Source organism: Gymnoscopelus braueri (assembly GCF_963280865.1).
Source record: "Gymnoscopelus braueri genome assembly, chromosome: 21".
NCBI lineage: Eukaryota > Metazoa > Chordata > Actinopteri > Myctophiformes > Myctophidae > Gymnoscopelus > Gymnoscopelus braueri.
The window spans coordinates 32,262,073-32,334,161 of NC_137623.1; the positions used below are offsets into that span (position 1 = coordinate 32,262,073).

General features: G+C 41.9%; 1 protein-coding gene across 3 annotated transcripts; it reads right to left on the reverse strand.

Moving 5' to 3' along the window:
• Window positions 1-11,391: 11,391 nt before the first annotated feature.
• Window positions 11,392-48,974, reverse strand: LOC308077649 (enhancer of polycomb homolog 1-like). Of its 3 annotated transcripts, XR_013932420.1 has the most exons (15): window positions 44,864-45,329; window positions 36,224-36,383; window positions 33,619-33,764; window positions 32,943-33,149; window positions 32,675-32,823; window positions 30,729-30,882; window positions 28,901-29,053; window positions 27,890-27,979; window positions 27,237-27,388; window positions 25,964-26,406; window positions 18,947-19,065; window positions 17,072-17,213; window positions 16,249-16,702; window positions 11,943-15,109; window positions 11,392-11,857 (listed from the first exon to the last, which is right to left on the reverse strand). XR_013932420.1 is itself a non-coding variant. In XM_080418466.1 (14 exons), the coding sequence occupies exons 2-14, from the start codon at window positions 36,321-36,323 to the stop codon at window positions 15,037-15,039; spliced, it is 2,382 nt and encodes a 793-aa protein (XP_080274592.1). In that variant the 5' UTR covers window positions 36,324-36,383; window positions 48,808-48,974; the 3' UTR covers window positions 11,392-15,036. The 3 variants fall into 3 exon arrangements, 2 of the variants coding, with proteins under 2 accessions (XP_080274592.1, XP_080274591.1); XM_080418466.1 differs by lacking the exon at window positions 44,864-45,329 and adding an exon at window positions 48,808-48,974 and having other exon boundaries at window positions 11,392-15,109; XM_080418465.1 differs by having other exon boundaries at window positions 11,392-15,109.
• Window positions 48,975-72,089: the final 23,115 nt, after the last annotated feature.

The window sequence follows — 72,089 nt, forward strand, 5'->3', positions numbered from 1 at the left end:
GATGTTTAACAATTTGACTCTTGACAGTGTGAAATGTTATACTCAAGATTTAAAGATCTATAAGGGTCCATTTGGTTATTATCAACTCTCCATCATTTAGCTGGGTACCACCTGGAACCCCCTCAATGACCACTGGTGGTTCCCGGACCACTGGTTGAGAACCATTGCACTGACAAGTCCCGGAAAAGACGCACTGTGATTGGCCAGTAGTCAACGCACTGTGAGTGCTGTGATTGGCCAGTAGTCACTTTGAGTGACAGGTTCCCTGCGGAAGACGGAAGAGCCGCCGTGTATTGCGATACAAGTCGCCCCAATGAACTGCAGAGGCCAATGAGGTATCTAGGTTTCTAATATCTATGACCCCGAGTGTCAAAAGTGGGCGTGGATTTGTAGGCCTTCCGCTTCCGGCCGTGTGTCTCTATGGCACCCCCCTCACCCGCCAAACACCTGAGCTACCCGTTACATTATGCATAGGTGTGGTTTGGGCGTTACAATGATAAAACCAATCACCGTGCCAGAAGCCATTGCCTTTAAGAGAAGACTGCGCTAGCCGTCATCCCGATCCAATATATGCTCTAGCCTATCTACCTGTCTGCACTGTTGCCTGGTCTGATTATTATAAGCCACATTGGGCTTGTTTTCCTTCTTTTTTTTTATTTTATCCAAATACATTTTTATATTAATTTGTAGCCTATTGTGTTCACAATAAGCTTGTCATATTAGTCAGATCCGGAATAGTATATGAAAGCCATTTAAAATATGTATACTATTGGTACACACTGGCTGCTCCCAAATAATTAATTACATCATGTTGCGACAACGCTCCTACGTGGTACACAGACAAACAGTAGCACATGGGTATAATAAATTGGACAGTTTTAGGAAAGGTCTATAGCCTATGTACTCACGTTGGCTGTTATCGTTCTATTTCCACCGTTCTAATGGATTCCAGGGGTGTGTAAACATCTCTGAAGTTGCTCCATAGTTTCCTCTGAAGTGACGCAGTTAAAGTTAACTTACATCCATATTGTCCCCGTTATCTTTCATCATCCACCTTTGTTCAGTAATCCCGAACAGAGCTAAACTTTAAGTTTACATCAATCAAAGCCTCTCAAACCCAGACACATTGCTGCGATGCGTATGTGCGTCGCCTATACCTACCCAAAATAACAGACATACAAGCTATCAACGGCGCTGCATCATGTCGTGTCGACAGCTTACAGATCTGTTATTTTGGACAGCATACAATGAGGCGCGCGCGCGCCACGGAGTAGCCTATCACTAAACCAAAAACATTACATTACGTGGTCAACAACATAGCCTACTAGACATGTAACTTGCTTGGAGCTTTTAATGCAGTGGTTCTCAACCTGTGGGTCGAGACCACAATGGAGCACCCAACGCCTGGCGAGCTTGTAGATCTGCTATTTTCACAATATTTATCTGTGGAACCGAGTCAAACAAAATGGGGGGGTCCCCAGTTCAAATATGGTTATTTTGGGGGGTCATGAACGTAGCGTTTACGCGGGGAATATAATAATAATATAGCAGGCTAATATATATAATATAGGCTATAATATAATATTCACCCGCACGTCCCGCAGCATGGGTTTAATGAGACAGCAGCCAAAATGAAAATCACACTATGATCCGATCATCTTATAAAAAATGTAAGTGCTTAAGATTTTAGCCCAAACCCAACGGGACCCGACCCGGCCCGTCGGCACCGGCTGAGCTGGGTCTACGTTTTTTTTACATCCAAATAAATTCACATATTAATTAATTTGTAGCGTAGGCTATTGTGTTCACAATAAGCAACTTGTCATATTAGTCAGATCCCCAAGAGTATATGAAAGCCATTTAAAATAGTTATATATTCCTACACAGCTGATGCCAAATAATTAATCAACAGGGCAGCGCAACGCTAAAGTAGCCTAGGTCAAATCAATCACTGTCTTGTCATGACGCAGCAGTAGAGAGCCCCCTTTAAAGTTTAAACCATAACATGACATAAATAATGGATCTTCAGAGCTTTCTTCATGTCTTTTTCACCTCAAAGTAAATGTTGGATTACTTCTTCAAATGAAAGCACAGGCAGCGGCCAGAAGGTAACATTGGATGTGATTTCTCCATTGCAAAAATGATTACGGTTATTCTATGAAACATATATTTCATAGAATAACCATAATCATTTTTAAAATGGTTATGGGGAAGTGTATATATTTATATAGCCCTATTTGCTCCAAGCTGTTTTTTAAATAAATATATAGACTGTTAGGGTAGAATGACTCCTGTTCTTAACAAATTACCAAGATTTAATGAGAAATAAGGCTTCTTTAGAAAAATGACTGACGGGCTGGGCTGGGTCTAATTTGTCAATTATTAGTCGAGCCAGGCTGAAATATTTAGGGGATATGAAAGCTCTAGTTAGTAGTTTGAAGTGCTCATGTGCTCTTGCTTCTTTTTGTTTTCATAGACCTGCGGACTGCGGTTGCTTATTTCTCTCCAAGGCTGGCAACATGGCTCATGGTCCAACGCACAAAGCCATTGTAGTGTCTGTGTGCACTTGACGGGTGATTTTATAAACCAGCGGGTGCTTTTAGAATCCACTATCCCCCCTCCCCAAGCCGTACCCATGTGTGGGTTGAGAATTTCAATGTGGGGGATATAGCAACAACACGCCCACGGGCACACCTCCATGCGCAAATAACGGCGTCGGCATAATGGTGACGGGTAGAGCAGGTGCTAGAATAACCTATTGGGGCGGCGCAGGTCCGTTATCCCGATTTAACGGGGATTTTTTTGCCACAGAATTGGGCCGTCAGTGCCAAAATAAAAGGGAAGGAAAATAACTTCATGGATATATGGCAGCCACTGATAGATTATTTGCCCAAGGATCTATCTACCTTGATTTATAAGGGAAGTGATTCCATAGATTGGAAAGCCCCGGTTGTACTGTTACAATTCAACTACTGATTTGCTCGTAGGTGTTTGTTTATCTGTATGTATGAATATTTAACTGTATGTGTGTCCATAGTATTGCCACTGTGATATGCCGCTTGCCCTTCTTTATTTGTTATTATTTTGTGTTTTTTTTTTTGTTTTTGTTTTTGTTTTTGTATTGTATGTCTTTTAATTTATTTTTATTTCAATTTGTTTAATTGAATACATTTATGATTACAACTTCTGTACAAAAATGGAAAAAGTCAATAAAAAGTTATTAAAAAAAAAAAAAAAAATGTAGAAACAGTCCGTTACAAGTAAAAGTCCGGAATACAAAATTTACTTGAGTAAAAGTACAAAAGTATTGGTATCAAAATGTACTTAAAGTGCCAAAAGTAGAAAGTACTCATTATGCAGAATGTCCCATTTCACAAGTTTTCAAATGTATAAAAATCTTTTGAAAATAGCAGATGCAGGCAATCATGAGAGCACTATCACACATGTTATCATAATATACAACACCTCCTCTAGCTCTGAGGGATTTTCCAGACTTATTGAATAACCAAGCCTTTGTTGCAGGGTTTTGTCCTATAATGTCTGCCACCATTTGTTCTGTTGGGGCAATATTCCATAAGCTCATCTTCCCCCTCATTACAGTTGACATAATAAAACAATACTTGATATCAACATGTTTGCAGTGCACCTGTGTCTGCTTACACAGTGTTCTTAGCCTGTAGCTCGGTTGTTAGATACATGCCCACACTCCTGTGTGGTTTGCATTCAATGTCATATACTCTGCCTCACAATCAGTGATGGAAAAAGTACTAATGTTTTTACTTAAGTAAAAGTATCAATACGGCAATGCATAAATACTCTGTTACAAGTAAAACTCCGGAATTCAAAATTTACTTGAGTAAAAGTACAAAAGTAATGGTATCAAAAGGTACTTAAAGTACCAAAAGTAGAAAGTACTAATCATACAGAATGTCACATTTCTCAAGTTTTGAAATGTATAAAAATATTTTGAAAAAAGCAGATTCTCAAGCTCACAATGCGTCGCATTGTGACGCATAGAAAAATCTATTTTCACTATTTCTAAGCCAGTATTGCACTTAAAGGGATATTTCACTTTCAAAAAAACTTTTGGTGATTCTATCATGTACTCAGGCCTTTGTGAGCCCCCGAGACAGTTTTTATGTTGCTCGATTCAGTATTTAGATATTTGATATTCATTTTATCAGACACGCCCCCTTACTATACAAACCCATTGTAACTTCAAACTCCATTTTAACCATGATAGATTCATCAAAAACACCCGTCCTTGGTTCTGGTGACTCACCCTGCCCTCCTAATGCGCGAGGGGGCCGTGTTTTTTCGAGAATTCTTTTCATTTATTTTATTTAATTTTTTTATTGTATTTAATTTTTTTCATTTTCCCAAAACAATATAAAAAATAAATGAAAAAAGTAATTGAAAAAACACGGCCCCCTCGCGTATTAGGGGGGCGGTATGAGTCACCAGAACCAAGGACGGGTGTTTTTGATGAATCTAACATGTTAAAAATGGAGTTTGAAGTTACAATGGGTTTGTATAGGAAGGGGGCGTGTCTGATAAAATGAATATCTAATATCTAAATATTGAATCAAGCAACTTAAAAACTGTCTGGGGGGCTCACAAAAGCCTGAGTAGACGATAAAATCACCAAAAGTTTTTTTGAAAGTGAAATATCCCTTTAACTGAACAAATAAGGTGTCTAGACCTATGTTTTTAGGGTCAAGGATCATAATGAAGCTATACAGTGATCACATGTACATGTGGCATGCTGTTGTGCAAATTAGTTCTGCCATTAGGCAACAATATAATCACATTTTACCAATTATTATTATGCAAAGCCTTTTAAAGCCATCTGCTAAATAATTGCTTTTACCAATAACTTTCTTCACCAATGTGTTCATAAAGGTGTCTACTAACACCTCTCAATTAGTTCCAACCCAACTCCGCTGGGAAACTTTGTGGGAGCCAATCAAAGTTGAGAAGGCCTGGTGTGGAAAAACTGGAAAATATAAATTGGCCAATATGAAAATGTGAAATCCGATGGTTCCAACCGCTATGCAAGGACACCTACCTACTTCATCACTGGTGTGGGGAACAAGAAACGGAAGAAGGCTGCAGCCTTACCAGGGTAGCCTGGAAACCAGACAAATCTGCCATTGCAAAAAGAAAATGACCCTCGCCAATTTATATTTATCAGTATTTCCACACCAGGTCTTCTCAACTTTGATTGGCTCCCACAAAGTTTCCCAGAGGTGTTGGGTTGGAACTAATTAATTGAGAGGTGTTAGTTAGTAGACACCTGGTGAAGAAAGCAAAGAAAAGTAAGCTATTATTTTTCAGATGGCAAATGTAATCACTTTAAGAATAGTTGCATTATGATCCTTGACCCTCAAAACCTATGAGTGTGCATGCGTCCTAGTTCTGATTATAGCCAGTGGGCCGCTGTACTGTGTCTGTCAGTTACATCAGTGGCTCTCAACCTTTTCAGGCCGGTACCCCCCAAAATAATCATATTTGAACTGGGGACCCCCCACCCTGACAAGCACTTGGAATTGTAGGAGTTGAGGCATTACATTTAGTTTGACTCGGTTCCACAGATATATATTGTGAAAATAGCAGCTTGTAGATCTGCTATTTTCACAATGTTTGCCTCTTTCTTATATTTCTTGACAATTTGGCCAATGTTTGACCAATTATTATAAATTAGTATAGTTTGTTGATTACTTGATGCAGTAATTGTCTTTTTTTTCTTTATTTCTTTCTTAAAAGTCATTACATCTCCATTACATCTCCGGCCTCATGCTGTGGTCCTCACAGATGGAAACCACTCACAGAACCCACTCTCAAACACATTAGAAGCCGCATGCATACCTGACATTTTCAGATCTTGCCTCACTGTAATCATCGTGTCGCTCAAGTTAATTGTGTGAAAAAGGCTGTGCAGTTGGACTGCATCTTCAGCCCAAGAAGGATTAATTCACACAACTTCAAAAACAACTTCTGTTGAAGATAATAACACATCTAGCATTGTGTGGTGTTGTTGTTCTTCTTACGTGTGTTGAAAAATGACAAGTTGCCCCAGACTGTGTGTGGAGGTTATTATGACACAGGATCAGGAGGAGAGATTCTCATATTCATTCGTTCCACTGACACTTGAATTCAATCGACCACCGAGAGCAGCAGTGGCGTAAAGTAACTTAGTACATGTACTCAAATACTGTACTTAAGTGCACATTTTACTTTACTGGAGTGTTTCCAATTTTCAATACTTTTACTTTACTTTTACTTACTCCACTACATCTCAGAGGCAAACATTGTACTTTTTCCACAATTGAACACTTACTTAGTAGATTTTGATTATTATTACAAAACATGCATTAACCACGTCAGCCCTATGATGCATACTTAGGCTATTTGAAAATAGCCGATCTACAAGCTCACAACAGTGTCGCTTTGCGACGGGTTGTGAGCTTGTAGATCGGCTATTTTGAAAGCATTTTTATACATTTGAAAACGTGTGAAATGGGACATTCTGCCAAATGAGTGCTTTCACTTTCAGTACTTAAGTGTATTTTAATGCATAAAGTGAATTTTGAATACCAGACTTTTATTTGCAACTGAGTATTTCTAACATGGTGGTATCGGTACTTTTACTTTAGTACAAAATGTGAGTACTTCTTCCACCACTGGAGAGAAGACCCAGGGCCTGTCTACAAACACAAATGGCTACGATCTAAGAAATGGGAGGACACTCACACAGCCTGTGTGACTCAAGGCACCAGATGTCCTTCCTCCAAAGAGCATACAAAGCTTTACCAAAGGTAACGTTGTTAAAAGATTATCTTGGAGCGTTACGTGAAGAAACATCATAATTCATATACTGTTATTCAAGGACCACTTTTTTTCTTTTGGCTAATTATTTTTACTGCCTTTTTCTCCCCAATTTAGTCGCCATGCCAATTAATTCCTCCCCACACACATTTCTGTGTTGACACTGCTGTTTAATCCCACTGACTCACCTGCCAGTGAGGAGCCCCCACCAGGAGGACTACTCCTCCCAACCAACACTCCCTGCTGACAAGTGCTGCGCTCAGTCTGTAGGAGTACGTGCAATGACCATTATCAACCCTCCCCTCCCAGCTCCCCTCCACCGATCACGGGCCAATTGTGTTCGCATAGACGCCCGACAGAGCCGGATTTGAACCCACAGCCACTGTGCCATCCGAGCGTGCACAACATTTTCTAATACATTTGAAACTTAAGTAAGGAGCTGATGCTTAATGCCATGCAAACCACATTACAATACAACTCCATCCTGCTTCAATACCTCATTCCTTTCACTCCGCTTAGAGCCTAAGCACAGGTTCAAACACTCCCCCTTTGTACTCCTTATCGCATCCCTCCCTCTTCCTGTTTCAACCCAGTGGTGTTGTTCCCAGTGGTGTAAAGTAGCTAAGTACATGTACTCAAGTACTGTAATTAAAGTACAATTTTGAGGTATCTTACATTTTGAGGTAACTTACGTTACTAGAGTATTTCCAATTTTCAGTACTTTTACCTCTACTCCACTACACCTCAGAGGCAAATATTGTACTTTTTTACTCCACTACAATTATTTGAAAACTTTAGTTACTAGTTACTTTGTAGATTTTGATTATTATTACAGAACCACAGCGACGCGTTGTGAGCTTGTAGATCGGCTATTTTCAAAGGATTTTTATATATTTTATACATTTGAAAACTTGTGAAATGTGGGACCTTCTGCATAATGAGAATGTTCTACTTTTGGTACTTCAAGTACATTTTCATACCAATACTTTTGTACTTTTACTCAAGTAAACTTTGAATACCAGAGACTATTTCCACATTGCAGTAAAAAAAAATTGAGTACTTCCACTCAGCATCAAGTCTGAAACCTGGGGTCGACCACACCACACTGTGAAAGAAAGGACCATCTGTCTCCTGCTATGTTTCCATTCCCCATTCCCCCCCCCCCAAAAAAAGAATAGCCTATGAAGAACCTCAAAATAGTCAAATCCCATCCATAATCCAATGAAATGGAAGAGTGCAGATCGGGGCCTCTCCATCACATTAACATGTTGTTTCAATGTCAAAAACTACATGAATGCATGTCACGTGACAAATAATAATGTGAATGCACTGAGATCTTTTTTAAAGGAGCGGCGATCTGGACAGGAAATGGAGGCGAGCCAAGGGGGCCCGTCTCACTCATTGACATTCTCCACACTCACCTTCTATCAGCACTAGGGGCAAGGCAATCAGAGAGGCAGAGATGGATTCCTCCGTTTTCTCATTTCAACATAATATTTCTAATTGCTCATCAAGGCAGCAGCTCTTTTCTGACATCGGATGAAGCCAGAGAAAATAAATAAAGTGTGTCTGGGTCGGGCAGTGGTGGAAAAAGTACTCATCTGTGTCATTTTAGATTTTTAGCTAGAAAGCATTATTTTATACTTTGACTTTTCAAAAAATAGCAGATATACAAGCTCATAGCGCGTCACTTCGTGCCGCGCTACGAGCTTGTAGATCTGCTATTTTTGAAAAATCGTGAAGATTTGTGCAAATCTTTGAAAATACTGTATACATTTTTAAAGCAAACATTTTTGACTCAAGTCTTTGCCTTTGGGGGTCCCTGAAACAAAATATATTAGAGATGGGGGTCCACATATCATTTTGACATGAAAAAGTTAGAGAACCACTGCTATAGCAATATAAGTTTTTCAGAAAACTGTCCTCTATGGTCTTCGTGAGGTGAGGTGTACCGAGAACATAATGGTTCACTATTCCATGCAGTTCCTTATAAACCCAGTAGCACTCATACGGCAGACCTTGCAAAATTCAGCTAAGAATGCCGCTCAGTCGGCCTCACAGCATGAGGGGGAAGGCTAAGTGATGAAGGAAAAGGATCGCATGCCAACTCCTGCACAGACATGCATAAAAAAAAACAGCAAAAGGTTTCTCATCTGCCGTGACAACACAGTACAAGTCATTCTACTTCGCAAGGGTGCAACCATGACTCATGATTATGGCGTCGACAATAAAACTCCACACTTGAGATAAGACTCAACCAAGGTTTTCTCCTTGGCTGTACTCCCTCTGGTCTTTATCTCTCTCTCTGTATGAGAACTGCTGTGAGAGAGCATTGTCTTGCCCTGCATCATCTGCCTCCCTATCTCGTTTTATTACACTGTTTCCATGCTCTTCCCAAGGCCTGCTGTTGCCTATGCTTGGCAAGTAAAATCCTGAGAAAAAGTCACCCCCACAACATGACAGTGTTCCTCAACGTCAGGTTCGGAGACCACCAGGGGCCCAAATGGACCTTTTACAGGTCTGTAACTCTGGTGAGTGTACACCTGGAACCATGTATTTGTACACTTTCAGACTTAAAGGGATAGTTCACCCAAAATATTACTTTTTTTCCTATCAATTAGTCACCCCATGGAGACTTGAATTCATGGATCTTTTTTTCCCCTAAGCCAATACTTTGATGACCGGCAGCGGTTCCGGTAGGACACACAAATTGTCTCCTTTGTATCTCCTACCGGAACCGCTGCCTACCCGTCCACTGGCTTAGGAATGCGACAAAAACTAAAAGAATATCCATGATTTCAAGTCTCCATGGGGTGACTAATCGATAGAAAAAAATAATTATTTTTGGGTGAACCATCCCTATATAGAGTCGTAGTGTAGATTGTGGTCCTAGAGATAAAAACATGGTAACAAACGAAGGTCCGTGGCCTATAACGCCAGGCCTGGCTTAATGCACAGGCTTTAGGGTGCGCCATTATTGACATTTGACAATAGTTTTCTCCGCCATACTCAGGGGTGCAATGCTCACTGGACGGCCTTGCACGCCGTGCCGGAACCTATTTGACTAGGAGCACGCGCATAGATTTAAAACTACTTTAAATTCGCACCTCAACAAAGTTTTAAAAAGGCTCCCGGCTCACACCTAGCGAATTAACATAGGAATAAGCCTAGATGCATATCAATTGTCCATTGTGTGACTTGCAGTGTAGGTGTTAAGCGACGTGCAAGAACATACCAAATGAGCATTGCATGCCTGGCCATACTACAAAGCTATAAAAGAAGCATAGGCCTAGCTAGCGTTGGCCGCCCCATCCAATCACAACCCTGACCAGGACATTTAATCCAGTGGTGGACAACAGCTGCAGCTCGTTTAACAGGCCGGCCCACTTTCAGTCGTGCTTTTATTTCCACTCTTTGCTCTACTCTGAATGCTTACACTGAGAGAGTCTGTCACCAGAAACCCAAAGGGAGGACAGCTGAAGACTCGCCTCTGGCTGAGGTGGCGTCAGTGGAAGCCTTGGGTGTCATTTAAGCATCTATATGAGCTACGAAGCGACCCTATTCCTCAGCAGTTAAAATCGGTTATTTTGTCTAGTACGGTGTAGGCTACATTGGTAACAATTAAAGTACTAAAAGTACGTAAGTCTAACATCATGTTTTAAATTGTTATATGGCACGTGCTCAGATATCCGTGCTTTCTCTATGGTCTCTTGGGGTGAACATTTTCCTGGGAGCTGCCTGTTTTTTTTTGTTTTCTGAAATGGTTCTTTAGGAATTTTGGCTTCATTTTGACAGCACAGTGAAAGGAGATCAAAGTTCAAAGCATCTCCTGAGCTGAAAGCTGAACTGTGACCTTGCGGCCATGTGGACTGGTTGAACCACAGAGGGGGCAGCCCTCTCTACCCAACAGTTTGTAGTCTACACATCAAAGTGGGATGTTGAACATCTCATATATACACACATACACACCTATCTATGATACATACAGTAGATTCTGCTGTTCTAGCAACTACCTTGCATCTATAAATGCCCAGACGATGGTAGGCACTAGGCAGATATCTTTTTGTTTAGTATCTAATAACAAGCACAGATTCCGCTACATTCATGGTCATGAAACAGAAGCACCTCCAGGACAAGCGCACAGGAAGCCAGACTATCGTGCGTTGCCTTTTGCTCATTTCTTTTTAAATTTGTATTATCATTCTATTTTCACCCATTACCTTTGTGAAATTATTGTTTTTGTGCATTGTTTGTGCAGCACTTTGTGTCTAGAAAAGTGCTATATATCAATAGTTATAGTGTCTTAGTTTACCACTTACATTGTGATTTGCGTGGATCTCTGTATTAGCAAAATCCACTCTCAGTAACTTACTAATCAACAGCTTAAAATTGGACAAGGAGGCCATGCCATTAGTCACTTTAGACCCCCCCCCCAGGTTTTCCTTCTTCAGCGGTCCTGCAATGCCATTCCTCGGAACTCGCACAGAAACACTTTGATGCAAACATGGTGTTCTGTCTCACACGCACACAAACATTAAAAAGAAACATTCAAACGGTTATCAATTCACATTTAATGCCCTGGGCTTTATTGTCATAATTTTGTGAGAGTTCGGTCACATTTCTTTTCTTTTCTTTTTTTAAAAAGTATTTTCAGCCTCCAGGTGGGACAAGTAAACGTCATCATGGATATATCCTGCCATTGGACTGGGCATTCAGATTCTGACACAGCAGTAGCCCTACTATGTAGGGCTGTCTTTGTGCCCGACTCTTCACAGAAGAGAATACATTTAATTCCCAAAGGAAGGCACCCAATAGAGGCCTGACGCGGAATATTTAACAAATGGTTACCAACACTGACAAAGTGAACTTTAGCCGACGTCATCGTTGCCTTCTACACCTGCTGGCTTGCAACGAGGGCTGAATATCGGTTATATTCTTAGTGATCATTATATTTATTACTTCTAATAATTGAATAAACGAGAAGCTTTTTTTCTGGATATTTTCTTTTTTTAAATGTTTTATAAAACAACTTATTGGGTAAAATATTCAAAGCATTTATAAATCAACTGATTGGGAAACATTCAAATAATTTATAAATCAACTTATTGGGAAACATATTAAAATATGTTTTTATAACGGACTAAATTGATTAGTCTGATTAATGGCGTAAGTCATATTTAGGAGGGTTGAGCAATTAATTTCTCTTTATGGACAATTTACAAGCTCACTTGTGGCGAAGCCACACGGCGAGCTTGTACATCTGCTATATTAAGTATTAGTTCGATTAACTGTTGCACCCCAACTTGCAATGCTGGTTTTTCATTTGCACAGAAATAAATATATTTTGAGAGCAAGTTTTTCCAACATGGCGGCGTGTAGGGCTGGGCGATATGAATTCAAATCAATTTAAAGTGCTATTTTCACTATTTTTATACCTCACCATTGTACAACCAACTATAATACAGGGTGAAGTGGTTATCGGACAGATCTATTTAGTCCATTTGTTGATATAAGAAAAAAATGAATACAAAAGCCCTTGCTTGTCGATTATAAGTGGGTTATTGGTTTTAAACATTGGTTTTGATATATTTTCGGTGTGTCAGCCGTCATCATTGGCAACCCATTTCCAAGCATTCCGATGCAGGCCTCTATACTTGTGGTTTTTGGCCTTGCAGCCGACTGGAGAATCTTTTTTCCCAAAATGAAAAACTCAAAATAAAAAAATAAGCAAAACGAAAAAAAAAAACAAGACGAAAAAGGGAAGAGGTGGAAAAACACAGCTGTTCTCCACGCTCCTCCACATCTCATTAATTTTTTTTCTTTCACAAAAACTGGAATGATACACGTAAAAACAGCAATCACTGCCTCTCGCCTCCCTTTTCAACCTCTGCATGATCCAAGTAACGAAAGAATGAACATCTTTCAAACACGACAAGCTTACAATCATTTTTTTAACCACGAGAACGAGAAAATACAAAAATAACTTTTTTTTTGTTTTGTTTTACAAAAAAGTGTGTTGTGTGTGGGGTTTAAAAAAATAAACAATGGCGTGCTCCCGTTTGCATGAAAATTGGGGGAGCTCCCCCTCCTTAAAAAGACAAACCAAAACACAATTAAAACAATAATACAAAAGCAGCATTGATATTTTATCAAAAATAAAACGAGAACAGAAATAAATAGTGCTTTGAATCAGAAGCGACTGAGTGCTTCTGGGAGGAGAGACTTCATCCATGTTTTTGTTGCGTCGTCTGGTCAACATTGCCCTACAAATGCAAAGAGCAGTGTATCTTTTAAAAAAGGTGAAAGGTCACAGCCCTAAATGCTACTCACTTTAAACCCCATTCACCTCTATACCACTAGTATACTTCTGGTGGGATGGGAGTCAGGTTTTTAAATATTGATTATTTTCTTTTCTTTATTCTATCCATTACTTTTGGATTAACCAAATAAACGTGTTTTTTGTTTTTAGATAAATACAGGAAAAAAAATCAAATCGTTTAAAAGCGTAAGGTCCATTTTATACTTCATCATACACCAGTGTATCGCAAAATTAGCAAAAAACTGCTGGTCTACAGCGGTAAGATCTAACTTTTTCATAATTTGTTTTACATTTCTTTTTAACTAAATGATCACCCCCTTAATTAAATTTTATTTTTTTTAAATAATGGATTAAATTGATTAGTTTGATTAACAGTTGCACCCCCCAAATAGGAGATGTTGAAGTGCTTACATGCTCACTTGATCCTTTGCTTTGTAGGGCAGAATGCAACAGGGTGCTACTCAGGAACAGTGGCATGCCCCCCCAACCTCCCACAACGCACCCTCCTCTTCCAGAGAACAAGACCACCACTAACTAACCCAATCCTGGCTCCTCTGCTCTGGAATTTGGATGGACGTCACCGCTGGTTTCTACATGATTTCATAGATGCACGACGTAGGCAATAGTCTCGCGTAGCCAAACAACTTATTCCACAATCTCCGAATGCTATAGAAAGTCTGGAACTACACCTCCCAAAAAGACGAGAAAGGAAGCCGTTATCCGTTTGTCAAATAAGAATAGACTCAAAGGAAGCGTTTCAGAAAGCATTCAGGAAATGTTGGGTTTTTGAATACAGAAATGTAGATAGGCTCTTGGCTCTTTGGCTGCTTTGCTCTTATCTGAGAAGTGGAGATGCAAAGTAGTTCCCTTGATGAGCAACTGCTGCTACTGGTTTACGTTATAGTTCACGTAAAATATATAATAAAATATTTATTTATTTTATTTTTAAATTTCCATTTCTGATAAGCAGTAAGCTTAAGCTTCCGATTATTTTGATTTAAAATCACGACAAACTTGCGCGACTGTAAAGACGAAATGGAAGCGAAGAGGACGCGTCACGTCCGCTTTATCCCCGGATAATTTGTATGACGGAAGCATTTGAAAAGTGTGGGAGGCAACAGTCTGGCACGCGAGACTACGTAGGTGATGGGTGCAGTGTTGGTATGTTTTTTCTGTGTGGTGGTGGAGGGGGGGGGGGGGGCTGCATTGTGTTCACCGTGTAGATGTTAACCAGGAGTCATAGCTACCAATCATTTACTACCCATGAAGGTACAGTGTACAAAGAAAACAAAAAAACAAAACCAACAAAAATAATATGAACAAGTGTAAACACAGCACAATAAATAGATAAAAAACCAGCAGGCTCCGCACCATGCATGTGATAAAAAAGACAATTCCCTATTTTAAAAAAAAAACCTCACAGCTCTCACACTCTCCATAAGTTACTGGTTTCTTTAAAGTTTGACTCCCAAGTGCAAAACATCACAAATGGACATGTCTGGATTCAAGTAACCTATATACAAGGCGGGGCTGGGGGGGGGGGATTACAAATATGTAGCCACTGTACAGATTCTTAGAACTTTTGCCTTATTTTCTCATAATTTACAAATTTCAATCTTTTTTTTTTTTTTTTTACTTTTGAGTTATGAAAAAAAAAGAGGGGAAAAAAAGACAAAACCCTCAAAATAAAAATGCCAAACAAAACAAAATGGAGAGATGAGAATTGCAACAGAGTCCCCCGGGGGGCGTTAATGTCGAGACCAAGCCGTTCTGTCTGTCTGTCCGTCCGCGTGTGTGGAGTCCTGCTGTCCCTTTTCTCTTCCTTTTTTTTGTGCATTTCTGACGGGACGACGCGCAGCACCGCCTCTGGGGTGCCTGCTGGGGTGTCACTACGTCACCTCCATGGCCATTGTGTTGTCTGCTATACTGTTGAGAGACGGCGTGTCTTGGTCGTGGTTATCCCTGTGGAAAAATGGGACGGGGGGGAAGGAATTTCATTTTAAACCCTTTGCTTACTCAGATAAGACCCATTTTGACCGATATTTTGTGAAGTTAATGAAGTCATAACTACTTAACCACTTAATAGAAAATATTTGAAAACTTTTGAGTATAATGACAGGCCTATAATAGGGACGCCAGGTTGACAGTGGTGAAAAATCGAGACATCCGACCGCATAAATGCTAATACCAAAGTCATCGAAAAAAGTAAAATTATGGCCAATATATCGGCCGGGCTCTCGTATGATGTATCATACATCATACGGGCCCTTAACACATTCCATGCCAGAGTTTAATCTCATAATGTACTCACCAGTGCCAGCGTTTTATTGTTGTTTTTTAGTTTTTTTTCATGTCGCCACAGACCTCGCTAAATAAGTTAAAAGTGCGCGTTCATTTGGTTCTAAACACACAGCGGATCTGTGAGAAACGGCCAGCGAAAATAGTTTCCAAATGCGAGCCGCCATCTTGAAGATACAGTGGATCAACGCTAAACAGTGATCAGCGAGGAGAAAAACAACAACCGAGAAAATCGAGTTTTAAACAGGATCCCAGACAGGAAGCGGATACGATCGAAAAAACCGGAACCCGAATAATTCTGTTTCCGACCGGAAACCGGAAACGGATCAAAAAAAATCGGAAAGTGCACCTGGGGCAATTTCAATGGGAATCGGCGGTTCGCGTAGATCTACGCGACTGGCACGCTGCGGCTTTAAATAGGTTCGCGTAGATCTACGCGACTGGCATTCAATGTGTTAAGGGTCCATTTGGTTTCATTTTACGCTCTCAAGAGTTAAATTATTGTTAATCATCTGCATTACTTAATTAAAAATTGTTATTTTGATTAACGTTAACATCATCTCTCCTAGGGTACCACCAGCATGGAATTGTGTACAAAATCGTATCCAACGATAACAAAATATTTTAAGTTTTGGGTCTGAGAGGCTAAATCTCATCAAATGGTGATCCGTGGCTCAAACCTCAAATGCCGAATAAATAATGGACCTTGATATGAAAAGACTAGACTAAGCAGAAGCTCACCTTCTGCCCCGTGGAGATACAACCAGCACACGTAAAACCTGCCGTCAGGTCAAACATCTCACCTGGAGCCCATGTCCATGGCTGGCGCGGCGGAGACCTTGGGCATCTGCAGGTTGTTGGTGGCGGCCAGCTTTAAGGCGGAGGGCGGCACGCTGCCCAGGGCCCGCGGGAGGTGGTGGTGGCGGCCGCCGCCGCCGGCGACAGACGGCGGCAGGCTCAGACGGAGGTTGTTGTTCCCGATCAGGACCTGAGTGGCGGTGGAGGCCGCCGTGCCGGAGTTGGGGTTGCTGCAGCCCAGGAGGCCCCCCAGCGCCGCCGCGCTGGAGTTGTGCGTGGCGCTGGAGAGGGACGTAGGGGTGGCGATGGTGCTGTGGAAAGGAGGAGGGGCCGAGTTGGCGGAGGGCTGGAGGAAGGTGGGGGTCGCCGTGGAAGTGGTGGTGGTTGTCGATTGATTGTTGTGGTGGTGGTGGTGAGGGGCCAGGGTGGGACTGGGAAGGTGGAGGCCCTTGAAGACACCTGTAGGGAGGGTTTAATTTACCATTAATGTTTACCTGTGCAGCATTTTAATATATGAAAAATATGATAAACTGATTGATTAAATTGATTAAGTCTTATTATGCATACATACTGATTACAAAAAACATGTTTTGTAGGACCAGAGAAACACTGGTGATGTTTACAAGAGTCACCTTGGCTTGTTTCTCAGCACAGAAAAGTTGTCTGCAGCCTAACTTCTGGACATCATCGTCTTATCTCCAAAATCACATTTATACATTAATGCCGGCAGTCAAGACTGCACAGTACTTGAGCTTTTTGTTGACTATTTCAAGTTCTCCCTTGTATATAAAATGTGTGTCTGATGTCATTTGATGTCAGTTAACTGACCTGTGGGCGGCAGGACCCCGTTAATTCCACCCGCCAACACCAGCTCCTCCTTGGACTTGAAGGCCAGCAGTTGGTCTGTGGTGACCAGCGCCGACGCGGCAAACTGGGCACTTGCCTGGTCCAACGTCTTAGACACCAGACCCTGCGGGGAGAGGGAACGTAAGTCACGTCAAGCAAATGATAGTAATACTGCAACCCCATTGACTGAACCTTATGAACGGAGCTTTTTTTTTTTAATGCCAAGCAGGAATTGAGTCAGAGTCGCCCTAAAGGGTTCAGGAGAATAAGGCAGTAGCACCATTTCCAGCTGATGTGCGAACTGTGATTTCTTAAATTGACTCATCACTACGACATGGGTCCCACGTGAGGTGGAAATCAGGGTGATTTACCCCACTGCTGCTCGTGTTTTGCCTACGTGCCTGGCATGATTATGACCGCATGTTTTGAAAGAAGACGGGGGGGAGACTTAACATGACTACATGAGCAGCCTGTTGAGCAACAGCGGAAATCCATAGGAGCCTTTACAGCCTACCTCTTTTCAATTCTCCCACTATTACTCTACTACACGGTCTCCTTTGTTCAGGACACAGCTCAATCTGTGAAGTGTCACACCGAATAGTGGGAGATTAAACACCGGCCATCAGCCAAATAAATGTGATTTGCGGCTGGTATATGGGTTCACTCAGACACTGTGACAGGCCATTGATCAGTTGCTTTTCTTCAAAAGGACTCCGGCTGGTAAAATAACCAACGCACTTGTTTTGCAAAAGGACAAGACTGAATGATGAACTTCAGGTAATGACTTTATTCCAAAGTGCAAGGAGCGCACACTTGAACGAGACTCTTTGTGGGCAGCAGTACAAATGCCTGCATTGGCCATTGTGGCTTTCTGACGAGTTTCTCCATCTTTAGAAGCTTTTTAGACAAAGATAATTTTGCCTACGCAAAAACGCGTATGACAGTGCATACATACAGCTCATTGTACGAGAACTCTTGGCACATGTCCATGACTTAATAAAAAACGGTGTGTTGGGTGTCAGTGTGGGTTTTACATTCAGCATTTTAACTCTGGCTATACATGCCATGTAGCATTCTGGAGCACAAGCCTTGGCATGCATCTTCTCTAACCAACACAAATCCATAGATGTGTACACTTGCATTCGGCAGTGTTGGCATCCATCGTTTACCATTCTGTGTGTTGTGTGTTTGGTTATTTAAATTCTTACTTCAACCTTCTTACGGCTGTTAAATAAATGGCTTCCGATTCATAGTCATACATCTGTACACAATTGTGTAAAAATACATATTTTGTCAGATCCCTAATGTATGACGCTCAATAAGCCATAACTAATGTGGCATCCTCCACATCACAGTTAGCTACGCCCCTGTATATTTCTGTTTGTGTATCTGAGGATGATAGAATGTGTGAATTTTGTGATCTGAATAATTGGATAATGAAATTCATTTAATTTTATATCCTCTTTGTATCATGATCTAAGAGGAATATATGTTTTTTTGAAGTCCATACTCCCGAATTTCTTTGAGATCACAAGATTCCATTTTCAGAATATACTACTAAAGTGTAGGATAGATACATTTTCCACTTAATTTGTACTTTCTATAGTCTATGTGCAGGTATTTATGAATGCATGTAAACACTATGCTGTTTATTCAAGTTGTATTATGAGTTGCAATGCTGGTTGGATAATACACCGGAATGTTTAACTGATGTGTCTAATAATCCCATGTGTGAGACGGGTCAAGCAATTGTCCCGACACAAAAATCATTCATTCATAAGCCTTTTTTAAGCTTCCCATGTGCAAGGGACGTTCTCTGACACCCAGGCTAGGTTTGTGTGTCCATATTTTACCAACCTGTGTGTTGGTTGTGTTGGTGTTGTTGGCCTGCTGTTGCTGTTGGAACTGTTCCAGCTGCTGTTTCTGCATCAGGGCCAGCTGTTCTTGGTGCTGTTGATACTGCTCTGCCGTGAACACTGTGTGGACACAAACAGGTGTTGTTGTAAAACCAGTCTCTCTGGTGTTGAGACACCAGGCCTGGCATGGATCATAGTTGATATTTGATGGCAGCAGCATTAACCACATAAATCCTAAGCATTCGTTGTACAACGAATGATGAAAATAGCTGATCTACAAGCTCACATTGCGTCGCAAACTTGTAGATCTGCCATTTTCGAAACTTATCTTTTGACAATAAATATTGACCTTGCTCAAAATAAGGACCCCAGGTTGAAAGTGGTCAACTATTGTCCTTATCACACTAACAGACAGCATTTTATACAATAATTTTTTGTATCGTTTCCTTAATGCAGTATTATTTATACTCAGGTGCTATTCAGAATCTCAGTCCTGCATTTCACAGCTTTTCCTTTGCGACTAATGTGAAGAAAAAGTTTGTCAATATTGTGCAACGCTATCAGACACTGAGCAGGCAGGATCACAGCCTAAACAAAATCCACACTACTATTCTGTAGGGTAGACGTTATGCAACACCAGAATAATACCATAACACAACACTGACAGACCTCAACAATGTCTGATCTGAACAGTATATAGGAGACTCGCATAAAATATTGCTCCAGGCTGAACTTGAATCTAAGATAGAGGAAGATTCCTTTCATTACATCCTTCTGTCGCTTCAGGACTTCCCTATATTCACGTCTTGATACAACTCGTTTATGCTTCTAAATTGACTTGTACTTGTAGGATATATACATCAATGCAATGCACCCTTCTTTCTTTTCTGCTGTTTAACACATTGAGTGCCAAAAACGGTCCGGACCGTTTTTGAGAAGCCATGCGTTGTGTGCCAAAAACGGTTATGACCGTTTTTGAGAAAAAAAATTAAAAAAAATTAAAAAAAAGTTTTTATTTTTTTTAATTTTTTTTCCCCTTCCCAGCACCAGGAGATATCATTTTTCGAAGATTTAGACTCCAATCCACTTCCTGGTTAACTTATGACTTGATACAAAAGCCTGTATCTCGGCTCTTGTGTACTTTTTTTCTAAAATATGTATTTTTGACTATTTTCGACTATTTTCAACTGGCTGCAACTATGGAACGGATTACCTAATGTTTTTAATTTTTTTCCCCCGATTGTACGAGACCTCTATGTGTGTAATGAGGGGATCACCTTGAGGACGGTGATCACTGAAAATATTTTGTGACTACTTGAAAAAGGTTCAAAAATGGTTAAAAATCCAGGCACCGACTGTACCCTGTTTTAAAAAGACCCTGGCACTCAATGTGTTAACAGCTGATTTATCGGTGTATGAATGTAATCTGTGTACTTGTATTGTACGTATCCATGTTTGTTGTTCGTGTTTTTATGGGACCCCCTCGAAAATGGGGGCTATCCCTTCAATAAAATCTACGATCTGAACTATAAACATGGAACTGCTTTGACCCCCGTTCAGTATTAGAATCAGACAGGGATGCAAATGTTTAGGAATTTCAGTATGTTAACCTCATTAAACAATCATTGATTATCTGAAGCTGAATTTCCCACAGGATCAATAAAGGTCTATCTACAATTCTATATCATACAAAGCTAAATACAGCTCATGATATACATAACACAAAATGATTGTTATACTCCTTCATCAAAGATTCATTGTGCCATTTGAAATACTGGCATTTTTGTAGAATATGAAATAGAAGAGATGGGAAAGGCAATAGTCAGACTAGTAAGCCTAGCGTAGAAGAGTCAACTTAAACAAAACTATTATATAAATGGAGTCCTTAAATCATGATTACATTTCACACAAAAACTCCTGTCGATACAATTGCAACAGCAAATCTGGGTGGGGAAGTAACCGACCAACACACTCAGCCCTCCCTCATAACACCCATAGTGCCCTTGAGCAAGGCACCTTAGGGCAGTGGTTCCCAAACTGGGGGTCAGGACCGCCAGGGGAGTCCCCAGATGATTAACTTAATGTCTAACATTGTTTTCTCACTCAACAGTAAACAAACCAACATACAGTATAAGCGTATACATCCAGGGTATCTGCACATTTCTTAAGTTACAATTCAATGACTTTTAAGACCTTTTTAATACCAAACGGGCGAAATCGTCAATTACGTACGAAAGAGGCAAACATTTTGAAAATAGCCCATCTATTATAGATCGGCTATTTATAGATAGATTACCCACGTTCAGAGACGTAACGTCTCTCACACACCAACACACCCACTCCTCCCAACTTACAGTAGCCTACACTGATTGTTCTACTTCAGATTGTATCTTCTCCTCAACACAATAGTACAATAGTTTGCGTGTTATTGAATATGACAAGGGCTGGTATAGAAGGAAATGAGGGGTAAAAACAAATTATATATTGTAAAATGTATATATATTGTTGTCGTTATGTAAACACAGGGCAAAGTTGCATAGTATACCAGTAATGTTAACTGTGGCTTCCGCATGGCATTTTATGATGGCGTTCGCACTAGTTGTGTAACGTTAAGGGTAAGTGATATTTGTGGTTAAAACTAAATGTTTTTCGTTAAAGGTTCAAGCACTATATTCTGATAGTAATCATTGCTATAGAATGTTTGTTCAGAAACAGGGGTCTCCCCGTCTCTCCAGCTCTTTAACTGATTCACTGCCAATCACGTAGATCTACGCGAACCTATTTAAAGCCGCCACGTGCCAATCGTGTAGATCTACGTGAAGTGACAAAAATATATTATTTTTTTCCAATTTGACCCAAAGACCAAGGAGATATGATTAATCAAAGATCTAGACTCCTATCCACTTCCATGTTAACTTAAAACTTAAAAATTCTGTATCTCGGCTCCTGAGTACTTTATTTTTTTCAATGAAAAACTCTGGCACTGGCTAAAGAAATATGAAAATACCTCTGGCAGTTAATGGGTTAACACACAGAACATCCATTTTCAGGTAGGTGACAAAATTTCAGCCAATCAGGAGAGAGTACCCTTTTATCAGCTTCATTTTTATAGTGTTCCAGTTACAACTTTGTCTGCTCATTTTTTGTGTCATCACTTCAAATTTAACTTGTTTAATCTGTATCCTGTCTGAGTTCTCAATTTTGATAGGTTAAAATTGTTATCTTGCGAGGGTGAGGATAACACAGTTTAACAAAGAGCTGGAGAGACAATGACTCCTGTTACTGAAGGACAAACACTATAGTAATGAGAACTATCAGAATATAGAGCTATTTAACACTTATTTTAACCAAAGAAAAGCACCCCAACTTTAACTGTGTTCTGATCCCCTTGGCTGCTTGTCTGCTGTGCGTCTGTGATATTTCTTGCAGAGTCATACAATCCAAGGCACCAAGACAGGGCTGTCTAAAAATGGGAGTGGGAGGATAGAAAGGCACACAGACACATACCTGCTGAATATTAGGTGCACCAGTACGAACAATTAAAATTTGAGGTAGCACCCGATAAGATTTGTGAGCGCACTCTGAAACCCTGATTAAAATAGGTTCTGGATTTCAGAAAACAGCAGATCAAAATATGGGTTCTGGATCTAAGAAAACAGCTAATGAAAATAGAGTGGGCTGTTCATGGCCCCCCATCACTCCCATTCGTTTACAGCAGGGGTCTTCAGTGTTTTTCAGGCCAAGGACCCCTTAGTTGAGAGAGATGACGCTGGTATAGAATTGTGTTGCAGATTTCATGGATAGCTTCATGGACATGTTTGACAGTACTATCATCTGTGTTGTAAAACATTAATTTGTTTATACATTTTATATATGCAATCGTTTCTATTAATAGGTTGGATTCCTTTGTCTCTGTACTTGATCTGCACTTTTCCCCCTCTAGACCAAACCCCTAGCTCTTTTTGGCAAACATTCACCCCAGAATATGTATGCTATGGTTTAAGTGGTTAATGTAAATACACACACCAAAAAAAATAGTATCACACAAAGATTTGGCAGACCCCATGTAGTAACTCTGAGGAACCCCTAAGGGTCCCGGACCCCCTGTTGATGACCCATGCTTTACAGAAACAGAGACAGAAGGCACAGAAGATGTACAAGAAATATGGCCCTTATTTGAACTTGACCGCAGGCCAGTGGGACAAATAATGATGTGGTTGGCACATTAACTTTTGAAGCCACCAGGGTATTCTGGTTGAAAGGAATTCTGAATCAGTTACTAACTGATATCAGTTTTTCAGTTCACAATCCTGAATTGAAAGCTGACAGACCACAGTTACATTCTGCACAGGTCAGAGGGGACACAGCGGCAACAAAATCAAGATTCAATACTGCATAACCCATTAAGTTTCTACACAATGCAATTTATCAGAACTAAACTTGGTCCAGACTGGAGGCACATCACTGATTTTCCTTCATTTGGGTTAGCAATTATTAGAGTTTGAAGCAACTTTGACAGGAGAGGAGGTTAGGTCTGATTAATTTCATTTGACACATGTATTCAAGGAGATGAGAAAATCATCAACAGTTACAGAGGGATACCCCAAGTCTTTCTCTGGGGGCGAATGTGCCTTTACTTACTCTCACTCACTCACACACGTTGTCTTTTAACAACACCACTTGCGTTGTGTGGGAGTTTCCTGGTTTCCTCAGGGGTCACAGTATTAGTGAAACCCCACCTTACTCAGCAGGGCAGGAGGCCTTTAGTTTATACAATATGAAAACAACTGGTGGCTTTACCAAGCTTTTCCCTACAAAGAGAATAAGGAAACCTAGCAATGTTGTTGGGGCCGTTAAGTTTTTATACACATTTTCTGTAATGGATCTACTGTGTCTGGTTGCCCCGGTGTCTTCTACAAACAAATCTACAAACTACTGTTTATTTGTGTATTGGTACTAGACCTAGAAACAATTTGCCAATTTTTTACCCCATACAGTTTGAAAGCAATGTAGGTGGTGTGTGGCTAGTCTGGCTACCACCTTTACACATCTACACATTGATGCCACCGGTGAGGATATACAAAATGACATGTAGAATGAATCCACCAAAATTATTCAAAGGTCCTACTCATGTAGCCTGTTATCCAGCCTGCTTCGCTACGTTTGGCGGACTTTTTTCTCTCTTCGCTTCTCAGTCTGGAGAGCACCCTATTGACTCGTTTTGCAGAACTACACTGGAACTACATATGTTACGTTGGGCAACGTCGTTGCTGATTGGATGTTGTTCAAACGAATGACGAATCACAACGATCACACTGTTTTTTTTTTGTCCCGCCCCGCACCACAGACCAATCAGAAGCCACGGTAGGTTTCGAAGCTTTTGGCATGTCCCGCCTCCCTTAGAGATAGGAGGCTTTCCAGACTGAGAAGCGAAGAGAGAAAAAAAAGTCCGCCGAACGTAGCGAAGCAGGCTGGATACCAGGCTACCTACTCATGGGGTTCAAACGAGGCTGCACTTCGGAAACTGATTTAGAGCCTGCGCCTAGCCATCCTGAACTGCCGCTCTCCATCCTGGACGGCGTGTTTTTTAATATTCAGAGCACTCCGTTAGCAGCCAGCAGTACTGACTCAGTTCTGCACCTCTCATATATCTATTTATACAAGACCGTTTGTAATCGTCTCCCTCAAGCCAAGAGAGAGAGAGAGAATGCAGGCATTAATGTATTCTAGTAACAAAAGTGGGTCTGCAAGCAAAAGGGCTCATTTGATTTACCATATGTGTGTGTGCCTCAGTCTGTAGCAGAGAAATGCACCTTTGAAATGCCTCATCAGAATGCAATACAAAAAGGCAGACGTTGGCCAAACAACAGCAGGGGTTGGCTTTAAAGCAAATTGTTCCCCCCCCCACACACACACACTTAGTGAAACAATGGCACCTTACATAATTTCATGCATGGAGACATTTTCCAATTATGTTGGTTCCTCTACACGGCATGCAGTCTATAAAGGTTACTCACTTCTTCAATTTGGCTTTCACACTAATAAGAGCTTCAGAGCAATGCCAGGGGGGGGCAGGGGGTGTTCGTTTGACTACTCTAATGAACTGCCAAACTCTCACCTTAGAGGCGGTACCCTGCTGCTGCCTTCATATGATTGACTGCTCAATGTCTACACACTGCTTCACAAAGCCAATACCCTCAATGCCCAGAGGAACTTACAACTTTTGGATCCAGTTTGCCTGTGGATGGTGCAGGTCTTATACGCTTCTTCGTTGCAGCTATTTTAGCATGTTATGAAACCAACTTAGGTAAGTCTTTGTATGCATGGATGATCGGGTGTCCAGGTAACGATAAGCAGCGCAGGCACGAGTCACCTCCAGATTTTTTTTTCCAAAACAGAGAAATTTGCGGCATTTTGGGCATGTTTTTTGTTTGGTGTGAACAATTCAAGTTAAAGGCAGGGTAAGTGATCTTTTTTGGTAAGTTTATTATTTTGTTAAAAAAGGTTAAAGTACTTTCTGATCGTAATCATTGCTACAGAGCGTTTGTTTGGTCACAGGGGTCTCTCCAGCTCTTTAGTAAACAGAATATAGTAAATTTTCAGGTAGGTGACAATTTAAGCCAATCAGGAGAGAGCACTGAAAATGCATTTTTTTAATAAAGAGCTGGACAGACATGGGACTCCTTTTCCTGAACACTCTATAGCAATGAGTACCAGAGTATCAGAATATAGAGCTATTTAACACTTATTTTAACATTTAGTAAATCACTTACTCTACCTTTAAGATAATTATAAGGTGGGCTAATCACCTGTAAGTCTGAGCTACAACATATGAGACTAAACAGAACTGAAGCATGACTTTAAACATTAAATCGCAAATTGAATCGCAATAGCAACATTAATCTTTCTGGATAGCCAAGGTCGTTCTCCTCCGTCTTTATGTTCTTATTTGTATTTGTGTTGCCTATAAAAGGACATGATTCTAGATTTACACAAATGAAGATCACGATTAACTCACAGTTAACAGGGGCGGGTGGCGGTCCGACACGGCTCTGGTTATTGGCTCCTCCCGCGGCCTGGGTCCGGGCCATCCCCGACCCCGCCCGGCCAAAACCCCTAAATCCTCTACTCCCCGAGTCTCCTCCACCCAGGGGGTGGTGAGAGAGCGTCCGTGGTCTAAAGTGCCTCCAGCGGCATGTTTTAATGTTCAACAGAATCTGACTGAGGTCCACGGATGCCGCCGCCAAAGGGTTGGAAGAAGGACGCAGGGTGCCGGCTGGGTCCGAGGTATTTGTTTCTGAGGTACTGGCGTTGGAGTTTCCGAGCTGACAGCTTGGAGCAGGAACGGGTGACAACGAGGAGGAGGAGGGAGCGGACAGTTGTTCGGGCTCGGGTTCCGGGTCCGAGTCTAAACTGTGAAAGACGCCATCCAGGTCTGTGTGAGCCCGGTCCAGCAGCACCCTGCAAGAGAAGAACACAAGTGTCGTTATAGATTAAGATGTACTCGTGGTGGTGTATTGGATCTCACTGGATACTCTGGTCCATCTACACAGCATTTATAGATATTGTCAATAAAGAAAAGTTACGCTAGAGTGGGCTGCCTATATCTTTTTTTATTGAGACATCGGCTGGCAGTAGCTAATGTCTGGAGGCTGTACACTTGTTTAAACGCATCTGTGTACCACTTTAACCATTACTTTATACTTTGGCTATTAAAAAAAATGCAGATCTAAAAGCTCATAGCGCAGCGCTACGAGCTTGTAGATCTGCGATTTTTGAAAAATCGTGATATATCTTTAAGCGAACATTTGTAACAAAGATCCCTGGAACAACATATTTTGAGATGGGGGTCCGCGGCTAAAAACATATCATTTTGGTGGCCCTTGACATGAACAGGTTTGAGAACCACTGATTATAGCAACATTAGTAAAAAAAAAAAAAAAAGGATTTAGAAGACATTTGTAGATTTGAGTTACAAATGTTTGCTTAAAAAAAGAAATTCAACGAGTTGCACAATTTTTCAAAAAATAGCAGATCTACAAGCTCATAGCGTGGCACTCGGTGCCACGCTATGAGCTTGTATATCTGCTATTTTTGAATAGCCCAAAAAAAAAAAAGAGAACACAGATCCGATATGGACAGGGCAATGGTAGCTGTCAACTAACTCAAACCATTAACGTTCTTGCATCTGAAGGTTATTCTTCATAGTGACAAATGAAAATGGGCGTGTGAATGGGAGGGGAAAGCTTGTGAGGGCATCCAACGTGAGAGCTGCCACGCAACACACTCACCTGCCCCCCCTGCCCACGCGGCGACGCGCCAGTCCCACACAGCGCCTTGGAGACATCAACGACGTCAGACAGTAGCGGAAGCGGCGGTCGCCTGTGCCGCCCTCCGACGGACAGACCCAGGGCCAGCTGCCTCCGCTCTGGTCCACACGACACTGGAGAAGAGAGGAAGGTCAACGAACCAGGGAAGAGGATGGGAAAAGTGAAAGGAACACGATTGAAAAGCCAGAAGAGAGGCCAGAAATGATAGGAAAATCAGAGAAGAGTGTGAAGTGAAGAGAAATATTAATAATTAAGATGAGGAAAGGACAGAAAGAACAAAACAGTAGACATTTGTTAGAAAACGGCAGGAGGATAAATAAGATAGGAAGTCACAGTGAAAGAAGGGAGAAGTGAAAATACAACAGAAAAACATACGGTCAAAACACAAATAAACAAACGGGGAGGAATATATTGATAAAGTATTATAAGAAAAAGGGGAAATGAGATTAAATAAATACAGGGGATGTCTCCGGCACTGCCATTGATTTGAGGATCAGAGGGTGTTGGGAGTAATGAGGCAGGCCAGCCAGACTGGCCAGGCAAGGGACCTGGGGCTCTATAAATAGACCTTTGTGTGTGTGTGTAAAGGGAGAGAGAGTCACAAATGCACTCACAGCGTAGTACTGACAGCCTGCCTTCCTCCTGAACGCGTAGCAGCCGTCTGGGTCGGTCTCCTCCTCTGCCTCCGACGAACCTGAATGGATCTAACAAAAAAATAAGGAACATAAAATGTTGAGTAGTGGTTTTCATTCTGGCTGTCAAAATGAGTAACCAATACACAAGCTGACCGTTTCGTCTCACGTAGCCCGACTGTCTGCCTACTAAAATGTCTGGGGAAATCTAAATTCAATGTATGAGCTAAAACTGGGTGGGAAAAAAATAAATATATATATATATATAAAAAACTACATTGGAGGGCCATAGTGTGATCCTTCATATTAGGATGGTTTTATGATTCGTTTTCAAAACAGTCTGTGTAGACTTGCTAGTCCTGCTGTTCTAGCCAATACATTGAACATAGATTTCCCCAGATGTGGAGATCTCTGATCATCCTATCAATATTACATTAGCATCTATAGGAATTGAGGCCCAGTCCAAATCGCTACAAAGATCAGATGCCCTGAAAGACACATTTCAGCAAATTGAGATGAAATGACTGTTGACAGAGCTCAGTCCGGTCCAATTGCTTTATTTGTGCTGTGAATGGACCTAAATTAAATGATGTCACAATAAATAAAGTGATTTGTGTCTTGTTCATATTTATATTGAATATGATTCAGCAAGATGTTTTGGTATTTTGAGAAAACCCAGCCTCTGTGAAAATCTCATTCAACTCATTCAGAATGCACCTGCTATAGGTACAGTATAAGAAAGAGTAAAGTATCATCAAATATTGGTCCTCGTCTTTAAACTACTCAGGGCTTTAGGTCCAAAAAACATCAGATTTGATCAGGATTTTACATCTTTTATATTATGAACCTTCAAGAAATCTCAGGTCATACGGGACCGATCAATGTACTGTTCCTAGAGTAAACAAAACAAGGCGAGGCAGTGTTTAGTCATTATTCTACACTGCCTTATACTAAGAAGTGACACGCTAACCAATATGACATTTTATTCTTTACCTGAGAGAAGGCTTCGTCGTCCGAGCTGGGGAAGTCATACTGGTTCAGGTCCTTGGGGTTGAACACTGAGGGGCCTGAGGGTGCCACCAAAGGAGGGACCTTGGGCTTCTTCTCGTATTTCCTCTTGGTTCGGACCACCTCCATCTTCTCTGGCTGGTTGGGGGAAGACAAAACAGAGTTAAGTTTACCATCATGGCTGCCCCTTTACAATGTATTAATTTGAGATACAAGGAAACCTGACAACAGAGGATCTGGTTGGGTTTAATCCAGAGCCAACAGGGGTGTATTTGTCTCCAAATACAAGGACCACTAGTACTATATCGAACTATCTACACACTGAAAATGAAGGTCCAGATATTAAATGTACTTATTGACAATGTTTCAGATTTTTGCCAAGTATCCTGGTGAAGAACCATTGCCAAAATTGTTGTAATTAAGTGAGCTACGGGAAGGAACAATTTAAGTTGGGAATGTGGGTCTGAATGTCCCTTTGCGCGGTACCCGTCTGTCCGTGTCCCTTTTATGCGTCTGCCTGTGTCCCTTTTATGCACATATACGGATAATATCTCTGCATCGGTCTCCCCTTGTCCCTTTTATGCCCATATATGGAGTTCCCTAATGTCATCAGCATACGCCAATATATGGGCATATCGGTCGGATTGGCGATTCTGGACAACTTCTGCTGCTTTATTTGATATTACAGTGGAGAGGGTAGTAGGGGGGACAATATAATGACACGTCCTGAGGCACATTCAATGCTGTGCATGTGCCCACTTGGTCTGTGCACATGTGGTATGCAGGGCAACCAATGGCATTTTGTTTGTTTTTTTAGCCTGGTGCATGTTGTCCATGTTCAGGCGTGTGTGCATAGGGTGGAAACGGCAGCGAGCAAATAGTCATTGATATGCAGATGGCGGCACGGGACAGATGCCACTGCCAAGCCAGATGGCTGCTGAGTCTCCGACCCCACCCCTAATAAACACAAATGCCATTCCATTGTGGGAAAATCCCCCCTCCCTGACAGAACTCAATCTCTCTCTCTCTCTCTCTCTCTCTCTCTCTCTCTCTCTCTCTCGGATTTAAGCAAGTCTTATTCAGGGTCTCTGCCATGGGTGGGAACAGCTACAGCACATAGCGTAAGCATGCACACTCCAGTGAAGCCTCTATACTTTTGTACGTATGTGCGCACTTCGACTAAAGGAGGGGGGGGTAATAGAGGCCAGGGTGAGTCAAGTTACAGCAAGAGAAGAGGCAGCCCTGAAACAATAGGCAGGAGTCAACCAGATGGTACAGTAGGAGAAAAGAAAGGGGGTGGGGGTTGTGTGTGAAAGAGAAACTGGCGTTATAAGTGATAATAGTTGGTGGTGACATGGGAGTTTGCCACCGCTGTCAGCAGTCTCTAAATGAAGCGCAAACACCGAAACATGCATCGCATCAGTTAACTCCCTTCAGGAAGAAAGAAACATCCCCACTTTGGGAGAACTCAACAAGGGAGACAGCAGCACACCACTGCATCCATTACATGATGTGTTGTTTGGTGCCTAACTTATGATTATCAAGATTCTAGTGTCGGGATATATATCGCTACGGTTTCTTTCCACTCCACAGTCTTGACCATTTCGGGTTTTGACGTTAAGCATGCCATTTGTTGCCTTCCACAACCTGGGCGCCTCAGCTAATAGATTCTACTAATACAGTATATGCGTATATTCTACTAAGTGGGTAGCAAGCTGAGCCATTATTGGAAAAGTTCCCAGGTCCCATAAATTTTCTTCAAACTGGACTCAATTAACCCCCTGCATAGTCACTCGCTCGTGAATTATAATACCTTATTATAGTCCTTCATGTCCAGGTGGTCCTGGTGACGGTACTGGTTGTTGCTGGGCAGGGGGAGGATGGGGATGGTGTAGACGGGCTTCACCAGGGCCCGCTGGACCAGAGCTTCGGCCATCACCTCGCTGCCAAAGTCAGGCAACGTGTTCCTGATGTGAGAGAAAACGGCATTTACTACACCAATACCATCCAGGGGTTGACAAAAAAAAATTGCCACTGGCCCTCCGTTCCTCCCCTCCCCCACACACACACACCTTCATGTACCCGTACATAATACACACACACATCAACTCCACATATTAACCCATTAAGACCTGAAGCCGATTCTACAAATGTCTTCTAATTCCCAACAGTTTTTTGAAAAAACGTATGTTTCTATATCAGTGGTGCTCAAACTTTTTCATGTCAAGGACCCCCAAAATTATATGTATTTGGCCGCAGATCCCCATCTCAAAATATGTTGTTCCAGGGACCCCCAGAAGCAAAGATTAGAGTTAGAAATGTTTGCTTTAAACAATATATATTCAAAGATTTGCATACATTTTCACGATTATTTTCAAAAATAGCAGATCTACAAGCTCATAGCGCGGCACCGAGTGCCGCGCTATGAGCTTGTATATCTGCTATTTTTGAATAGCCAAAGTGTAAATGGGTTAAGAAGACAGAAGAGACATATGGGGCGCTTGGGTGGTGCAGTCGATACAACAGCAGTGACAACACACAAATGTGTGTGGGGAGGAATCAATTGACATAACGACTTAATTGGGTAGAAAAGGGGGGTAAAAAGCACCCTGAAAAAATAAGAAAAAATAAGAAATAAGAAACATGACATGGCTGTCTGCAGACAACACATATCATGGAGGTACACCTGGCTCTCTCGGCTACAGTGGAGCAGCATGCGGCAAGAGGAACGATCTGTCAAAAATAGAGCAACAGGCACAGTGTGGAGGTAAAGGTGGATTGGGATGCGCCGGCACAGCTTCCCCGCCGCCGCTAACAGGAGGAAATTGAAATGTCACTACAAATCAAAAGCACTTCAAGGAGAGGACCTTCAATTTGGGCTTGGCGCTGACAGCTACTTTCAGAGGAAACTCGTTTCTATTGGGCTGTCATGTCCAGATGGATTGTATGCTCGGCACTTGGGAAAACGGAACAATTCAAAAAGGAAATGTATATAAAAAAAAAGGTGAGGGCACAAACACAAAATAATATAAATGCTACCACCTGGTTTATTGCCCTGCCTAGCGGTGAGCAGTCCAAGTTTGTGGAGGGAAAGCTCAAAGTCAATGAGCTAATTTCCTTTTGACCTTACTGCACAAACAAGGTGAACTCAATAAATTGGCAATGCATGCCAAACGATGTACAGAACGAGAACAGAATTGCCGCCACCAATTAACACGACCAACAGTGCCAGACTCCATTAAAACGACATGGTCCTCTGCTTTACGAGCCATCACACAGACAAGGAGAACCGACCCCAGTGGTTCTCCTTGGGCTTTAGCTTATTATTTTGTTTAACCCTTATTTACCCAGGGAATGTGGATTAAGCACAGACGTCATCCACTTTTAACACCTAGTTCATACCTATGACATCGACACATGGGAGCTGTCCAGGACAAACACTGAGTCCAGTGTAGGTGCTGTGATGGACAACAACACCCATTCACTCTTACCCCCGTGTAATACTTTGTTCAGGGATTAATCTCCAAGCTAATGTCTTCTCTTTTCTAAGCTGCCACCAGCTAATATGCAATCAGCCATCTATAGACTAACAAAGCAACACGTGTCCCACCTTGACGTTGTCTCTATATGAAATGTGTTATAAAAAAATAAAAGTTGGACTGCGTGTGGGGCGTCCTCTCTGAGGAGAAGCATCACCAATAGGACCCCCAAGTATATGTATGGTTGGTATTACTGTCTCATGCCTGGTAATATTCTTACCTCTTCTCCACAATCTCCAATGTGAGGTGCAGCAGCTCTCTCTTGCTCTTCTCCCTCCTCTTGATCATCTCCAGGACGGTGACAGCTCGGCTCAGGTCCCGACGCAGCTTCAGCATCTTCTCGTATGATGCTTCGTCATTCTTACGGTTCTGCAAAAGGGAATCGGACCATGGAATTGAGTTAAGATGCTGTAAAACGGATTCCCCTAGAGGGGACACAATTCTGTTGTCTTGGTAAGCTGGTGGGCCAGAGCCTACGGACTACACACCTTCCTGGTCTGCATCTTCTCTGTACGCCGGCGAAAGGCCACATAAGGATCGCTGGTGCTGGAGCCATCCCTCTTCTCGTGCTTGACATTGGGGGCGAGGCGGCCTTTCTTGGAGCCTTTCCGTTTGCGGCTCCAGTAGTCGAAGACCTCCTTGATCAACTCATCATCCTCTTTCAGCAGTAGCTTGGCTTCCTGCAGGCTAACCAGCTACAGGAGGGGAAACGATGGAAAGACAAGAGGTCAAGTAAACCTGGACATCCTTGCCCATCCTCATCCGCAGGATTCAAAATAAGAGCAACAATGACTTAAATTAGTTGTAACTGTAATTGTATTCTTGCTCTGTAAAGCACTTTGAGCTGCATTTCATGTCATGAAAGGTGCTATACAAATAAAGTTTATTATTAATGACTTTCACCTAACAAGTGTAGCGAGATTGTATAGCATATCACTATTGAGATATTTGGTATAATCCAGATATTAAATGATGTCCTTATCGTGCAGCTCTAGCGTGCGCCCCCTCCAGTACTTTCCACCTAGACTAGGTTTTTTTCCTGGGGGAAACCCTGCAGTCATTGCAATCTACAGTGTGTACCCTACTGGAAATATTTTTATTCAATTAACTGTGCAGCCTTTTCTAGCTACTTGCAATGTGTCCACCGTCACAAGAACATGTTACCTGCTGCCCGCTGCCTTTCTCCAGCCGGTCGACCATCTCCTCAAACTGCAGTGCCGTGATCTCAATCTTCTTTTTCAGCTTATTCACAAACGTGTCGTCCTCCGAGTCCAGGTCGTAGTCGGGCTGCTCTGTGTCCAAGCTGAAAGCTGTGTTTGTGAAGGAAAGAGACAGAGACGGATGAAGAGGGAAGTTCTTAGTGGAGATAAGGGCCTTAGCTTGCATTAATTCAGCCACATTGTCGGGACAGCGCCGGTCCCCTGATAACAGAGTCCTCAATCCGACAGAACATGCTACCAGGACAGGCTGTGCTCATGAATTCTATGAATGAATAATCAGGTCCCTCCGCAATTCAGATAATTAAAACTTCACTGTGCGGGAGAAACTTTTTATTTTTTTAACCATGCAATTTCGCACAAGTAACCTCCAATATCGAACTGCTCGAGAAATAGTCACTGCTGGTGTTTGGAATACACAGAAATAATTACGTTTATTTTATTTTATTAGGCTGTAAAACTAATATAATTGGAGACGATGCCGCATGTGTTCAATTTTATGCACAAGCGTATCACACAATCATATGGTAACTCATCACTAGGGATGTGTGTGGCAATATGTCGACTCAACGACCGACTTTCAAATCATGCCATTTATTTATTTTACTTTCTTCTCTTTTTTTGTGTCTTTATTGATAGTGTAAATACAGGAAACAGGGTTGAAAAAGTTGGTTGGTCAATTACCAGTGGTTTTAATGACATTTGCAACACAAAGAAACACATTTGACCTCAAAGAAATACCCCTTTGACTCTAATTTGGTGTCGCTGCAGGCTGTTGTGAATGCGGGAGTGAGCAGTGAACTGCAGGTTCACAAGGCTCCCTTTCAACCAACTATGAGACATCAGACCCATGAAACACTAACAAAAAATGTGTCATAATAATAATCATATATGCAAATATATAAATAATAGAAAAAGCTTGATAGTGTCGATAAGGTGATCGTTAACAATACAAATTTACGATCTCCATCACTACTCCCAACCCATCCAGAAAAGTCTCCAAAACTAATACAGCTTTCCTTGATCTCCCCATGGGACTCAAATGCCAAAATGTCCCATCTTCAAGGATACAACTGAGCTGAAACGCCAAACATATGTTTTGTGGAGCAGAGTGTTTGGTTCCATCAGATAAATAGGTTGCTGGCCCAGAGGGAGCGCCTCTAGTCTGGCTCAATTTCTACAACAGCCTGACCAATAATTCACCTCCAGTTTTACCCCTCTCTCTGCAGCAGTTTGCTCAAATGCTTTCAGACCCCTCAGGGATCACAGAGATGCTAAAATAGACCGCAGGGACTGCTACACTTCCTCTGTCTCCATCTCTCTCTCACACACACACACTACTGGAGGGAGGCTGTATCACAAGTTTTGATGATGTTATAAGAAGTTATAGCGAAACAAACAGCCAGCTTGTTAATTTTGTCTGGCAGCAGACCTACAGTGCTCGGTCTGTGCACAGAGGGATGTGGGTTCTTTCTAGGCATTAACATTTGCTCCGTTTTGCATATTGTGCATGTGCTTTTTAGTGTATAAATAATACTAATCAAATTAATGTCAGTCGCTTCTCCGAATTTTCATGCAGCCTGTTGTGTCATTAGTAACACACTGCTAGCGATGCAAAGCTACGAATTAGCATAACTTGTGGCGTGTGCAATCCACCTCAATAGTATGACGTTCAGTTGATCCACGTTCAGTTATTCCACCTCTGAACTCCTTCGACTGAATCTGCAAACCACTCCAGGATATCTATCCGGAACATTACACTTTTTAACTCGCATCACTGAGCTTTCTGCAGTACATGTGGAGAACCTGGTTTCTGTTCACGGTTCAGTGCTTAGATACAGTCTAGAACCCGCCTACTGTATCTGGTAATCTGCCAAAAAACATAAATGGATACCCTCTAAGCGGGATGGCTAGCCAGGTTATTATTATTTTATAAACGAACATCTTGACCTTTATAATTCCTGAATCTGAATGTTAATATAACCAACAAACCTTTGGAGAAAGCCCTATTAGAAACGCAGGACACGTCTCTAGCATCACTGAAAGTCTCACACATCCACAGCACAAACACACAACCAACCACACAAACAAAAAGGCAGCTTCTGCTGTCTATGTAAATAGGACGATCCTTTTATTTTGACACAAAACACATCCCATCTCTGAAACTAGCCCCATGCAGCTCTCTGGAACCAAATTGCCTGGTGGATCCCAAGATAAACAGCACACCCACTGAACACAGCAGAGGATGTAATTAATCTGTCGTCTCCTCAATACACACACAAAAAAAAGAAAAGAAAATTCAAGTAATTTCCAAATCACAACACGGGCTGCAATATTTTGTAGAAGAATGTTTCTGGGGGGAAAAAAATAATCACAAAGTTTCTGCTTTTGTGTAGTTAAATTTGGGCAAAAACACTGAAATGTTTTTTTTAATCAATGACAGCCCTCATGACTAAAATAATGGAGGACACGCACGCACACACACACACACACACGCACACACACACAATTCCACTGACACAGCTTAACGGAAGAGCCCTCCCTCTACTCACGCTGTAAGTGAATGAGCTGCTTTGGCATCTTGAAGTCCCCGGGGTAGAGCGACTCGTAGTAGGAGATGTCGCTCTCTGCCTCGGGGACGGGGATGACCATGTTGTCCCGCTTCTCCCCGTACACCTGCTGAGCTGAGATGGCCCGCTGGAGATGGTGTTCCTGACAGGAGAGAGAGAGGACAGACAACAGGCGTTGAGGACCGAGAAGACCGACTGGATTGAGCTGCATGGTATTATCAGCACAGCTTCAGCTTGAGGCTAAAGTTCACATGAGCAGCAGAAACTTTTCAGGTCTGTAGCGCATGACAGAATGCTCAAGGTTTTGCGACCAGTGGTTCTCAAACATGATTATTTTGGGGGGGGGGTCACGGCCTGAAAAGGCCGTGACCCCTGCACTACACCATTCATTCATATGAGATGGGTGTGAGAGAGACGGAGAGAAAGAGAGAGCAAGAAAGATTGAAACTGAGACATACAGTACATAGATAGAGAAAGATGCAGTTTGACATAAGTCGCCAGACAGCACGTTAAGTGGTGCAAAAAATATCAAACTCACATGGTGTCACCACCTTTTTGCGTACTTTGGATACACAAATTGTACCGGTGTACTTTATGCGTCTGTAAATGTTATAAATACCTAGAAACCTCAAAACTACACAACAACATGCTAGTGCTTATTAGGCCTGTGGCTTATTGTTCTCAATGTGCGACGACAACTGCATGGACAGCTTTGATGAGAAACACGTTTGTTCCAATTTCCCAATCACAAAGTGAAAATTAACAGATGCTGGTCAACACTGTGACAGACATCAGCTGATTTCCTTCGGAGATGTGATACTGCTCATGCAACATACTGGATATGACATCGTAACTAAACATGGGGAAAACACTGCGCTGGACGTTTAAATGGGCTACATTTGTATAGTACCATTCACACATCGACTGCGGGGGAAATCATGCTCCAGGACACTTCGACATGCAGCCAGGAGTACCCCGGCTCGGGGATTGAACCAGGAACCTTCCAATTCCAATAAGGCCGCTCCATCTCCTGAGCTACTGCTGCCACCCCAACAAGAAGACTACATTTTCGAACAAGCATGTGCTTGTGTAACAATGTCATCATACCCAGGACAGGTTTGAATACCCAGGACAGGTTTAAATGCCCCCATGGGATGGTCTTTACCGTTCAAGAGGTTGAAAACATCCACCTTCTGGTCTCAAACGTTCACTTAGCCGGGCCTGGGGTTTTAAGCACTCCGTTTCTCTCACAGCTTTCTAAATCACCACAAAAATGATTTATCACCCCCTGAAATGGTCTGGACAACCATACAGTGCCCCTGACACAGCAGTGAACTCAAGAACATTTGTCTGATGTCTGATCAGAAGTCGTACATAAGGAACCAGTTAAGACCTATGCCTGGATTCTCATTTTCATGGTTGGCTGGAGGACTGACTAGGCTAACCCTAAACCAACTCTGACACAAGAGTACTTTTTTCCTCTTCGACAATTTTAAGGCATAACTTTTTCTCCTGACAAAACAGATAACTTCAGGAAGGATCATGTTCAGCAGAATGAGGGATAATAGAGAGCAGGGCTCCAGAGTGCACCCAAATATCTGTTCAGTGCTACTAAAATTGTCATTGGTCTAGAGGTGCAACTGTTGAGTTAGCCCACGGTTCGGTTTTGGGACACACACACACACACACAAGGAAAATAAATACCTTATATCGCTGACTTATTATGCTCAAGGTAACAAAAATGTATGTCACTACTCACTATGCCTCACAAGTGTGCAGGGAAGAGGGGGAGGTACTGTCGCAAAGAAAAACATCACTTCAAAGTTTAGTTTACGGCAATTAAACATCAGATTTTAATCTCTGCTTAAGGATTTAAGGATGTTATGCTTAAAACGCTTATAAGAAGAGTTCCCATCTACAGCCACTGAGTACCTTGTTGGAAGTGGTCTGATTGAAATAACCTTTAATGAGATCCTACTATGAGTGGAGAGCACAACAACATCACATAGGCTAATCATTACGCTCATTTATTAATCCGATGGTGTTGCCCACCGAATATAGACGATCTACAGGCTTCCAATGTGTCGTGATGATTGTGGATCGGCTGTTTTTGGCAAGCAACACCAGCTGGATTCACTTAGCAAAACCGAACACCTGCAGTTTGTAAAGGTGTATTGAACTGTGCATGGTGAACCGTACAGTTTGGTTTTAAACCAAAAACTACATTGGTCGCACCAGTACATGTAACTGGTCTGTCTATGTGTGTTTATGTGTAGGTGCACCCACATTATATGGCGGTGCACCATATGAAAAAGTTTTGACACACGAGAACAAGGAACTAATAAGAATGACAAGTCATATTTACCAGCTTGTGTCAAGCTAAAACCCTTGAAAAGGTACTGTCATGATGTGAAGTAAGCAGTGCCTCACACCCAGGTGATGCAAGTAAAAAGATCAGGCAGGCTGCTGCTGTCTCTCTCCCTCCCATCTTAAATTGGTGTAATAGTTATGTTACTCATACATACACATTAACTCATTCACTGCCAGAACTTTTTTTTTTTGCGTTTGCCCACTGCCAGAGATTTTTAATTAAAAAAAAAAAGTACTCAGGAGCCGAGATACAAAATGTTTAAGTTTTAAGTTAACAAGGAAGTCGATGGGAGTCTAGATCTTCAACAAATCATATCTCCTTGGTCTTTGGGTTAAAAAATTTTTTTTTTTTTTTGGAAAAAATTAAAAGTCGTTTTAGTCGTTCTTGGCAGAGGGGGCTTAAAGGACAAAAGTCGTTTTAGTCGTTCTAGGCAGGGAATGAGTTAAGTCAGAAGCGGTCTAGCACTGCTTAAAACAAAAGAAAAAAATCCATCTCTACGTATACAGCGATAACTCCACAGTTCTCTGTACATTATGTTGCCGTGTTAGTGCTGCTTCTGTGCTTGCCTCACTGGCACAGATGCACGCCTGAGGAGACAAAACGTCTAAATCAATATTTTCACGCTGCCACGCGTTCCTTCTTTTTAACGTTACCCTGAAGAGCAGATGACTCAATAAAAGTTACCGTGGCAACTGACGTGAGGACCCCAGCCCCCCACTGCCCCAGTCAAGCGTTTTCAGCTCATACAGATTGTACCACATCAAGGCTAGCGTGCTCAGGCTTTGTCAGGAGATACATTCAGAGACGTTTGCTTTGACATTTTAAGTATTTTGAGACCTACCCCTACAAAACGACTGATGGCACAAATGTTTTGTTAATTAATGTTCCAATATATGCCACAATATTGTGTAGTGATCTGGCCAATCTGATATGGACGTGGCAAACACTTACACTACATTCTTGTCATCGTCTGAGCACCCATGTTCTCATTACGTCTAAAGGTTCTTTGGTGACACACCAAAGTTACTCCGGCTATACTCTTAGAAGTGCCTATGACAGCTATCCAACCTTTGAGGGTAATGTTCCATTCTAAAACTCTATTTTGGCTGAGAAAATGGTGCAAGCAACTAAATGTACGCAGCAGCTAATTTCACTGACATACTAGTTTAAATGACTAGTATTTAGTTAACGACTAATCTATCGACTAGCTGCACACATACCTATTACCTAGTTCAAGCCAGTATAACCCGTGGTTAAATAATTCTAGGGCTGTAGCGAGTAGCGACTCAGGATTTATCTTGTCAAATCAGATTTGGGGTTTTAAAATGATCGTTTTAATATTCGTTTTAATATAAATGGTAAATGGTGCATTTATATAGCGCTTTTATCCAAAGTGCTTTACATTGATTTTGCCATTCACCCATTCACACACACATTCATACACAGATGGCGGAGGAAACCATGCAAGGCACCAACCTGCTCATCGGGAGCAATTAGGGGTTCAGCGTCTTGCTCAAGGACACTTCGACAGTAACTCTGGGGGAGCTCCCCAGCCCGGGATCGAACTGGGAACCTTGCGGTTTCCAGTTCACTCTACCCGGCCACTCTACCCCTGAGCCACTGCCGCTATAAGAATAAATTGGTCTGTATGACCAAAAAGGAGGCTACACTTGCAAGCGTTTCAGTGCTGATTTAGAGCACATTACATGTGCTCTAAATTACAATTGCAACAGAGCCATACAACAGGCCTATTCCAGGAAATGAGAACATGGGGTAGTACAACCACAGTGGTCCATGCACAAAGTGAGACAACCTTACTAAAGTTCAAAAGGACGGATGCATATTATTGTTGGCCATCATCCTTTCACACATTTACAGCTGGTCAAGTGTAAGGTTTGTAATCTACAAGTTTGCAGTTCATTCTAATATTGCCCTACTATTGCATGTCCCTCTGAAGGAGTGCCAGTAGCCAATTTGCAACAAATCTTAATGGCGATTTCCTTACAATTATGTGCAATGTTAGTGATCCATGAGTTTATTATACTACCGCATCGCTCATTGTTAAGTCACAGACACGTTATGTGGCCACTCAGCCAGCTTTGTACAGATAGAGCGCAATCTCATTGTGCAGGATGTGGGTCAAGAAGCTAAGCCGTGCATAGACCTGTAGTAAAACTGCCCTCTTCATCTTGTCTGTCACATCGTTATGCAACACTGCTGTGTGTATGTGTACAGCTGGTAGGGGGAGGAGGAGGGGAGGAGAGGAGTCTGGCGGGAAGCTGAATGACGAAGACATTCTGCTGACTTCATTGTGATGTCCCCGGCTGGCTGTGCCCAGCCGGTGACAGTCATTTCAGAGGCCCCTCCTCATGCTCCAAAGGGGTGGGAGGGACAGTAGTATCTTAGAGGTTAGTGAAGCATGCTGAGCAAGCATCATCTAAGTGTTGCTTTGACAAATGCCAAATGCATGTTACACAATGTTTCATTCCTCCATTTAGCATTGAGAGATGCAAGAGTGCTATACATAAGTAAAGTCACTCTAGATAGCAACATCAGCTCAATGTCAGAAATTGCAACAAAAATGTGGCGAATGCGTTATTTGAAGAGGGCCCTCATCCAGTAAATATTTCAGGCTAATAATACCTGACGAGCTGTGATGTCAAATCAAGACTGATGAGTAAGTTCTGTGATAGAAAATAATGTCTGTGTTGAGGGTTTGCATCCTCTTGTCTAGTGAGCCATGTTGGTCGGTAGCCAGTCAACAATAAAGTAGAAAGGCAATTTGAGTAGAGCTGTTGTGACTGGGGCATGACAAAATTAACTTCTCTACTAATCAGGGATGACCTCTGTGATGATGTGCAGCGCCAGTGTTGTAAACTATATGGGCAAGCCAACAAGACAAAAATGTTACTTGTGTACAGAATAAAGATGTCAAAATTGCACTGTATACAGCCCACTTGTGTTGCCATTATAGCAACGCAAAAATGAAAAAAGCTTCAGGTGGCATATAATGATGCATTTCGAGTATTTAAACTCCCAAGATGGGCAAGTGAAATGTTTGAGACTAGTAATGTGCCCACCTTTCATGCTGTATTGAGGCATTTTATGCATAGATTCATGTGTAGACTAGCCTGAGGCTACGAGCTCAATCCATGGTCTTGAAGGGCGGACCCAAACACAGCCGCCCGGATTTGTGCGTGGCTTCCTATTGCTTCACCAATCTATGTCCCCGCCTCCCCTCCCCTCCCCCCCTCGGCCTGTGCACGGAGCACGCTGACGTCACCAAATTTAGAGCGACGCCCCTCTGCACTCTGATTGGTTAGGAGATAACAAGGTCCAAGACCATCATTCCTGCATGGCTCCCCCAGGCTTTTTTTCTTTTGTAACAAAAAAAAAAGCCTGGGTTTCCGAGGCTATGTGTAGACTGATAAGTCCGAAAATGTTTAAATAATGGCCCTAACGGACCCACGAGCCCACACAGAGTGATACAAGGTTTTCCTCGTGCTTCTGGAAACGCTGGAGGCAATGTTTATAGGTCTTTAAGTGATAGGTCTTTTTCTTAATTGGAGTGTAAACCTTCTGGTACTTAAGCTATGTGTTGTATTTTTGTTTTATATGGACATAGTGTCTGAAATAAAGTTGATCTACTACCACCTACTAGAAGCATCCATATCTAACTAGTATTGTGTACAAAGTAGGCTTGTGACGATGGGATCACACATCTGCGATTGCAAAGAACAGCTTCGTTTTATTTTTCCCAGCTAAATGGTATCGCCACACTCTTGTCACAATGAGTTGCAAGCTAGTAGATCTGCTATTTTAGGGACGTATAAATCAGGTTTTCAGTTTAGGTCTCGAGATCAGGTCATATTGTTTTTGTTGCCCTTTTGGCAACACCAGTGGTACACCTACAGTACCTGGTCATAAGTGATCTGTTACAACTGTGATTACCGCAAGTCCTTTCAAAACTAAACTTGTTTTGTTTTGAAATCTGAAAATAAAAAGTTTTAAAAAAAAAGAAACTGGCCGATGCCACAAACCACCGCTGACCTTCCAAATTTCAATCCTTGGCCTTCTTGCCATCCCAACACACCAACCTATTTATGTACAATTGGTGGCCTAGTGAAAAGAGTACTCTTAAAGTTCACAGGTTCAATCCCTGAAAGGTCACAGTAATACTGTATGCTCGGTAAGGTTTCACAACTCAAGCTTGCCTCAGAACCCCAAACTTGCTTGCTCTGTGTCCATCTTTATGCTCATGCTGTTTTTGTACTTTTTTTCCTGTTTTAATTTTAGGAATGTAGGTAATCAAAATTGTTACATTTTAAACTTTCTTGACAGGGGGAGAAAAAAAACTGGGTAGACATTAAACATGGTCTAATGCCGGGTTCACACTGCAAGATTTTAGCCCCTATTATCCGGTTGCTGACCTATTTAGACACTCACCGACAAATCCCTGACTGGGGAAATTGGGCTTCACTCCCCAAAGTTTTGCTCGCTGTGTGTGAACAGCTCACATAGTGTGATTCCAGTTCTAGGGAGATGGCTTGTGGAGCATCTCCAGACACCTGGCATGTTTGATGGCACTGTCACCGACTTGAAATCATACAGTATGAACTAGGTTGCGTTGCAACCAGCACAGAGGTGTGCTACAGCCAATGAGAGCACAGCACAGGTGGACATGGGTGCTCGTTTGATTGTGTAAACATGTTATTTTTTGTTAACTGACAGATCTGGATAGATGGATATCTATCCATAGACCTTTGTTTCCTGTGGGGAAATTCAGGCGTCATAAATATTGGTAGCAATGTTGATATTCCAGACAAATACATTCTATAAAAATGATTGGAATCGGCACGCATGGACCACGGAACAGACACTGCCATGGTGCCGTGCAGTGAACGAATAGTACCCCATCTCGTGCATGGTATCACTTTCATGATCAGACAGACACTGCGGAGATGCAGATAGAATATAATTAGGTCCACTTTATTGATCCCTGGGGGAAATCACGGTTTCCCTCATCAAGTAAAAACAAACATGAAAGACAATATAATGATATAATAAAAAATACTTTAAAATGCACTGGGATAAAGACAATCCAAAGTATACTGCACGCCATTGCGTCTGTAAATCGCATCATGGACAGGTGAAGTCTTGCAGAGGGAGAATTAAGAAGTGGCATCAAGTTAAACCAACCATATAACATGTTGACTCCTCTCATAAGTCTTTCTGTATAACACCTTTAATCTAAAAAATGTAAACAAACGTGTTTAGAAGAATGAGCTTTGTTGGTATTGTCAGTAAGGAGCAGTGGTGGATAGTAACAAAGTACATTTACTCAAGTACTGTACTTAAGGACAATTTTGAGATATTTTTTTTTACTTTACTCCAGTTTCAATTATTTTACTTTTACTCCACTACATCTCAGAGGCAAATGTTGTTACTCCACAACAATTATTTGAAAACTTTAGTTACTTTGTAGATTGTGATTATTATTACAAAACATACATTAACCACTTCAGCCCTATATATACACACTTTATATATTTACAAGCTCACAATGTGTCGCAAGGAGCTTGTAGATCTGCCATTTTCAATAGCAGAGTACTTTTTCCATCACTGGTAAGGAGATGCTATTAAGTGCAACACCAGCAGACACACATGGCTGTCATTTCTCACAGCATCTAGCTGTCAAACCACGACGGGAGCTCAGTGGCGCCCCGTGGCGTCCATTCACAGCCAGTGCACCCCCGCCCCCAGGCCCGGTGCCTTTACCAAAGAGAAAGTCAACAAAATGGTGGCAGCGACATCATGTCACGTGACTCCTTTGTGCTTTCGGGCCGCGATTCCAAGCGACGCAAACGTCCACAACACGACATGTCAACAAAATACCACTTTAACTCAACCTCACAACGGCAACAACGGCACAACGTCGCCGTTAAACACAGTATTCGCCGAGATCCGTCGTGTGCGCGGAAAAAACAGACATGGCGGCCATTTTCCACTATAGTTTGCGCAGGCAAGACAGAAGAGGAGAGCCTCTTTATTTGGTGTTTCGACCAGGTGGGCGTGGTTGTATGCTCAAAACTAATCCAAACTCCAGAAGAACGATGCCTCAAAACCACGCCCACCTGGTCGAAACACCAAAAAAAGAGGGAGTCCCAAGATAGACGGTGGCACCCCTCAAAAATAAAAATATGAAAAATATTTCACTCCACGTCGCAGCATAAGCAGCAATAAAAACATACCGATTCCTCCTCCTTCTCCATGCCGGTCGGCATCTGCGGCACCGCCCGGTTGATGGAGGCGTACTCGTGCAGATCGGGCAGGTCCTCGCAGCGGAAGACGGGCAGGGGCTTCGTGGCGTCCAGCGCCCGCGCCCGAAACGACAGTTTACTCATTTTTTATAACGTGATAAACGGCATAAATCTTAGTTATGTCGATCTGCCAAGAACAACAGCGGCGGATCTTGCGAGAGGAGATCTCATGGAGGAACCTAGTCCACACGCTTCTCTCAGCGAGTCGCACACAGGAGCCGATCTGAAGCGCTCTGCGGCGGGCAGCAGAGCCGGGCCTCGGCCGGGTCTCAGTGGCCCTCGGTCGGTCGCTTTTCCTCGCAGGCTCCGCTGATGCTCCGCGGCTCAGTGCGCCATGGCCAACATGGCGGACATTATTTTACAAACTCTCGCAGCAATCCTAGCTCGCTCCTGGCGGCCCGGCCCCAGTGTTGCCAGGTTTTTGCGAGAGAAATGGGCAGCCAGGTCTGGGAAAACAAGCCCAAAAGAAGCGACTATTTGGCACTTTAAAACATTAGCCATGGATCACACGACGGCTCGTCCGTCACGACTCACGAGCTGTCATGACATGACAGTCATGTTTCAGGGCTATTTAAACATATATATTGGCGATTTGAAAATAGATCTACAAGCTCACAACGCAAGCTTGTAGATCTGCTATTTTCGTTTTTATTTTATTTTATTAGGAATATTTTTGAAACATTTTAACAAGAAATCTTGTATGGGGGTCCCTGGCATCAAATGTTTCCAGATGGGCGTCCGCAGACAAGCACATTAATTTGGGGGTCCTTGACATGAAAACATTTGAGAACCACTGGTTTAAACAACATTTAAGAAACAAGCCTAAAAAAGCAACTAATCTTTAGAAACAAGCCCAAAAAAACGCAACCACCAATATTTATATAATAACTTTATAGAAAAGCAAGACCAAAGTCGCTTATGATAAGCAGACATGGCAACACAGCCTCGATTACACTATACAGCCATTCCCACGCATTGGCGCGCGCGTGCGCGCTCGCGATGCCTCCTCCGGGGAGAGAGAGAGAGAGAGAGAGAGCGATGGAGTGAGCGAGCGCGCGCGCAAGGTGCAGATGAATGAAGGTATGTCCTACAGCAGTTCCCAAACTTTTTAGCTTGAAACCCAAAAGAAAACTGTCACGTCTCCCCGGGACCCCAAACTAGTGAAAATAGTCGATCTACAAGCTCACAACAACGTGTTGTGACTTGTGAGCTTGTAGATCACTATTCCCCCCCCCTCTAATTAATGGATTTGTTTAATTATTAAAATGTATGAATTATTAATAAAAACCTTTGAATATTTTTTTTACTTGAAAATAATTAATATAATTCAAACAAAATGTAGGAAATAAAAAAATAAAGGGGGTATTTATGTACTCGTGAGTGACCCATAAAAAAATCGGTCCACGACCCACATATGGGTCCCGACCCACTGTTTGAGAAACAGTGTCCTATGATGCCCAAAGTTGATACAGACCTGCACGTGCTGGGTGCCACGTTCATTCTCTCCAGTCACCAGGGGAAGAGAAATGCACAGAAAAAACATCAAACGACTGCTACGTTTTCTACCCTGTCAGCCACCAGTAGTGGAAAAAGTACTTATTTACTTAAGTAAAAGTATCAATACCGCAATGTAGAAAATACTCTGTTACAAGTAAAAGTCCGGAATTCAAAATGTACTTGAGTAAAAGTACACAAGTATTGGTGTCAAAATATACTTTAAGTACCAAAAGTAAAAGTACTCAGTTAGATTTATTCTTTTTAATCTGTACTAATGGCAGTTGTCTGAAGTATTGTTACAACCAAAGCAAAACATCACTCTGCCAATTAGAATCTATTGTGTGCAAATGTCGCCACCCTGTGGTATACAATTATCAAACTACAGCTCATAAAAACTTGATGGACAACAGTTGATCAGGCTAACAATAATGTTCCACGTTAATCATCAGAAAGCGTATCTTAATCTACGAATAATGAAATAAAAAATATGAATAATATATATTAAATAGTAAAAAAGAAAATCAACTAAAGTAATTACTTTCCAATCAAAATTCATCTTGAATGAAAATACATGTGGGAAAAATACAGTAAAACCTTTAAGGCAGTTGTCTTCAGCGTTTTCAGGCCAAGGACCCCCTAGCTGAGAGAGAGATGAAGCAGGGACCCCCTCTATATTGTATACAATTGTATTTCAGTTTAAACATTTTTTTGTCTACTGGTTCTGCTCTTTTTCCCTCTACACCTATACCTCCTTTGCCAAAAATAGCCGATCTACAAGCTCACAACGCCTCGCAGCGCGAGGCGTTGTGAGCTTGTAGATCTGCTATTTTGGCTAAAGTTCTCCTCAGAAAAAGGATACTAGGGTTCAAGTGGTTAAGGTAAAACAAAATAATCATAATCATATCACAAAGATTTGGCGGACCCCCTGTAGTAACTCTGAGGACCCCCTAGAGGTCCCGGACCCCCTGTTGAAGACCCCTGCTTTAAGGTATGAATGACATGACTGTTACTTCAAACAGTGACTGGGATTATTAGTCCAGGGCTGAATGAGACAATTAGACAAATATTGGTCATTTGCCAGTACATTATTTTGGGAATTAGAAACAGATCTTGCTTATTTTTTAAATGTATTCATATATAGTCTACATTTCTATAGCGTCTAAAGGCACATTACATTACAGCAACCAGTCACACACACAGCCGAGGCAACCTACTTGTTGGGAGCAGTTAGGGGTACAGTGTCTTGCTCAAGGACAATTCGACCTGATGCCAAGATATGGCGACTTTGGGGAACCACTGCCATGGCCGCCACAAATAGGCCACTGGCATCTAGACCACATGACTTTCAATTCACCTCTGAAACAATTCTAGCTGACATTCTCTATGCTAGGAAGGAACTTGTACATATAACAAACATTCTGTATTACAACCCCGGAGACAACAGGGTTGTACTTTGTCATACGGTGGTGTCGCACAAAAATTGTGAGCTTGTAGATCACAATTTTCCGCACATCACTGTTGTACGGCGAAGTATAAATCCAGTATAAAACGTAAATACATCATCCGAAGGGAATCCCGCTCTGTAAAAATTAAAACACCAGACCAATAAATAATGGTGCCGTGCAAATATGTCTACTTTTCTTTCCTCTTCTCCGAAAAGCTTAGTTCCGTCTATTATTCGTCCCTCTTCTCATAGCCTTTGTCTGCCTTGTTCTTTACTAGCTCCTAATCCATCCCAATTTTTTGTTTGTAAAACATTCCTTAACAGTGAATCCACAATGCAAAAAATGAAGAAAAACATGATGTAATTAATCAGAGACTCCACTTAACAGCAAAACGATATAAGAATAAGTGCTCCTCGGAGCACAGGTCTCCGCCAGGTCAGGTAGGTTATTGTGGGCCAGCAATGTTCGGAATTCTGCCCACTGCCCAGCTCAAGTGATCGTCATTGTAGGTTTTGGCCATGTATAGAACCGCAGCGGGAGATCGGAGGTAACCAGCCCACCACACAACAGCCTTCATCCATTAATGTTTACGCATTCATCAGTCACTCCACGTTCATATGATGACAGCCCCAGGCTATCTATCTCTCATAAATGTATTAAGTAGCCCTGGATTAAGTAGTAATCCAGGGTAGAACAGGAGAGTTACAGAGGGCAGCATATACCCCCCAAAGTGCATAATCCCCCTTCTAAATCCCCCCCTCAATTTGAAAACATGAATTTTATACTATGTTTGCATGGGAGGCCAGGCCACAGGGAACCTGGACCGCCTAGCCCTGCCATATGAGGCGATATGGTACCAAACATCATGTGCAGAAATAACATTTTAAAGCAACGTCTGAAAAGAACAATAAAAGTAAGATAAAGTGCAATAACCTGTGAGGGTAGGTGACAACTGCCGCCATGGGAACCGGCGATTAATCCAAATAAGGTATGGGTAGTCCATGATGGCCATCATCCACAGGGGAGCAGCCAGGGTCTGGAACCTTTAGGATTTTAACGATTACGGTTCCTTAACGATTCCCTCTTAACGGTCCGATTCCTTAACAGTTTCCTTCATTCCCATCATTCCTTTAGGAAGTTCTAATCTAAATGGACCATAACAGGTCTGTAACTCTGAGAGTGTAAAAATGGAACCAAATGGTTCCATTTGTACACTCTCAAGAGTTATGGTGGTCCTTGACATGTAAAGTTTGAGAACCACAGGTAATGTAATTGTATAGCAGACGTGAAGTCCACAAGCCAGCTGTTTCAGTGTGATAAAAACACGGTTCCAGAACCGGTTCGAAATGTGATGGAGCCGATTCCGGTTACTCAATGTTGGATCCGGTTCCGCTGATTCCATTTCAGATTCACTGTACAGTCCTGGAACACAATCACCTGTGACAAAGACAAAAGTGACATTTAAAAAACAAACAGTATTTTACTACATGGCTTAATGAGTTTGTATCACTGATACACCTGGAGAGGCTACGTTGCAACAAACAGGAAAGTCTAGCAACATTCGAATACATATGGGGTCCTATCACGGGTCATCTTCTCGAATCTGCTGTGTGACTGCTCTGTTTTGTACAAGCCCCAATTGTTAACGTGTCCAACTGTTGTATTCTGTTTGCACCTACCTTATGATAGGTTAATTACTCATGTGTAACATGCATTATAGTCTGGTGCTTGTTTGTCTTATTGTTATGTCTTGTTGATGTCTTGTCTTATAAAAAACGAATACAAATTAATATATATATATATTAAAACAGTATATTATTACCCATCTGGACATACATTGTATAAAAGCACAGGGCCATTTTCATGCAGCCTAGAAGTCTGAACACAGTGAAGACAATAACAACCCCCCTTGAGACAATATGACTAAAACTGCTTCTATGCATGTAAGCCTGTGTGGAAGTAGTTTTTGCAAGAACATTCATTGGCAGGAGCACTTTTTATATTATGGAATACAGCAAGACAACCGAGAAAGAAAAAAGAAACATGGACCACCAAAAGAAAACTAACAAGCTAACGTTAAGAGACAACGACCACCAATTTCTAACCAGCAGTGCATAAACTAGTGAGCTTTCCCATTGTACAGACCGTGGATTATTTGTCTTTTTACACACAGCTGTTTGTCAAGGGAACAGCGCCACCGAAGCCAGCTGTATGACGTTAGCCATTTAGCCCTGTGTGTTAGGCCGAAACAGGTGACCCATTGCATTATGTGACGCGAGAGGTCGCTGCTGCACATAATGCGATGCAGAAATACTCCGTTACAAGTAAAAGTCCAGTAATTAAAATTGACTTGAGTAAAAGTACAAAAGTGTTGGCATCATAATATACTTAAAGTACCAAAAGTTAAAGTACTAAAATGTTTGAAACTAGCAATCTACAAGCTCATCGCGACGCGTTGTTGTGAGCTTGTAGATCAGCCATTTTCAAATAGCCTAGTAAAAGTACAATATTTGCCTCTGAAATGTAGTGGAGTAGAAGTAAAAGTATTGAAAATTGGAAACGCTTAAAAACATCCTCAACTCAAAAACGTACAGTACTTGAGTAAATGTACTTAATTACTTTAAACTACTGCTCCTGAGGCTCTTGGCATAACATAACACAACACAACACAATTCTTTCCCTCATTGTTTTTTTTATAAATAATGTCACGCAGGCCCCACTTTTCCATTCCAGACGCACCAAAATTAAGCAAAATAGCGATATCTTTGACGGCGACACAGAATTCGATTGGTCGCCGATTGCGGGTGTAACAGCTGACCCTGCAGCGCCATTAGCTTGGGCAGCTAACACATTATAGACACTAAACAGAAACATTTTCATCTAAATCACACTCACCACGAACTTTATCTAAAAGTTAATTTCAAATCCCCTGTATGAACGGAGGGGAAACGAGCTGCTTAAGTTGAGTTGCAACTTACCTGCTGCTGGTCCACAAAATCCACAGGGGATGAGGAGCAGTGTTGCCAGGTTTTGAGACAGAATTAAGCAACTAGGTCTAGGAAAACAAGCCACACTTTCTATATCATGCATCAGCTATTTGAAAATAGCAGATCTAAAAGCTCACACCACGTCACAATGTGACGCGTTGTGAGCTTATAGATCTGCTATTTTGTTATAAAGCTCTGCTTTGTTTAGAAGATAAAAGACTCAAAGAGTTAAATAAACAACTCATAATGTAACATTCCTCACATGGACGTTGAGTAAAGTTGTCAGTGTTTTACCAGGGTGGTGAAAAAAGCTGCTAAAAGACATGTGACAAGACTGGAAACAAGTGAATTCTCTCCATCCGACCAAAAAGGTGAGTTTTCAGCAGGTGTGTTAGATAAGCTTAGCTAATTAACTGCTTAGCATTAATAAGGAATTGATGTAATTGTGTGTAATTTCGTACTTTTATTTGACTTGGTAAAAAGCAACTAGGCTGATTTGAACATTTTCAAGTGGCATTTCTTCCTCTGCCTAGTGGGAATGTGCATGTGAAATTTCACGGAAATAGCAAGCTGCGTTCATGATAAAAAATGGGTTTTGCACAAATCGGCCCCCAGGTGGCGCTATAACAGGCCCATGTGAAAAATGTGAGGCAGAGGTTCTGAATTGGCATCCAGGGAGTGTGTGTGCACAGTTTCGCAGCGACCGGGCCAACAGGGCCAGAGATTAGCTGTTCACAGACGGACACACGGACGGACGGACACACACACACACACACACACACACACACACACGGACGGACGGAGGGTAAAACATACTCTCTCGCCATGCCTATTGGCCTGGCGGAGACAATAATAAACAGTTTGGGAACCATTGTTCTACTACTTGATGCTCAATCTAGGCATTATAATTGTATTTTGTAACTGCTGTTCTTTTATGGCAGTAAGTATGGCATAATTTACAGTAATACAAACGACAAACAACATACTAAAGAAAATTTTAAAATGCAATATTGAAAATATTTTATGATAAATCTAAATGCCCCTGCGTTGAGAGTCAATATCTCAACTGCTGTTAGAAGCAAAGAAGAAAATACAAATCACAAATAATGTTGAGTACTTTGTTGATGCCCCCTAGTAGCACTGTGGTTGAATATCTGTCAGCTCTCCAAGATAATCAAAAGCTTAAGATTTAATGCCACTTGTTAACCACAGCATCCCTTTTCTGGAGGGGAACGTTGGGCAAAAATAGCCGATCTACAAGCACACAACACGTTGTGAGCTTGTAGATCTGCTATTTATGAGAGAGAGAGAGAGAGAGAGAGAGAGAGAGAGAGAGAGAGAGAGAGAGAGAGAGAGAGAGAGAGAGAGAGAGACATGGAAACTGAATAGATTGGAGAGAGAGAAAGAGAGAGAGAGACATGGAAACTGAATAGATTGGAGAGAGAGAGAGAGAGAGAGAGACCAAGAATTTAGACAGCTAGTGATAGCGACAGAAAGACAGACAGACATACAGACAAAGTGATAGAGACAGACGGCGATAAGCAGGGCCAAGAATGAAGCGCAAAAAGCAAAGTGCAATAATAGCACAAAGAAAAAGAAACCTAGTAAAGAACCTCACTCGTGGACACCTCAACCTATTGCCATTGACAGGAATCGAACTTGCGACCTTCGGATTCACAGGCTGAGACACTACCTGTAGTGCTTTTTCAGAATGAAGTATGTCATACATTGAAAAAACATACTCTCAAATAAGCATTTCAGTTTATCTTTAACAAATGCACATGCAGTAATTGACACGATCATGTTGTGTGCATTGCAACTTGAAGCCTGCATCAAGTGAGGCTTGAACTGGCGACTTTGAGGTTGTAAGGTACAAGCTTAAGCGAGAAGCCATTGGACCAACAGGCAAGAACCTGTGAAAAAGGAGATCACACAGATGATACAGTTTCACGCAAATAGCTGAAAAATCCTGGGTTTAAGTGTTTTTCAAACTGTTCAAAATTGCGGACCATCTAAGGGCGGCGCTTACTGGTCAACGTGATACGTAAGATTGGTTTCAGTGATATTTGGAATGACCCTCTACAATACATTACTGCAAATTTTCAAAGAAATGTGAGTCTGCATGTATGTGTTAGGGGCAGATGAATAATTGTCATGAAACTGCAATATTCATTGGCTCATTAAAGCTTCATTTTTTCACTTAGAAAGAATCCGCCCCCAACGTTTTGTCGGCATAGGTCCAAAGTTCATATGTAAAACGTTTCGTGCAGATTATTCAAAAATCCCAGGAGGATTTCACTGTTTTTCATATAATTCAAAATGGTGGGAGATCTAAAGGTCAGAGGTCAAAAGAATGTGAATGTGAAAGTTGTTCAGCATGAGGAGACGCATATGTGTATCAAAGTTTCATGGCTGTAGGTCAAACAGGGCATGAGTTGTGCCTGTTCAAAGTTGGCATTTTCAATTGAGTGCTATAGCGCCACCTTTTGACGAAAGATTGTGAGAATTATTTCTTGATAGTTTTTCATGACCATCTACCTTATGGCAGAGTTTCGTAAAAAGCGTATGCACGGTTAAGCCAGAACTGCCGAAAGTGGCAGAAGAAGTGACAGAATAAAGCGAATATTAAGACAGGGCCAGGAGCCATGCTGGCCCCGTAATACAAATGCATGTCAAGGAGAGGCAAAAATGTAAGTGTGTGTGATGATTTGCCCAAATATGTAGTTCTACACTGATGTAATTGTCTCCGCCGAAGGTGGAGAATATGTTTTCGCTTCGTCCCGCCGTGTGTGAGCAAACATTGTTAGCCAAGCTAACATTGGGCAAGCTCCACGTGACACGTGTCAATTTGTTGACACCAATGCCTCTGATTGGCTAGAGGGACGCGTGACGAAATAAAATTCTATAAATAGGTGTGTCACTTCAAAAAGCCCCTACTTTTTGAAGTGAGGTAAAACAGGATCAATCAGACTTGATTGGAACAGTACCTTCAGTAAGTCCAAATCACCCGTCTGTGCGTGTGTGTTTCCCTCTGAGAACACCTAACATTGGTCAAGCAAAGGCGCAGAAGGCCAAAGCTAAGAAAGCATACTCATCTACAATTGTAACACAGAAGAGGACTAGAGTTGAAATGATCCCACAACAAAGCCGAAGTCTTAATACGTGTCAATATGTTGACATCAATGTCTCTGATTGGCTAGAGGGACGCATGACGAAATACAATCCTATAAATAGGTGTGTCACTTCAAAAAGCTGTTTACGTTTTTGAAGCGAGGTAAGACAGGATCAATCAGTCTTGATTGGAACAGTATCTTCTAGTCCAAATCACCCGTCCGTGCGTGTGTGTGTCCCTCTGAGAACACCTAACATTGGTCAAGCAAAGGTGCAGAAGGCCAAAGCTAAGAAAGCATACTCATCTACAACAGTAACACAGAAGAGGACTAGAGTTGAATTGATCCCACAACAAGGCCGAAGTCTTAATACGTGTTAATATGTTGACACCAATGCCTTTGATTGGCTAGAGGGATGCATGAGGGATGCATGACGAAATACAATTCTATAAATAGGTGTGTCAACTGACCGCTTCTAAGGATGAGAACGCCATCAGTAAATCTGAAAGACACTACATATTCAGTCGCCCCTGCAGAACACCAAAAACCACGCGCATTCTATCTAGACGACAAGTTTGAAGAATTGGCAAATCCATCAAAGTACCCTTATGGCCGTGGTGGTTTAAAAACAGAAAGAGAAAAAGACATCACACAGAGAAAATATTTTAACCAACGCCTTTTGCATTATGATGATGATATTATGAAATTAGAACATTCCTAGAGAACTATGGTTAAAGATAGGGTAGGTGATTTCATTTGATTAAAATAGCACGGGTCCGCTGGCGGAGACTTGTGCTCCGAGGAGCACATTTTCTAGTTAATTATGCTTATACTTTTGCCCAAATAAGGAGTTTTGTTTCTGTGGCTGTACCAATATAAGTGTTAGCGTGTGGAACATTACTGTATTGTTTTACAGAGACTTGAATACTTCACTTTCATCCACTTTGTTCTTGTTGTCCAAAATGTGGCACTGGACCTTGGATCTGAACAGAGGAACAAAGAGGTCCTACGATGCTGCTGTAGCAGTGGAACACAATCTGTACTCCTTTGGAGGGTACTGTAACTTGAATGACAGGGCCAAGATTGCAGTGAATGTCTTCAATACAGTATCTTTGAGATGGATTCAGTTGCCTCCTGTGACAACTGGAAGAGGAGAACTTCCACCTGAGGTTCCCTCCAACTGTGTGCTCCACACAGCTGTGCTCATAGAAGATATCGTCTACATCTGGGGGGGTTTAGTGAATTTTCAGATAGAGGAGCGTGCTGACTTGATATATATCCAGGGGCACGACTCCAACATGCTTTATGCATTTGATGTCGACACCCACAGATGGTTAAGGCCCAGTGTTTCTGGGACAGTTCCAGAGGGGAGGAGGAACCACTCAGCCTGTGTCTTCTTGGGGAAGGTCATGTATATCTATGGAGGACACAACAAGCTGACTGGACACACTAATGACATGTACAAGTTGGACACCACCACAATGGTCTGGTCTTTAATTAACACCGCAGACACTCCATCACCTGTTTCATCACGTCACTCTGCCACCATCATTGGGACAAAGATGTTTGTATTTGGGGGCTATCCGGACAAGGACAACAACATCAAAGTGTTTGACACAGAGACCAACTGCTGGCTGAACACGCCTTCCGCACAGTTTCTTCCAGAACAACGCAGGTGTCATTCAGCCTTTACTTACAATGGAGAGCTGTACATATTTGGTGGATACAACAGTCATTTGAAGCAGATATTCAATGATATGTGGAAATATAATCCAGAGACCTTCTCCTGGAAGAAGGTTGAGCCCAAGGGGAAACGCCCATTTCAGAGGAGATGTACGTCCTGTTGCATGGTGGGAGATCGTATCATCCTCTTTAGAGGATACAGAGACAAACCCTGTGTCCTGTACATGCTAGACTTGAATCCGGGTTTGAAGATGTTATGTAAGCTAGCAGTTATTCAGTACGGTCTGGAGCAGTCAGAACTCCCACACGACATCAGGTGGGAACTGGCAGCCATGACGGCAACAGAGTAAATATTGCAATCCGCCAAAAACAACCATGTTGGCTTTTGTGAATTATGAAGTCAGAATGTTACCTCGTCCATCCAGACTATAGGATCAGATCAGATCCTATGTACCTAACCATCAGCTGAGTTGAGTTGGAACAGGTTCTATTTACTGTAGTTCAGAAATACAAAAAATATTTTTCAAAACAACTTCAGACACAAAAAAAGTCAAAACATTCTATAAGACAATATAAAATAAGAAGAAATTAAAATAGCTAGATCTGCTATTTTAACTAGTTTGGGTCCTGGGGAGACATCACATTTCTTTTTTTGGTTAAAAGGTTAGGGAACTCCTGGTCTAGAATTCCGAAATTGATTTTTTTTCTGTATAGCTCTGCTACCCCTCCTAAACACACACACAAAAATAATTATATATTATTAATTTAGTGGTTTTTAGCCCATAGGCCTGCATAAAAATAATTACAAATATAGCTGCAAGCAGCGATAAGCGGGGCCAGGGAATGCAGAAAGAAAAAAGAAAGAAGCAATGATAAGTAATATGCACAATAAGCCATAGAAACATAGAAGAATGAACTTGAGAGAAAGAAGACCATGCAATTAACAAATGAGCATTTTAAACCCTCACTAAAACAACGCCTAAGCCTATCCTCAAGAAACACTATGTGTAAACCCAAGAATGCCAAATCATGATCACCTCAATACATTGTCGCGGACAGGGATCGAACCAGCGATCTACGGACTCCGAGGTTTCCTCTCTTCTCATTGAGTTAGATATATGGCCTCCCTGGTAGTGTCTGTTGATATTTATAAGTATTTCCGTCCATTATGAACCAAGCCTCTGTGTCCCGAACTACTCTAGATCACTGGTTCACAAACCATTTACCAATAAAGGCATTTTTGTGTCTCCTCGGAAAGAAAACTAGTGAAAGTAGCCGATCTACAAGCTCACAAAACGTTGCTATCTGAAAAGTTGTGAGATTGTAGATCGGCTATTTTCACAATGAAGTACGTCATACATTGAAAAAACTCTCAAATAAGCATTTCATGTTATCTTTACCGTTTGCACATGTATTCATTGATACAGTCATGTTTTTTGCAATTCAATTTAAATGAGTCTGCATCAAGTGAGGCTTGAACCGGCAACCTTGCGATCGTGAGGCACTCGCTTAAGGGAGAAGCCATTGGACCAACAGACAAGACCTGTGAAAAAAGAGATCACACAGATGATACAGTTTCACGCAAATAGCTGAAAAATCCTGGGTTTAAGTGTTTTTCAAACTGCTCAAAATTGCGGACAATCTAAGGGTGGAGCTTACTGGTCAACGTGATAGATGTGTTCCTCATGAGTCAAGGCACATGTGTAAGCAGGTTTAATGGCTGTCGGCCAAACGAGGCATGACTTTTGCCTGTTTAAAGTTAGCATTTTCAAAAAATCGCTATAGCGCCCCCCTTTGACCAATTGGAGTAAGATTGGTTTCAGTGATATTTGGAATGACCGTCAACATTACCGCAAAGTTTCAAAGAAATGTGAGTCTGCATGTATGTGTTAGGGGCAGATGAATAATTGTCATAAAACTGCAATATTCATTGGCTCATTAAAGCTTCAGCTTTTTTTTCACTTATGGAAAATCCGTTGCATCAGTTTGTCGGCATAGGTCCAAAGTTCATGTGTACAAAGTTTCGTGCAGATTACTCAAAAATCCCAGGAGGAGATGTATTTCTTGATAGTTTTTCATGACCATCTATCATATGGCCGAGTTTCGTAAAAAGCGTATGCACGGTTCAGCCAGAACTGCGAAAAGTGGCAGAAGTGACAGAATAATGCCAATATCAAAACGGAGCCATGCTGGCAGCCTGGCCCCGTAATTAAAATCAACGATTATCGTCCCATCCCTAGTTGTGACAGGATACAGTGTGTACGTATTCAGTATACTGTACATGTTGGCCTCACTTCACTGGCTCCCTGTCAATTTTTGAATTTATTTTAAGGTCCTTTTATTTGCTTTTTAAATCTTTAAACGGGCTATAAAGCTCCGCTGTACCTCGCTGAGCTCCTGGAACCATACACCCCAGCCAGGGCTCTGAGGTTTGCCGATCAGTCGTTACTGGTCGTTCCAAAGACTAGCAAAAAGACCAGGGGTGGCCCCCACACTGGAACGTCCTGCCTCTCCCCATCCCATCTGCCAGTCCATCAAGGATTTCAGATCATTACTTAAAACCCACCTATTCTCTTTGGCTTTTAATTGCACTTGATCCTCTAATGTGTTTTAACTATGCACATGCCTGTTGATGCTTTGTTTGTCTCAACTTGTACAGCACTTAGGTCAGCTTCTGTTGTTTTAAATGTGCTCTATAAATAAAGATTGATTTGATATACTAGGCTGTGTATGTTGTGATATATACTCTGACTCTCGTCACTTGAATTAATATTTGTTTCTTTGTTTGTTTGTTTGTTTCTTTGTCAGAGTGGAGACAGACTGTGGTTGTTCTTGTGCCATAAATGCCCAGAAGACTTGAGGTTCTCACCAATGACTACACAGAGGTTATCTGGTGAAGCTAGCCAGATGTTATGTACTTAAAATGGAGATGGCGGGAGACTCCGCTGGAAGGCTCACCCGAGGATGCCCTTAGAGATGGAGATCTGGAGATCTCTATCCATGGATTTGTCTGCATGGGGGATTCCTCCGCACTCATGGCCCTGGTCTTCGGTGTGTGTGTGTCTTCGGTGGTCTCCGCCGGTGGTCTCCGCCGAAGACAGCGGCCTGCCGGGGATTTCCTCAAGACGGCTCAAAGTAGGAACCTCTTTAGGGCTGTCACGATTATGACGTTTAACTTTACGATTAATTGTCGCTCAAATAATTGCGATTAACGATTTAATTGTGTCGTGCTAACGTTATGAATTAAACTTTGCCTGGCTTTTTTAGGCTTCATAAACAAAAGCCGAACTACAAGCTCAAAACGCATCACGACGTGAGCTTGTAGTTCGGCTATTTCCACAATATTTTGAAAATGTTTGAAAATATATGAATATTTTTCAACATGGAAACGATTGACGATTATGACTATTATCCCCCAAAAAGTATTGTGACTATCTCAAATACTTGCGATTAGGTGATTATGTCATAATTGTGACAGGCCTAATTTTTCCTTTTCCTTTGCTGGATGCTGCAGCTGCTTAATGCTGCAGTTTGTGTTGGAAGCTGCTTGTGGTGTATGCTGTTCGTGTTGGATGATGCTTGTGGTGTATGCTGTTCGTGTTGGATGCTGATTGTGTCGTTGTGTCGTGCTGATGTGGTTCAAGATGTTGCTCTGCTGCTTTTTCTTCCAGGTTCTTTTTTTTTTCAGGTTGTGGAATTGAAGGCCGACATTGAATCTACGACTATGTTGGTAGTGTACTTTTTGTTTTCAGGTTGAATCTACGACTATGTTGGTAGTGTACTTTTTTTCCCAGGTTCTGGAATTGAAGGCCGACGATTAATCTAGTACGACTATGTTGGTAGTGTTGTGGCTGTTATTGGAGTGTGTTTGTGTGTGTGTGTGAGACAGAATTTGCATTAAATATTTGTTTAGACATAGGTCTCTGTAAATCCGGGCCTGGACCTGGTCATTTGAAATGGTCCAACAGATCTGGTCATTTGAAAGGTCACTTTTTGGTAGGTACCAAAAGGTCACTTTTTAGTAGGTACCAAAAGGTCACTTTTTGGTTGTGTGTGGGGGGGGGGGAGGGGTCTTCACACTAATCACATCATGACCCTGCTACATTTGAATCAAGACTATCTATGCTTTTCATTTAAAAGTTTAATTTCTTGCCCCAAAAACAAGATCAAGAGCATTATGTCAGTGTGTGTTCCATCATGCCTGAACTGAGTCAACGAGAAGCACATTTTGAATGATCAATTTCTACGATAAACTCGCCCCAGAGTGCCGCTGGTGGTCAACAGACATCCTGCTTCGACACGCAGAGGTTGTGTGTTTACCGGGTAGAAAGTCACACACAGGCTCGATAATAACAGAGCGTTTTAATTATTTTAAAAAAGCTTCAAACTGACCACCCAGCAGACACTTGGCAGACGGCTTGTGATTGGACGGACGACGAAAGCCACCAATCACCTGTGTAGATGAGCTCGATGGTCCCCTCCCATCCGCACACGTTTAGAAATAATAACATTTATGATGACGATGATGCTGCTTGATGATTTTTAAAATTAATTATATATATTTTTTAATAGTACCGGTAATTAATCATTGAAAATCTATAACAACTAGAAAAATATATATATAGAATAATATAGTTGTTTTGGATATTTACAAAAGCTCTATATTAGTATAGACATGTATTATTGTTATTAATATTTTACTTTATTAGCTGTGATAAAAGTTCAATAGTTCAATAGTTCACTGCAATGATCAGTAATTCTTTGCATCTGTTGTTATAGGTAGCTATAGGTTTCACAGCTGTTTGAATTTGAATTGATGAGAAACTAGAAAAAGTGCTCCTCGGAGCACAGGTCTCCGCCAGGTCAGGTAGGTTATTGTGGCCTCCTGGTGGCGCTATAATAGGCCAATGTGTTTCGGGTGACATTTGCTCCTCAACATAGTGTGAATGTGCGTGCAAAGTTTGACCGTAATCGGACGCTGCGTTCATGATTTGCGGCATTTTGTTCAAAACAAGCCACTACTGCAAACTTTAGATGTTAATCGTAGCCAATCATGATGGAATATGAAAAATCAAACACATCCGTCTTGATCACATGACTATAGAGATCATGTGTACTGATTTGCGTGAAATTTGGATAAAATCGGAATAAGTAATATGAAAAAAAGTGTTTTACATAAGTCGGCCTCTTGATGGCGCTATAAAAGGTAGATGTGAAAAATGCAGTGCAAAGGTTTTTCCTTGACCTCTAGGGAGTGCGCTTACAAAGTTTTACACAGATCGGTGCAGTTATAGCTAAAGACATGAATCGGCCTGTTATAGCGCCACCATGGGGCTGATTTGAAAATTTTCAAGTAGCATTTCTTCCTCGGCATAGTGGAAATATGCATGCAAAATTTCAAGGAAATTGCATGCTGTGTTCATGATTTGAGGCATTTTGTTCAAAACGGAGCACTCCTGCAAACTTTGGAAGCCATTTTTAGCCAATCAGGATGGAATATGACAAATCTGAAAGACGGAGATTAGCTGTCCACAGACAGAATGACGGACGGACGGACACACACACGGACGGACGGACAGGGGTCAAAACATACTCTCTCGCCATGCCTTTCGGCCTGGCGGAGACAATAATTAATTTAAAAAATCATCAATCATCATACATGTCTTCCTGTACACTTGATGCTTTCTAGTTCTGGCTATGAAAAGTTCTGTTGGCTATTATTAACAAACATGTAGTGCATACCTTTCAACAACAATTAAGTTAATAGTAGGAAGGAGTCATTTATTCAATCCACTCACTGGCAAAACAGGCTCGGTAATCTAGAAGCAAAAGCAACAGTGCTTGCAAGCACGTTGCAGTGTTTTATTACGTAATTCCAGCGGTGTAAAGTAACTAAGTTCATGTACAGTACTTAAGTACAATTTTGATGTATTTTTACTTCAGTATAAAATTTTACTTTTACTCCACTACAGTTATTTGAAAACTTTATTTACTTGCATTGTGAACTCGCAGATCTGCTATTTTCAAAAGATTATTTATACATTTTAAATTATTTTCTTTGAATTCCAGGCTTTAACTTCTAACAGAGTATTTCTACATTGCGGTATTGATACTTTTACTTAAGTAACAAATGTGAGTACTTTTTCCACCACTGTGTAATTGTCTCCTGGGCTGGCTGGCTGGCGCTCATCCATCCATCCACCCTCCCCCCCTCCCTCCCTCCCTCCCTCCCTCCCACCTACCCCCCCCCCATTCTCCCCCCATCGCCTTGTTGCGAGGCAGGGCTGCCTCTGCCTATTCCCCTTTCTTCTTCACATGCTGGGATGGGCGAGACTGTGATATTCACAGGCCACATTTTTCACAGGACAAAGATGAGAGGGAATGCCTGCATGGGGTGAAGAGGCATATGGAGTCATTTTCTCTGCTTCACCAAAAGCACTGAAACCACTGGTAAGAATCAGCATGCCTGCCTGTCCTGTGACACAGGGAGAGGGGAGGTGTGGGGGGGGGGGGGCTCCATTGGCTAGAGTAAGAGCTATGATTAATTTTGCTTTACTAAACTCCCCCAGCAAGGTCATCAGCAGCCATCTGTGGGCAGCAAAGGAAACCCAAATATCCATTTAGATTTGAAAGTCCCCCACTGTTTCACTGCGCTTACACGATCCGATCCAATGCACCGGTGAACTGCAATTCCATTATATCCCCCCCTTCCTCTCCAAGCCTGCTGTAAATTTAAGCTGTGCAGAGAAGTAACAGTACTCCACATTTGGGATTTCACTGTATGGTAAATTCAAAAGGCCTTCTGATGAACCATGAAGGCACCAGGGTGCACCAGAGGCAGGGGTTTTTCTGTTCGCATAATAAAAGTAGCTTCTACTATAAGCCACACTTATGATGAAGTGAATCTAAAGAGAGAACATGCCCTCATTGCTGTCATATGTGGCATGACGACAGTACCCTCTCCTCTCCTCTAGAGGGCAGTGGTGGTACATCTAATATTTAGACTTTGATTCACCATCATCATAATGCATCGTGCGAGGCATTGAAATAGCCGTCTCTCTTTTCCTTCTGAGACCTGAATAACAATATCTAACCATGTGTCAGCATAAATATGATCATTTTATTTTACAAGGGGGTTGATAAAAGACCATTTACATATTTGTCAGACTAGCACAAAATAATGTTGGGGCTGGGGGGGTATATTTAACATACACTATAGGCAGATGCCTGTTGGGAACTATGACCATTGGGAACGCATACCCCCCCCCTGGTTATACAACACCGCTGTAGGCCTACCCGTTGGCAGAGTAGCTGTTGTACCCATTGTCAGAGTACGGTAGCCTACCGAATCCGTATTATAATAGTAGCCTACTTGAAGGCTATGACGTCAGTTATATGATGCAGCGAAGGAGGAGAGGACACTGGAGCAGCTTGGACATTCAAGGATTTTTGCCGGACCCAGGGGGTCGGCCTACATGAGGCTTTGTCGGTCGGTCTGTCCCTCTTTTCCTACCCAGCCATTCAGATTTTAACCACAGTTTTTCAACCACTGTTTTTACCAAGAATTCCACGTAATGATGTCATCATCACACGACATCATAATGTCGTTATAACAACTAGGGGTCTGGCAGAACCAGGTCTCCTGGTTTCACTAGTTTATTTTAAGGTGCTAGCAAGGGTGACTGACGTTTCAATGTCTACGACATCTTCCTCAGAGTCATGACGTCAGTCATAGGATGTCGTATTGATGACAACAGACAGACATATGACAAGTTTGAAGTCAATCGGTTGGACGGTTCTTGAGATATGCAGGGAACAGACAAACATTCCATGCATTTATACAGATAGAAAAATAGCACGTCATAGGATCAAAGGAGAACGAGTCAGATGTAATATCCTTCTTCCATCCTGTCAATGCAATGACACACTGCTGACAACAGTTCAGACAAAAGGATGCTGTTTCATTGTTGTGCTCTGTTGCACGTCAATTGAAAAAAGAAAAGGAAAAAGAAAAGTTTTCTCCATTCCCATACTATTCTGTCAATGTTCTTTGTACTTTGGGTTGACTGTTATTGTGATTGCACCTTTGTAGATTGGGTTTTCCTTCTGCAATAGAATGAAAGCAAGTACCATTATGTTTGGGTAGATGCTGGTTTTGCTCAGCTGCGAGGCGTTGTGAGCTTGTAGATCGGCTTGTTTTGGCAAATAGGGAAAAAAGAGCAGACTAAGTGAAAGGTCAGGTTTACTAAGTATTGACAGTTTAAGTAGTTAAATGTCTGAACATTAACATCAATCCAACACTGATGATGATAGTGCCGTCAAACAAGTCTATGAAGCTATCTATGAAATCTATGACAAAGGTTCATCTGCAACACAATTTTACAATATGTAGTGTAGTGGGGGTCCCACTTCATCTCTGTCTCAGCTAAGGGGTCCTTTGCCTGAAGAACGTTGAAGACCACTGCCATAGCAACAAGAAAGACACACCCAGGCCAGATCCATGCCAGACGCCGACATGACTACGGTGTTCGGCCTTGTCAGACACTCTGGGGAGACAGGGAAAGAAAGCCGTTCAAAGGTTACTTGGAGCGCAGGATCGGTTGATTATTATTTTTTTGACTGGTCCGTTGGGAAATAACCTTTATGTCATGAGGTTGTGCCTGATACTCGTTACAAGACCAAAGGTGACGATGCCTTCGATGTGGCTAGCCCCAGACTCTGGAATACCCTGCTCCTCCACATTCGCACTGCTCAGTCATTAGTCCATGAGCCAGACAAGATTTCATTATCGAAAGAGTGGGCAAAACCATACCTATATTAAATTGTTCATAGGGTCAATACGAGTAAATAAATATATGATAACCTCTCCACAGGAGCAGCTTTTGCATGGTTATCACACATTATGTTATTTTCCCCATACGTACATGACAGGTGAAAAAATTACAAAATTTAAAAAAGATTTATCATAATGAAACTTCCTGAGTTGATTACTTACATGAAGACAATGATTTATCGTATTACAAGTTTTCTGAAATTGTATATTTAAATATGCAAATTAGGCATTTAGTCCATGAGCCAGAGCCCCAAAATTGAGCCAGATATTGAATATTCCCTCGTTAAAACCTTTGACTCCAACATCTTAACAAAATGAAATAAGTATGTTGACTCTGGCTTTGTCCAATGTTCCAATGTTGATTCTGGACAGTTATGCAAACGTGGGCATATATTCCTAATGCCTAATTTGCATATTTAAATATACAATTTCAGAAAACTTGTAATACGATAAATCATTGTCTTCATGTAAGTAATCAACTCAGGAAGTTTCATTTTGATAACTCTTTTTAAAATTTTGTCATTTTTTCACCTGTCATGTACGTATGGGGAAAATAACAAAATGTGTGATAACCATGAAAAAGCTGCTCCTGTGGAAAGGTTATCATATATTTATTTACTCGTATTGACCCTATGAACAATTTAATATAGGTTTGGTTTTGCCCACTCTTTCGATAATCATTGCTCAATTTTGGGGCTCTGGCTCATGGACTACATTGGCGGTTTTTAAATCCTTAAAGACTCATTCTTTCTCGCTGGCTTTCAATGCTGTTTGACCGCACAATTGCCCTGGCCCTCACGGAATAGGACCTACCTTTGATGTGCTGCATATATTGATATGATGTTTAGTTTTCTTGTTGTGTCATGTTTATTTTTTTCCTCCGTTTTAGTTTCTTTTCTCTTTTCTTGCCTGTCTGTATTTTAATATGCTCTATGTGCAGCCCTTTGGTCCGACCTTCGTCAATGGAAATGTGCTATACAAATAAAGTTTGATTTGACCGATTCACAAACTTGCCGTGTGTGTCGCTGATGACCATGGGATGAAATTGAACGAGGGAAAAGCGTGTTTCTGGGCCACATGGACAAAGAGTCCCTTTTTGTCCCATCTGAAGCAGTAAGTGTACATTGTCCCTGATAGCCTTCTGCGTCCATTTCCTATAACTGTGTAGAGCCCTGGCCTAGAGGTTCAGCTGTGCACAGCTCAGCTCACAGGATACATTGTAGCTGGAAGGTCCTCATACAGTACCTGTGCAAGGTTCACAGTTAGGTCCCTGCAAGTGGCTGACATGGCAGATGCAGGTTCCACAGAGGCAGCACATGGCAGCACATGCCAGCACTTTGCCTGAAGAAATAAACTTTGAATCCTTGGTGAGGCGCAGAAAAACCTCTGACACCAAATGTAGAGCTTCTTGACCCTAGAATGAAAGAGAGCTGAGGCAAGTGCATTTTTCTTTTTTAGAGAGTCCCAGAGTATAAAGCAGAGGGTAAAATATGCTTTTATATGGCCACGCACACGTTTCACACAGCATGTTATCGGCAGTGCAGATGCACTCAAAAACATATTAGTGTAGCTTATATGATGGCTTTATGGTTGGTGTACCTTATTTTGCCTGCTTGATTGTAATTGTATTATTGCTGTTTCCTTTAAAAAAAGAAGAGAGAAAAGCATATAAATCTGTAATACATTGAAAATGTAATGTTTTTTTTTTTATCGTTCATGTATATTATTGTCTTATAGGACCCCAGGAAGACTAGCTGTTACTTACAGGCAGCAGCTAATGGGGATACTTTTAAATAAACAAATAAACAAACAATGCTGTCAGGTTTTCCTGCAGCGCCTGCAAGCAAGAAAAAAACATTCCTTTTGGCATATCTTATTCACAGTTACTTTTAGGACCATGGTACAGCACCACCAAATTTCAGATGCACGCATGAAAAAAAAAGCTGTAGCTTGCGTAAGATGCCAATGACAGCAAGACGACACATTTTCATCTCTACTCATCCGTCCATCATGGGATAGACAGGAAGGAGTCTACGCTGAGAGGGCATTTGTACGTTTAAAGGAGAATTCCGGACAAATTAAGTGTTATCTTTGATGTCTCGTTACTCACCTACCGATGTGAAAAGTAGCGTTATTTTTTTTCATATATTCCCCTGTCGTCATTTTTTAAACACCCTCCGTTGTTATAATGGGAGCGTGAGGGTTAGTGAAGTTCGTCTATTATAACCGACGCAATGTTATTTTTTTCTCTACTACGATTCATTGTAGAGTCTCATGATAGTCAAACATGCGCTGAAAATTCCTGCGAGCCTGCCGTTAATGGCGAACGATTTAACACTGGTTGCTTGTTTCCAGAATCTGGCAACACGAGTTGCCAGGTTCTGGAAGAAACAAGCAACCAGTGTTAAATCGTTCGCCATTGACGGCAGCCTCGCAGATAGTTTCAACGCATGTTTGACTATCATGAGACTCTACTATGAATACTAGTAGTGAAAAAAACAACTTTGCGTCGGTTATAATAGACGAATTTCACTAACCCTCACGCTCCCATTATAACAACGGAGGGTGTTTAAAAAATGACGACAGGGGAATATATGAAAAAAAAGAACGCTACTTTTCACATCGGTAGGTGAGTAACGAGACATCAAAGATAACACTTAATTTGTCCGGAATTCTCCTTTAAGCCAGGGAGGCATTCACGCGTGCCACACACCTGCCTCGCCCTAGGAGAAAGACACATAATGGAGGGAGGTTAAAAAATATGTTAATGAACGAGGCATCATTCCGAGAAGCATTATTCATCATTTGACAAGGGTTGGTCTTCTCTTAACCTGCCCAGAAGCCAAGTATCTCCATTGGCCCAGGAGGATTCACTTTTGGATGAGAGGTAGATGTTGGTTTCCCATGAAACCACACACACACACACACACACACACACACACACACACACACACACACACACACACACACACACACACACACACACACACACACACACACACACACACACACACACACACACACACACACACACACACACACACACACACACACACAATCAATGATAAAGTAGGGTATGCTTCAAGGGCTTCTACTGGTTCTACCGAGTGAAGACCCGCCCTCGCTGTGGTTGCAGCCAATAGCAGTCATTTCCGCAGTTTCTTTTCGGGACCGGAAGTTCAAAGATGGCCGATTTGAATTTGCCACGAAAAAGTGGCTTTAAAACGGGTCTGTATAAAGTAAACGAATGGGGCTCCCTTCGTCCATATTTTGTACAGTCTATGGTCGAACCCATTGGTTGAGTCATGAACTCTTCTGGGTGTGAGCCCAAGCTTGCAGTACCAAAGTTGGCCACTTGTCAACTTTTGCCCTCAACCAGCCCTCTCAGTCCTGCGGGCTTGTAGTGGTTGTCAAGGAGATTGAGGTCAGAATCGACCTCCTCACCCTGCTTGTCTCGCTCGCCACATTTGCAAAACGTCCCCACTGCACCCTGTGTTACACCTGTGAGGGAGAGACAGTCAGTGTCCATTACTTGTTTTCTGTGAAATGTCTCTTTGATGTTTCAGCATGATCAGCGGGAGGGGGCCGGGGGATGACTGTGTCCCTTTGACACAAGCAGTCACGTAAGGGCTGCAGTAAGGTCCACCTCCTCGCTGTAGCCTTGGGGCTTAATAAAGACTGAGGACAGACCGGACATGCCAGCCACACTCCGAGATAGTGATTATGGCATTAAAGCTCACCTAGCGATAGAAGGTGAAAATGCCTCGAGTACAATCCTAATATCCCAGCTAACGAGCTAATCATAATCATCATCATTACCATCAGCTTAACGAGAGACGGTTGTTAGCAGTGGAAGACGTACTGACATTTTTTACTTAAGTAAAAGTAACAATACCACAATGTAGAAATACAAGTAAAAGTCCGGTGTTCAACATTGACTTGAGTAGGAGTACAAAAGTATTGGCATCAAAATATACTTAAAAGTACCAAAAGTAAAAGTACTCATTATGCAGTATGTCCCATTTCACAAGTTCGTTATGTATGAAAATCTTTTGAAAATAGCCGATCGACAAGCTCACAGCGCGTCGCATCGCATAATAGGGTTGAAGTGGTTAATGTATTGTTTTGTAATCATATTTTTAAATAATATTCAGTAACCAGTAACCTTTTCAAATAATTGTAGTGGAATAAAAAGTACAATATTTTCCTTTGAGATGTAGGGGAGTAGAGGTAAAACAATTGGAAATACTCCTCCAGTAAAGTAAAAATACTTCACAATTGTACTTAAGTACAGTACTTGAGTATACTTACACCACTGGCTGTTTAGACACATAGCACTCAAGCACATGGCTGCCCCGCTGCACATACGGATAGGGTATACACACGTGAACATGCGCAACCACACGCGCACCTGATCACTGATTGTGTAGCCTCGATCTCCAGGCTTTTATTTTATTTCGCGTGTTGCTCAAAAATAAGAGCCTGGACCAGCCTGTTGACGTTCCTGGAATAGAAAGTGTTTAATTTCCGCAACCAACCAGAGTGCAGTGGGCGTCGCTCCAAATGTTGTGACGTCAGGGCTCTCAATGCTGAATATTGGGGGAGGAGGAGGGGCATGGGGCCGGGTGGGGGCGAACCAATGGGATCTCGCAGAATTCAGAATCAGCCTACTGATTGTGATACCAGAGCAACTCCTCCCATGCTCACCTCTCCTTGGCCTACTTACTTACAGTTTGAAATGTTGGGGCTTCTGAAGCCTGTGACAGCTCGCTGTTCTCTCCCCAACGACCCCGGAGGTCAGTGCCTGCAGATCAATAACAACAGTCAACCTCTTTAAACCCAGGAGGTGTTGCCTCATACACAGCAGGATAATCACTTTTGAAGGAGGCAGAGAGAGAGAGAGAGAGAGAGAGAGAGAGAGAGAGAGTTCTGCCTCAGCTTACATTATATACCTCACCTACAGTATAATCCGCAGGGTTGTTGTGAGAGTTGTCGGAAGGAAGACACTTCTCAGTTCCCATGTATGCAAATAAGACCACAACACCGCACGGTGGGGAAAAAATGCATACCTGTGTTTTTGTAGCATCCCCAAATCCCAGTGGGTAACCAATTAGAGGAGGGGGGAAATTGCTTCACCTCATATGATATGCGTGACATCCTCAGTCATGGCGAATTATGATCTGGATGTGTATTTCAGTTTTGCAGTAAGGTGAGCCCGCTGACAGATGAGGGAGGGAGGGAGGGGGGTAGAAAGAATAATTTGTTTCTTCTTACAGCCTCATCATGGCCAGTGACAGGCCCTCTGCATTCTGTGTGTTGCCAGAGGCTCGACTGCACCACCCGGTTGAATATGCACTGCATCAGCTGCTCCACCCTGGGATAAAGATACACTTTAATCAACCCGGCGCAGTGGCCATATTTTAACTGGCACGGAAATGCAGAGGCTTGGTTTGGGTACTTCACATTGTACCGGATACGATATTCTATGCAACAAAAAAAAATATATATATATATTTATATTTTACATTTAGCTGACTTGCACATATTCAGAGTGACTTACAGCAAAACAACTGCAGAGTAAAGGCATGCGGCATACTCCAACCGAACACAATTACATCATAATAACTCGGGAAGTGCCTTTTCGACGTACTTTTTGGCAGTTCTTTGCACCTCCGACAATGTCTCAACTTTCCACATTCTGCCCAAGGCTTGATTCTGCCAGCAACGATTTTTGTTGTTGTTTTGAAGAGTTGGGTTGGCTGAGGAGATTAGGAGGTATACGAACACCTCTATATTTGGCAAGCCCTGCCCCGAAGCCGAATAAAAAGTTGTGGCTTCGTTTGGAGACTATGCTGCAGGTTTTAGCCTCACTTCCCGGTTGCCCGAAGGTGTAAGAGATCAATAGTACGGTGTAAAACATAAAGAGCCAAATAGTTGCCGTCTGACAAGGCTCCTGTGACCCAGAAAGATCATGAAATAAAGGAAAGAAACTAAAGCAGGGCGGAGTAGAATGAAGGTTTTTCTTTTTCATATGAAGCAGCCTGACGGATTGGTTAACCAAAGCACCTTTACGAAATGAGAGCACAAACTTCCCTTGAATTCACAACACGGAGGGTTGCACAAGCGCAGAGGATCACTGCACTGCAAAACACCAGCAGACAGGCAGTAGAGGTGTAATCAGTGTTAACCCTAAAAGACCGGGAACGCATCTGTGTGTCATTTTTAGATTTCTTTGGCTATTCAAAAATAGCAGATATACAAGCTCATAGCGCGGCACCGAGTGCCGCGTTATGAGCTTGTAGATCTGCTATTTTCGAAAAATCGTGAAAATGTAATGCAAATCTTTGATATAACATTTATAACTCAAATCTTTGCTTTTGGGGATTCTACAAATGTCTTCTAAATCCTAACAGTTTTTTGAAAAAACGTACGTTGCTATAATCAGTGTTTCTCAAACTTCTTCATGTCAAGGACCCCCAAAATTATATGTATTTGGCCGCGGACCCCTATCTCAAATTATTTTGTTCCAGGGACCCCCAGAAACAAAGATTTGAGTTAAAAAATGTTCGCTTTAAAAATATATATATTCAAAGATTTGCAGACATTTTCACGATTTTTCAAAAATAGCAGATCTACAAGCTCGTAGCTTGTAGATCTGCTATTTTTTAATAGCCAAAGTGTAAAATAATGCTTTTTTAGCTCAAATAAAAAAATGACACTGATGCGTTCCCAGTCTTAATGGGTTAATGTACTCTCCCCCACTCTCGCTCTCCGTCTCTGTCCTCCCCTCGTCCTCCCATCCTACAACTCTTTCTCCCGTCACTCACTCCTTCACTCTCCCTCCCTGACAGGGGTCCCATTTCCGTTCCCCAGAGGTAAATAAATACCATTTAGAGAGGGGTCGGGGGGCGTGAGACATCCACAGCTCAAGCCTCTATTTTCCGCCTCGGGCGGCCATTTATCCAGACAGAAATAGATTAATAATGTAGCTTAAACCCGTCTCAAAGCCATGCATGTCTAACTACAAACAGCTTATATAGTGAAACTGTGGTAATTCTAGAGCTAATACATGCAAATGGGAGCTGACCTTCGGGGATGCGTGCATGTCAGATCACTGTTTGAAAAATTGCCTCCTGAGTAAGTATCGGGGAAAGAATAACCCAGTATTTATAATGTGAAATATGTGGAATCTATGGAATGTTGTTGGGTGTGTTGAAGACAGGTCCGGACTAAAATAACATATAGCCTTTTTTCCTACTTATATTGATCCGATCCCAAATGACTGGCCATGGGGTCTATTTGCAGAATTGCCCCTGTCATCCAGTTTCCCCAGCAGACCCCATAGCATAGAGTGGAGCCCATAAGCATATCGCTACTTACGATAATTTCTTTATTTCTTAAACCTGGGCCCTATTTAAATTTTAATTGGTTAATGTGTTCGCTTCTGGGCATTTCACTTCCGGAAAGGCAATCCTGCAATTCAATCTATGCATTTTCCCTCCAAATACAGGCTGATATGACTCTATTTGCATGAAAACATTATTCCAGTTGTCTCTGGGGGCCTCTGTCATTCTGACGTTCCATGGGAGTTGAGTGGTGTGT

What these genes read in the sequence shown, in the direction of transcription:
- LOC308077649 (XM_080418465.1), bottom strand. Translation starts at nt 45,016, where the DNA reads ATGAGTAAACTGTCGTTTCGGGCGCGGGCGCTGGACGCCACGAAGCCC. An exon ending in ACATGAAGGACTATAATAAG is followed by an intron (nt 29,054 to 30,728) that starts GTATTATAATTC and finishes TCCCCCAACCAG; the next exon opens with CCAGAGAAGATGGAGGTGGT. An exon ending in CGGGGTCCTGCCGCCCACAG is followed by an intron (nt 16,703 to 17,071) that starts GTCAGTTAACTG and finishes CCCTCCCTACAG; the next exon opens with GTGTCTTCAAGGGCCTCCAC.